The sequence below is a fragment of the Mya arenaria genome, chromosome 5 (genome assembly GCF_026914265.1).
Source record: "Mya arenaria isolate MELC-2E11 chromosome 5, ASM2691426v1".
Lineage (NCBI taxonomy): Eukaryota > Metazoa > Mollusca > Bivalvia > Myida > Myidae > Mya > Mya arenaria.
The window spans coordinates 57,944,201-58,016,289 of record NC_069126.1 but is presented as its reverse complement, the minus strand read 5'-3'; the positions used below and the strand labels follow the sequence as shown (position 1 = coordinate 58,016,289).

Here is a 72,089-nt window from a genome sequence, read left to right as displayed (position 1 = left end):
AGGACATGGCTCAGTGTTTGTCAATTTGCTCTACAATGGCATTTGATGAATAGCGGCATTTGTTCAATGGTGGCCTTTGCGAAACAGGGGCAATTTGCTTAACGGTGGCCTTTGCGAAACAGGGGCATTCTGCTCAATGGTGGCCTTTGCGAAACAGGGGCAATTTGCTTGATGAGGACGCTATAGGGCTGTGGTTACTGGTATTTTAGGTGATGAAATAAACAGTCAACGATTCTTATGTCGCTCCTTCGATCTTCGATTGGAAAACATTACATCTTTGGGTATATAAAACAACACAAATGTCTACAACTTGGAAACAGTTTATTTTAAAGTGTGCGTATTCTAGAATGTGAACCATTTAACAGATACTATTTCGATTACATAAAAACAAATCACATTATATCAAATTGCACTTAGGGGCCACCTAGTGAAGTTGCCGTCGCGTTTCCAGGTCCAACAAAGGGAGCCCGGCTTCGGAACGGGCTCTTGGTCTATCTTTGTATTTCGAAACAAATGTTTGCCTGCGCCATGTAGGGGTCGAAGTGTATATAAGGGCGACCAGATACACATGCGGTTTAGACGGTTAGCTATTTACGTACTGAGGTTCTTATTCATTTTATTGCGACAAAACGTGCATATATGTTGAATGCAGCGGCGTGTGATCGCCGACGACTGGCGGCTCACTCAGGGACGCCCTGGGCATTATTGTTTGCTACTCTTCATTGACACGAGCGTACATCTACAGTGATACGAAACAGAATTGAGATATCTCTTTTTGTTATCGAGATAACACTTCTTCCGGTACGATGGCCCGCCACTTTGGCGCGCCGGATGTAGTTTTTTATGGTAGATTGAACGGATGAACTACCGTGTACCTGTGTGGGGAGCTCCGCGCGGCGGCCAAACGATATTGAAGTCCAAGAATTGATCTCCAAATTTTTACAGCGGAGAATTATACAGTAAAAATGAAAATAAAAATGAACAAGAGGTAAAGGAGTTAAGGCTGGTGAGTGTTTAGTGGTAAGTTTTCACGCAGAATTGAAATCCGAAATCCGTTTTTTCGATATCTGTATTCCTTCTACCCGAACCGCTGGGGTCCGGGGTGGCAGAAAAGCTGTGCCTTTTCGCTCTGAACATTATTATTTTTATTTTTATTTAAGATACGGCAAAAAGGACCTCAGATTTGTATTTAGAGCACTAATTTACCCCATAATTCATATATTATAGTCGGTATTTTAGTAGAAATTTATTTTTACCCCGAAATGTGACCGAGCCCCTTTAAAAATGCTTTTAACCTTTATAACTTTTTGAATAATTTAGATATCGAAAAACGGTTTTCAGATTCGTACTCAGGGCACTGATTTACTCTAGAAATCATATTAAAAGTCGGTATTGTAGTCCGAATATTGAATCCCAAAATTTTGGCAGAGTCCCTTTAATATACTTTAAACCTGAATAACTTTGTTAATATTTGAGATATCGAGAAACGGTTTTCAGATTCTTTTTCAGCGCACAAACTTACACAACGTATCAAAGTATCGGGCGATACTAAAATCCAAAAATTTTAACCCAGAATTTCACCAAATATATCTACCATATCTCCAAATAGGTCTGTGGTTACTGGTATTTTAGGTGATGAAATAAACAGTCAACGATTCTTAAGTCGCTCCTTCGATCTTGTTAATCGATTGGAAAACATCACATCTTTGGGTATATAAAAGAACACAATGTCTACAACTAGGAAATAGTTTATTTCAAAGTGTGCGTGTTCCAGAAAGTGAACCATTTAACAGATACTGTTCCGATTACATATAAACAAATCAAATAACATCAAATTGCACTAAGGCGCCACCTAGTGAAGCTGCTGGAGCTCACACGCCCGCTCCACGTTCCTCGCTACGTTCACTGTGTTCACTGCCTGTGAGGGCCCGGAACCGAGGTCGTAATAACGCCTCTCCGTTTTGCTGCTATGCCTGAGCTGGCGCGCGACCGCATCCCGCATGTCCGGCCGGAAGTCTGCCATTAGGGTGGCGAAGCGTTTCCTATTTTTCGTACTGCTGAAATCCCCGTACGCAGCCTGGCAGCCAGTCTCGCGCCACGCTTCGCGTAACTCGTACCCCACCCTACTGCTAGGAAATGGCCGTCCGGTGCTCGACACGAAGGGGTGGGTGGCCGTGGGTGTACTCTCACGGACGTAACGACACAGTGCCAGTGCTGCCAGGTGCCACCGCTCAAGTGCCGGTATAAGAAAACTCCCCAGATTGGCCGTCTTGTGGTTAGCGACGGCAATCACGTAGTAGACGGTGCCGTCCACGGCCACCTCCCGTCTGGCCGCCTCTATCTCCTCGATCGTCAAACCCTCCAAGACGCCGCTTCGCGCCCCAGAGGCGAGTAGGAAGTTTGACATAATGTATCTTCGGGCGCGGTTTACATTGGCCGGCCCGACTCCGTCAAGCACCGCGCGGTCTATTGTCGCCGTGTTCGTGCTGTGTTCGTAGAACACACTCAGGTTTCCGGGAGCCACGACTTGTTCTCTGTCCTTTGCGGCTAGTGTCAGCCTACGTCTGACCTTCTGCTTGTTGAGCGATCGCTTGGTACCCTCGAGCGAGGCGTTGATCGCGGCGAGGCGCTCGGCGGTCAGGCGACCCAGGTAGTGGAGGCAGCTGGCGAACAATAGTAGTATGGTCAGCCGGCTCGTGAGCGTTCCCGGCGCTAGCCCCTCACTTTCGCAGTGATCAAGATAGTCCTCAACGTTGTGCCGGCTCAGCGCGACCTCACCGGGGATGCCCTCCCCACAGTAGTCAAGGAACTTCTGCGTAGTCCGTGCGTACTGTTCGGCTATATCGGCTGTCCGCTGCCCCCCGGCGCGACGCTGGAGGTGCCGGCGGAACTCAAGTGCGTCCGCGCCCAGCTGCACACGAGGACGGCCGGGTGTCGCGCCTTGCTCATCGCGGTCCGGGCTGGATCCTGAGGTTGCGGCGTCCCCTTCCGCTCCAATGACTGGCTTGTCAGTACTGTCTCTAGGGCGGCCGTCTGTGGTCGCAACGGTCAGCTCATCGTGCTGGTCCTCGGATCGGTCGGCCACCTCTGCGTGTAACCGTGTTGACTTCTTACATGTGCCCTTAGACGCTGCACGATGCTCGTGCAGAGTGGGCATCTCTTCATGTTTCTATGTCCTGGCATTGTTTGTGATATGAACAAGTTCAGTGTGTGAATAGTCAAGATAAACTGTGGCTGTCTCAGCGGCAGTGTCCGATTATATACGAACGCCCTAAATTGACTGGCATTGCTCATGAACAGTGGCACATGCCAGTAGGGGCCCATTGTACCCACACCGAGCGAGGTGCTAAATGACACCTTATTGGCAGGCAGTGGCCTGTGTGGGGAAGGGTCGTTCGCACCTCGCGTGTCCGCCTCAGAGGCGTGAAAATCTAGACCGACAGGCCCTTGCGCCAGCACTGACATCCTGGTGCTCAAGAATTACGTGTTGTTATTTTTTCTCAGTAACATTGTACACGGTGAATGGTTGGTACAACACCGAGAGATAACATGATTTTGTCGTGCATTGTAAACATAAGACGCTAAACTTCAGAACGCACTTCGAGCCCAGACCCCGGGACAGTCCAAGCTACGGGGCTAGCGCGGTCGGTTCGTTAAGGTATCGTCGAGCCCTATCCAACAGTACTTCAATCGCCCGGATCGGCCCACTGGCTGCTGAGGAACGGTCGTTCATAATTTATCCAGCCACACCACCACCCACCCCCCACCCCCCAGCCTCCGTCTCGGCGACGTATTACCTCCCTTTGATTATTTTGGTTCAGGGTTTATCTCATTTTCCAGTTATTTGTCAAAACGCTACGAGAACAGTGTCATTTTTACATTTCAAAACAAATGGTGTGCCTGCGCCATGTATGAGGCGAAGTGTATATAAGGGCGACCAGATTCACATTCGGTTTGGACGGTTAGCTATTTACGTACTGAGGTTCTTATTCATTTTATTGCGACAAAACGTGCATATATGTTGAATGCAGCGGCGTGTGATCGCCGACGACCGGCGGCTCACTCAGGGACGCCCTGGGCATTATTGTTTGCCACTCTTCATTGACACGAGCGTACATCTACAGTGATACGAAACATAAGATTAACACGGTGGTCATTAGCGTTTCAGCGCGCGACTGGCGCGCACGGGCACAGGAACGCTTAGAACACGCTTGCCCAAGCACTGTTAGCTGGGGGACACGTTAATAGCTCTCTTTCTTTATATGAGCATTTAAATCTGTCGCATTCCAGTATACGGGCAGTAGCATGCGCATTCATTTGAATGTTATAAACGCCGCCGTCTGCCGCCCCCACCTCGCCTCTCGGCTACATGCACTTTAGAAATACGGTTTTTCGAGAACATCTTAACTGGGGACACGTCTACCTAGCTGTGTGCAAGGTTTTGTAGGTGTACACGGAATAATAACGTTTTAGTGCTCAAACATTATGTCTTAATACGGCTTTCTTTCAGCAAACTGCTTATGTTGCCATTCACCAGCATGCATGGACAGAGGATACCCAGCACACCCGTGCTAAGTTAAAATTATTTCTCTGCTATGGTTACACGGGCAGTACATAGGCCTTCATTGTCTCGAAGTTTCCACACCCTGTTCGCAATAATGAATTTTAAATGAATTAATGAAACCAACACGCGCATACTATGTTATAACCCGTATGACACACGGCCGCCATCCTGCCGTCGACCCCACCTCCCGTGCGGGTACTTGGGCTTTAGAGATGAAGTTTCACGAGCACAACGTAACGGGGGACACGTTTACCTAGCTGTGTGCAAGGTTTCGTACCTGTATTCGGAATAATAACAGTTTAGTGCTCAATACTTATGTCTAAATACGTCTTTTTTCCCAGCAAATTGCTCCTGTTGACAATCACCATCGTGCTTCGCCCGACGATCCCCAGCACACCCGGGGACCAAGTTGGAATTATTTCTGTACCGTGTTAACACGGGCAGGACATTTGCCTTCATTGACCCGAGGTTTCCACGCCCTGTTCGCAACAATGATTTTTTTAAGGAATTAATGAAATCAACACGCGCATTCATGTCTATGTTATAACCCGTTATTGCGAATGTAATTTAAGATCGGGACGAACGAGCTACCGTTGTAAGGTCTCGGCGAGCTGCGTCCATAGCCGTCAAGTTCGCGGCCGGGCTCGAGCCCGGTACCCGCGGACGGACGGGTACCTGCTCGAACGCGATACCTTGACTGCTTACAGAGTTGCTATTGTATGATTTTTAGGGCATGCCGAACACAAATCTGAAATCAGAATCGTGATATCAGATTCGGTTCTCAAGATGGAGCGACATCCGGTTTGCCGCCAGCCAGCTTGCAGCGCCGGAAATTGATTTTTTTGGTAGATATTGACCAAAGACCATTAACAGCGGAGTGCCAGGTGCATCTGCTAGTGAATATATGAACACGCAAAGCTCTCGGGTCAATTTACGGGCCGTTTTGCCTGTGGTGATATTATGTTATGACAAAATTACCCGATATATAGCCGAGGAAACACCCATTTGTTTGAGTTATAACCATGCCCTAGACGGACATGTGAAAATCAATGCAATAAACGACGTGTGTCCGCCTGTCTGGGACCAAAAGTGCCATGCGGGCCGAGTTTCACATGTAATTATAGAAGCGTCCTGGTTTGAAATTTGTCTCGTACCTTTAGTTTTTGTGCAATGCTTTTGAAATTTCCTCATTATCTAGTTTATTCTATACCTGTTTTAACACAAAAAGAATTATGGACATATACTTGTTCGTTCGCCCGTACGAGGTCGTGGGGCGATACAGGCGAGAGAAATGTGCTCTCTATAGAGTCCGCGCGATATGTTTTTTGGCAATAACTATTTTGTCTTAAGAGGTATCCTATTAAAACTTGGACAGGCGCCTAGGGAGAAAAAAACGCGTCGAACGGTGTACGACACTTTGGTGTTTCCAAGTGCGTTCGTCCGTATGTGGGCGAATGGCCATTTTTGGGTGGCTAAAAACAACAACATATTAATCGGCAAACGCAACTGCTATGGACGCGTCTTGACGAGACCTTTCCAGCGGTACCTCGTTCGCCCTGATCGGAGCACAGACGGCTGAGATACGGGGGCAGTGGGTTTGGATTGAAGACAAATTGTGTCACCTATTTTCGCGACACCCCAGCGACATACTCCTGCGCTTCAGCGGCCGTATATGAGCGATCGAGTCGAACCAGGTACCGTTGGTAAGGTCTCGGCGAGCCGCGTCCATAGCTGTCGGGTTTGACCAGGTACGGGTCCGAATGTGAATCTGGTCGCCCTTATATACACTTCGCCTCATACATGGCGCAGGCACACCATTTGTTTTGAAATGTAAAAATGACACTGTTCTCGTAGCGTTTTGACAAATAACTGGAAAATGAGATAAACCCTGAACCAAAATAATCAAAGGGAGGTAATACGTCGCCGAGACGGAGGCTGGGGGGGGTGGGGGGTGGGTGGTGGTGTGGCTGGATAAATTATGAACGACCGTTCCTCAGCAGCCAGTGGGCCGATCCGGGCGATTGAAGTACTGTTGGATAGGGCTCGACGATACCTTAACGAACCGACCGCGCTAGCCCCGTAGCTTGGACTGTCCCGGGGTCTGGGCTCGAAGTGCGTTCTGAAGTTTAGCGTCTTATGTTTACAATGCACGACAAAATCATGTTATCTCTCGGTGTTGTACCAACCATTCACCGTGTACAATGTTACTGAGAAAAAATAACAACACGTAATTCTTGAGCACCAGGATGTCAGTGCTGGCGCAAGGGCCTGTCGGTCTAGATTTTCACGCCTCTGAGGCGGACACGCGAGGTGCGAACGACCCTTCCCCACACAGGCCACTGCCTGCCAATAAGGTGTCATTTAGCACCTCGCTCGGTGTGGGTACAATGGGCCCCTACTGGCATGTGCCACTGTTCATGAGCAATGCCAGTCAATTTAGGGCGTTCGTATATAATCGGACACTGCCGCTGAGACAGCCACAGTTTATCTTGACTATTCACACACTGAACTTGTTCATATCACAAACAATGCCAGGACATAGAAACATGAAGAGATGCCCACTCTGCACGAGCATCGTGCAGCGTCTAAGGGCACATGTAAGAAGTCAACACGGTTACAGGCTAACCGAGCTGCAGGTGAAGATCGTCGCCAACATCGGCAACATCCAAGGGCGCACGGCATACCGGGGCCGCCTGTACAAGATATGCCCGGTGGACGGCTGCGGAGCCGTGACACGGTTCATTACCGCTCACCTTCGGAGGCAGCACGCGCTCGACACTGATGATATACGCTGGCTCCATGCGCAGCCGGTCGGCAGGTACGAGATGCCAGACATGGAGATGGTCCAGGACGGGCGACCAATGCCCGCAGAGGTGGCCGACCGATCCGAGGACCAGCACGATGAGCTGACCGTTGCGACTACAGACGGCCGCCCTAGAGACAGTACTGACAAGCCAGTCATTGGAGCGGAAGGGGACGCCGCAACCTCAGGATCCAGCCCGGACCGCGATGAGCAAGGCGCGACACCCGGCCGTCCTCGTGTGCAGCTGGGCGCGGACGCACTTGAGTTCCGCCGGCACCTCCAGCGTCGCGCCGGGGGGCAGCGGACAGCCGATATAGCCGAACAGTACGCACGGACTACGCAGAAGTTCCTTGACTACTGTGGGGAGGGCATCCCCGGTGAGGTCGCGCTGAGCCGGCACAACGTTGAGGACTATCTTGATCACTGCGAAAGTGAGGGGCTAGCGCCGGGAACGCTCACGAGCCGGCTGACCATACTACTATTGTTCGCCAGCTGCCTCCACTACCTGGGTCGCCTGACCGCCGAGCGCCTCGCCGCGATCAACGCCTCGCTCGAGGGTACCAAGCGATCGCTCAACAAGCAGAAGGTCAGACGTAGGCTGACACTAGCCGCAAAGGACAGAGAACAAGTCGTGGCTCCCGGAAACCTGAGTGTGTTCTACGAACACAGCACGAACACGGCGACAATAGACCGCGCGGTGCTTGACGGAGTCGGGCCGGCCAATGTAAACCGCGCCCGAAGATACATTATGTCAAACTTCCTACTCGCCTCTGGGGCGCGAAGCGGCGTCTTGGAGGGTTTGACGATCGAGGAGATAGAGGCGGCCAGACGGGAGGTGGCCGTGGACGGCACCGTCTACTACGTGATTGCCGTCGCTAACCACAAGACGGCCAATCTGGGGAGTTTTCTTATACCGGCACTTGAGCGGTGGCACCTGGCAGCACTGGCACTGTGTCGTTACGTCCGTGAGAGTACACCCACGGCCACCCACCCCTTCGTGTCGAGCACCGGACGGCCATTTCCTAGCAGTAGGGTGGGGTACGAGTTACGAGAAGCGTGGCGCGAGACTGGCTGCCAGGCTGCGTACGGGGATTTCAGCAGTACGAAAAATAGGAAACGCTTCGCCACCCTAATGGCAGACTTCCGGCCGGACATGCGGGATGCGGTCGCGCGCCAGCTCAGGCATAGCAGCAAAACGGAGAGGCGTTATTACGACCTCGGTTCCGGGCCCTCACAGGCAGTGAACACAGTGAACGTAGCGAGGAACGTGGAGCGGGCGTGTGAGCTCCAGCAGCTTCACTAGGTGGCGCCTTAGTGCAATTTGATGTTATTTGATTTGTTTATATGTAATCGGAACAGTATCTGTTAAATGGTTCACTTTCTGGAACACGCACACTTTGAAATAAACTATTTCCTAGTTGTAGACATTGTGTTCTTTTATATACCCAAAGATGTGATGTTTTCCAATCGATTAACAAGATCGAAGGAGCGACTTAAGAATCGTTGACTGTTTATTTCATCACCTAAAATACCAGTAACCACAGACCTATTTGGAGATATGGTAGATATATTTGGTGAAATTCTGGGTTAAAATTTTTGGATTTTAGTATCGCCCAATACTTTGATACGTTGTGTAAGTTTGTGCGCTGAAAAAGAATCTGAAAACCGTTTCTCGATATCTCAAATATTAACAAAGTTATTCAGGTTTAAAGTATATTAAAGGGACTCTGCCAAAATTTTGGGATTCAATATTCGGACTACAATACCGACTTTTAATATGATTTCTAGAGTAAATCAGTGCCCTGAGTACGAATCTGAAAACCGTTTTTCGATATCTAAATTATTCAAAAAGTTATAAAGGTTAAAAGCATTTTTAAAGGGGCTCGGTCACATTTCGGGGTAAAAATAAATTTCTACTAAAATACCGACTATAATATATGAATTATGGGGTAAATTAGTGCTCTAAATACAAATCTGAGGTCCTTTTTGCCGTATCTTAAATAAAAATAAAAATAATAATGTTCAGAGCGAAAAGGCACAGCTTTTCTGCCACCCCGGACCCAAGCGGTTCGGGTAGAAGGAATACAGATATCGAAAAAACGGATTTCGGATTTCAATTCTGCGTGAAAACTTACCACTAAACACTCACCAGCCTTAACTCCTTTACCTCTTGTTCATTTTTATTTTCATTTTTACTGTATAATTCTCCGCTGTAAAAATTTGGAGATCAATTCTTGGACTTCAATATCGTTTGGCCGCCGCGCGGAGCTCCCCACACAGGTACACGGTAGTTCATCCGTTCAATCTACCATAAAAAACTACATCCGGCGCGCCAAAGTGGCGGGCCATCGTACCGGAAGAAGTGTTATCTCGATAACAAAAAGAGATATCTCAATTCTGTTTCGTATCACTGTAGATGTACGCTCGTGTCATGAAGAGTAGCAAACAATAATGCCCAGGGCGTCCCTGAGTGAGCCGCCAGTCGTCGGCGATCACACGCCGCTGCATTCAACATATATGCACGTTTTGTCGCAATAAAATGAATAAGAACCTCAGTACGTAAATAGCTAACCGTCTAAACCGCATGTGTATCTGGTCGCCCTTATATACACTTCGACCCCTACATGGCGCAGGCAAACATTTGTTTCGAAATACAAAGATAGACCAAGAGCCCGTGCCGAAGCCGGGCTCACTTTGTTGGACCTGGAAACGCGACGGCAGCTTCACTAGGTGGCCCCTAAGTGCAATTTGATATAATGTGATTTGTTTTTATGTAATCGAAATAGTATCTGTTAAATGGTTCACATTCTAGAATACGCACACTTTAAAATAAACTGTTTCCAAGTTGTAGACATTTGTGTTGTTTTATATACCCAAAGATGTAATGTTTTCCAATCGAAGATCGAAGGAGCGACATAAGAATCGTTGACTGTTTATTTCATCACCTAAAATACCAGTAACCACAGCCCTAACCCTAACCCTAACCCTAACCCTATCCCTAACCCTATAGCGTCCTCATCAAGCAAATTGCCCCTGTTTCGCAAAGGCCACCATTGAGCAGAATGCCCCTGTTACGCAAAGGCCACCGTTAAGCAAATTGCCCCTGTTTCGCAAAGGCCACCATTGAACAAATGCCGCTATTCATCAAATGCCATTGTAGAGCAAATTGACAAACACTGAGCCATGTCCTATCACAGCTTTGCAGACAGCCTGACAGACAGACAGACAGACAGACAGACAGACAGTGTTTTGCCAAACATGAGTTAATTACACTATACAAATATGTTCACTAATGTCCTACGATGATTTTGGGATGTACGCTGGATACACTTTTTTTTTATAAAATCTAGGTCCGTAACCCTAGCCTAACCCTAGGTGTATTTTGCTTTTAAAATTTATTGCCTGCCTGCCAACTGTTAGCTGGCTGTCAATTGCCAGCTGGATGCCAACTGTTAGCTGTTAACAGGCTGCCAGCTGGCTGCCAACTGTTAGCTGGCTGTCAATTGCCAGCTGGCAGCCGTACACAAGGCGGCTGCCAAAGGTCGAGCTAGGCTCTTCATGGCTAAGTATAAAGTGGCTGCCAACTGTTAGCTGGCTGTCAATTGCCAGCTGGATGCCAACTGTTAGCTGTTAACAGGCTGCCAGCTGGCTACCAACTGGTAGCTGGCTGTCAATTGCCAGCTGGCAGCAGTACACAAGGCGGCTGCCAAAGGTCGAGCTAGGCTCTTCATGGCTAAGTTCAAAGTGGCTGCCAACTGTAAGCTGGCTGTCAATTGCCAGCTGGATGCCAACTGTTAGCTGTTAACAGGCTGACAGCTGGCTGCCAACTGTTAGCTGGATGTCAACTGTCAGCCGCACATAAGGCCTAACCACAGCCCTAACCCTAACCCTAACCCTAACCCTAACCCTAACCCTAACCCTATGGTGAGACGTAAATTTCAATACCAGAACCAAGCTCCTATCACTCTTGGTTCCGAAGATACCTTCGAGATAAGCTCCCCCTTAGTAGCTATATGGGAGCGCGTTTTGTGTACGAAATGTCGCGAATTTGCGCAAACTTTGACGCTGTTGAAACCAGTCAAAACCTATCATCCCGCACACCCCAAGGGGTGCACCTTGAAGGGTTTAGCGTCCCCTACAAGGTAAAATTGGTCCCGGCCTGATCACGTGTAGGGATGCTGAGATATCTTCGAGATTGCCGACCCCATTTTAGGGCATTTTGTGCTGCATTTTAGTGTATAAAATAACGTTATAGGCGAATGAAAACTGTGACGTAATAACGCCAGCGATGCACCGACGTGCGCGTGACGTAGGGTATGGTGAGACGTAAATTTCAATACCAGAACCAAGCTCCTATCGCTCTTGGTTCCGAAGATACCTTCGAGATTAGCTCCCCCTTAGTAGCTATATGGGAGCGCGTTTTGTGTACGAAATGTCGCGAATTTGCGCAAACTTTGACGCTGTTGAAACCAGTCAAAACCTATCATCCCGCACACACCAAGGGGTGCATCTTGAAGGGTTTAGCGTCCCCTACAAGGTAAAATTGGTCCCAGCCTGATCACGTGTAGGGATGCTGAGATATCTTCGAGATTGCCGACCCCATTTTAGGGCATTTTGTGCTGCATTTTAGTGTATAAAATAACGTTATAGGCGAATGAAAACTGTGACGTAATAACGCCAGCGATGCACCGACGTGTGCGTGACGTAGGGTATGGTGAGACGTAAATTTCAATACCAGAACCAAGCTCCTATCACTCTTGGTTCCGAAGATACCTTCGAGATTAGCTCCCCCTTAGTAGCTATATGGGAGCGCGTTTTGTGTACGAAATGTCGCGAATTTGCGCAAACTTTGACGCTGTTGAAACCAGTCAAAACCTATCATCCCGCACACCCCAAGGTGTGCATCTTGAAGGATTTAGCGTCCCCTACAAGGTAAAATTGGTCCCAGCCTGATCACGTGTAGGGATGCTGAGATATCTTCGAGATTGCCGACCCCATTTTAGGGCATTTTGTGCTGCATTTTAGTGTATAAAATAACGTTATAGGCGAATGAAAACTGTGACGTAATAACGCCAGCGATGCACCGACGTGCGCGTGACGTAGGGTATGGTGAGACGTAAATTTCAATACCAGAACCAAGCTCCTATCGCTCTTGGTTCCGAAGATACCTTCGAGATTAGCTCCCCCTTAGTAGCTATATGGGAGCGCGTTTTGTGTACGAAATGTCGCGAATTTGCGCAAACTTTGACGCTGTTGAAACCAGTCAAAACCTATCATCCCGCACACCCCAAGGGGTGCATCTTGAAGGGTTTAGCGTCCCCTACAAGGTAAAATTGGTCCCAGCCTGATCACGTGTAGGAATGATGAGATATCTTCGAGATTGCCGACCCCATTTTAGGGCATTTTGTGCTGCATTTTAGTGTATAAAATAACGTTATAGGCGAATGAAAACTGTGACGTAATAATGCCAGCGATGCACCGACGTGCGCGTGACGTAGGGTATGGTGAGACGTAAATTTCAATACCAGAACCAAGCTCCTATCGCTCTTGGTTCCGAATATACCTTCGAGATTAGCTCCCCCTTAGTAGCTATATGGGAGCGCCTTTTGTGTACGAAATGTCGCGAATTTGCGCAAACTTTGACGCTGTTGAAACCAGTCAAAAACTATCATCCCGCACACCCAAGGGGTGCATCTTGAAGGGTTTAGCGTCCCCTACAAGGTAAAATTGGTCCCAGCCTGATCACGTGTAGGGATGCTGAGATATCTTCGAGATTGCCGACCCCATTTTAGGGCATTTTGTGCTGCATTTTAGTGTATAAAATAACGTTATAGGCGAATGAAAACTGTGACGTAATAATGCCAGCGATGCACCGACGTGCGCGTGACGTAGGGTATGGTGAGACGTAAATTTCAATACCAGAACCAAGCTCCTATCACTCTTGGTTCCGAAGATACCTTCGAGATTAGCTCCCCCTTAGTAGCTATATGGGAGCGCGTTTTGTGTACGAAATGTCGCGAATTTGCGCAAACTTTGACGCTGTTGAAACCAGTCAAAAACTATCATCCCGCACACCCCAAGGGGTGCATCTTGAAGGGTTTAGCGTCCCCTACAAGGTAAAATTGGTCCCAGCCTGATCACGTGTAGGGATGCTGAGATATCTTCGAGATTGCCGACCCCATTTTAGGGCATTTTGTGCTGCATTTTAGTGTATAAAATAACGTTATAGGCGAATGAAAACTGTGACGTAATAACGCCAGCGATGCAACGACGTGCGCGTGACGTAGGGTATGGTGAGACGTAAATTTCAATACCAGAACCAAGCTCCTATCGCTCTTGGTTCCGAAGATACCTTCGAGATTAGCTCCCCCTTAGTAGCTATATGGGAGCGCGTTTTGTGTACGAAATGTCGCGAATTTGCGCAAACTTTGACGCTGTTGAAACCAGTCAAAACCTATCATCCCGAACACCCCAAGGAGTGCATCTTGAAGGGTGTAGCGTCCCCTACAAGGTAAAATTGGTCCCAGCCTGATCACGTGTAGGGATGCTGAGATATCTTCGAGATTGCCGACCCCATTTTAGGGCATTTTGTGCTGCATTTTAGTGTATAAAATAACGTTATAGGCGAATGAAAACTGTGACGTAATAACGCCAGCGATGCACCGACGTGCGCGTGACGTAGGGTATGGTGAGACGTAAATTTCAATACCAGAACCAAGCTCCTATCGCTCTTGGTTCCGAATATACCTTCGAGATTAGCTCCCCCTTAGTAGCTATATGGGAGCGCGTTTTGTGTACGAAATGTCGCGAATTTGCGCAAACTTTGACGCTGTTGAAACCAGTCAAAACCTATCATCCCGCACACCCCAAGGGGTGCATCTTGAAGGGTTTAGCGTCCCCTACAAGGTAAAATTGGTCCCAGCCTGATCACGTGTAGGGATGCTGAGATATCTTCGAGATTGCCGACCCCATTTTAGGGCATTTTGTGCTGCATTTTAGTGTATAAAATAACGTTATAGGCGAATGAAAACTGTGACGTAATAACGCCAGCGATGCACCGACGTGCGCGTGACGTAGGGTATGGTGAGGCGTAAATTTCAATACCAGAACCAAGCTCCTATCACTCTTGGTTCCGAAGATACCTTCGAGATTAGCTCCCCCTTAGTAGCTATATGGGAGCGCGTTTTGTGTACGAAATGTCGCGAATTTGCGCAAACTTTGACGCTGTTGAAACCAGTCAAAACCTATCACCCCGCACACACCAAGGGGTGCATCTTGAAGGGTTTAGCGTCCCCTACAAGGTAAAATTGGTCCCAGCCTGATCACATGTAGGGATGCTGAGATATCTTCGAGATTGCCGACCCCATTTTAGGGCATTTTGTGCTGCATTTTAGTGTATAAAATAACGTTATAGGCGAATGAAAACTGTGACGTAATAACGCCAGCGATGCAACGACGTGCGCGTGACGTAGGGTATGGTGAGACGTAAATTTCAATACCAGAACCAAGCTCCTATCACTCTTGGTTCCGAAGATACCTTCGAGATAAGCTCCCCCTTAGTAGCTATATGGGAGCGCGTTTTGTGTACGAAATGTCGCGAATTTGCGCAAACTTTGACGCTGTTGAAACCAGTCAAAACCTATCATCCCGCACACCCCAAGGGGTGCATCTTGAAGGGTTTAGCGTCCCCTACAAGGTAAAATTGGTCCCAGCCTGATCACGTGTTGGGATGCTGAGATATCTTCGAGATTGCCGACCCCATTTTAGGGCATTTTGTGCTGCATTTTAGTGTATAAAATAACGTTATAGGCGAATGAAAACTGTGACGTAATAAATCCAGCGATGCACCGACGTGCGCGTGACGTAGGGTATGGTGAGACGTAAATTTCAATACCAGAACCAAGCTCCTATCGCTCTTGGTTCCGAAGATACCTTCGAGATTAGCTCCCCCTTAGTAGCTATATGGGAGCGCGTTTTGTGTACGAAATGTCGCGAATTTGCGCAAACTTTGACGCTGTTGAAACCAGTCAAAACCTATCATCCCGCACACACCAAGGGGTGCATCTTGAAGGGTTTAGCGTCCCCTACAAAGTAAAATTGGTCCCAGCCTGATCACGTGTAGGGATGCTGAGATATCTTCGAGATTGCCGACCCCATTTTAGGGCATTGTTTTAATTTAATGCAAACTGGAGTTGTCTTAGTTGGTTATTTAAGTAGATTTGATGGTTGAGTACCATTGTATAAAGTCTCAATGCAATCCATCAAGTAATTGCTGAGATATTAACCTATGTGTGTTTACATGCAAACCCTCAACAATAATTTCAAAATCAAATAATAAAGGCCCATAATTTGCATTATATTCAAAAAAGTGTTATCTTTAAATACATATCTAATGTTTCAATGCAATACATGATATATTTGCTGAGATATTGACTTAAATGTGGTTACATGCAAAACCTTAACCAGAATTTCTAAGTCGAATATAAAAGGTCAATTATTTTGCATTAAATGCAAACTAGAGTTATCTTACTTGGTTAATTAAGTAGGTTGGATGGTTGACTACCATTGTAGAAAGTCTCAATGCAATACCTCAAGTAGTTGCTGAGATATTAACCTATGTGTGCTTACACGCAAAACCTTAACCAGAATTTCTATGTCGAATAATAAAGGGCAATTTTTGCATTAAATGCAAACTAGAGTTATCTAACTTGGTTAATTTAGTAGGTTGGATGGTTTAGTAACATTGTATCAACTATCAATGCAATACCTCATGTAGTTGCTGAGATATTAACCTATGTGTGCTTACACGCAAAACCTTAACCAGAATTTCTAAGTCGAATAATAAAGGCCTATTATTTGCATTATATTCAAGTAATTGTTATCTAACATCATTAATTTAGTATGTAAGATAGTTGGGAATACATATCCAAAGTTTCAATGCAATAACTGATGTATTTACTGAGATAATGACTTAAAGGTGCTTACATGCAAAACCTTAACCAAGGTGTGACGCCAACGCCGACGCCAGGGTGAGTAGTATAGCTCTCCTTATTCTTCGAATAGTCGAGCTAACAAGTGTGAATTAACATTGGATTTAAAACAGATTTCAAAGATTTGGATTTTGTTTCATGACCCATGGTTATCTAATCAGCACTTACTGTAAGAGATCAGTCTGGTTCCCTTGAAGACTGGCTGTTTTCCAGATTAAGATTGAATACCACGCTCGGTTGTTGACAGAATCAGATTATTGGTGAGTCAATTTTCCGGAAAGTTCTTCAAAGCCATACATATTTTATTGGTATAGGGTCGTAGGTGTCAGCATCTCTTTCAAAAAGATGTAAGTTCGAACTCCGCCAGGGTAATCTCCTTAAGGACTCTCAAAACGTGTTCAAACGACTGTGTTTCAAGTTTGTTTTTTTCACAAGCTTCTAAAACATTCAAGGCTAATGGCAACTTTCACAATAAGGGCATATTTGTATACCAACTAACGAACTTTTAAAGAACATACTATAGTTAGTTAGCAAAGTACTCACACCGCGAGTTCAGCATAAATTAATCCACACAACATGTGAACATTTTGAAAATGCGTATTTACATCACTGAACCTACCGTTAATATAGAGTAATGCAAGCTGTTCATAATGCCATGACATGAATTACGTGAACAGAAAGATAAAGTATGCTAAGGACGAGTTTATATCACATTTTTTAACAAAAGACATAAGTAATTCTACTTCTCACAAGAGATAACAAGAGAGCCACAGAGCGAACCTAAACACTCTTCTTTTTTGTTTTAGTCAAAACAAATAGTGAAACTAAACTGTCACTTAAGCAAAGTGTATTGGCCTTGCTAAACATATTTGTACTGTCTCTGGTCATACGTGTGTTTCTTAAACATCCAGAACGGTATTTGAGATATAACCAAGGATCAAGCTTACATAACATTCAGCCTTTCTGCTATTTACAATGTTAGAATAATTTAATACAGTATCGACCTAAATTATTTCATTCACAGTATGTGTATCTTTGTACGCCAGAACATCTGAAAACATTTCAGGGCTGCCATTAGGTCTTATATCATGGTTGGAGCTACCGCTACTATGACGAGATAGCTCAGTCTTACTGCGCTTCCAAATTGAGTGTCGGATATGCCTTTGCATTACGTCGAAATTGTGTCGGCGTTGCACCTACGTGTCGGAGCATCTGCGCGAGGGCACAGGGCAGCATCCTGAGCTACATTAGGAACCAGAGAACTAAGTACATTTTTCATACATTCATTAGAACGAGATTTCCTATGAATAATCAGACTTTTGTACAAAGGCAAGTGCCTAGGTATTATTATCATTATTACTGTATTTCTTAACGTCTTTATCAAGCTTGACTGGATTAAGTTGCTGAGCTCGTCACTATTGGCGTAAAGTTCAATTACAACATGTAAGGAAAAATTACTACTTGCTAAGGGCAAGCCCAGGTAACACCCAGTTGGACGCAAACAGGGTTCACACTCAAAACCTACAGTTATGGTATTCGCGGATGTAACTGGATGCCCAATCACGTTGGTCCAATATACTGCTGCTGCAACGCGCATGGGTTACCGCATGTACCGCTTTGAAAAGACGTTGGATACAAAACACTTATTTGACCACCTCCTCTCACTTAACAAAAATGAACTGGTACATATATGTATTTGTGTTATAAATGTCATTAACTTGTTAAGACATTTAAATACGTTAAAATGATTAAAATGATCGATCCCGATATTAACATATATTCCGTTTCGATATGCCGATAGTCACGCAAAAGCTAGTGTTTTCCACTTATGGAAATGAATCCTTTTGGTTTGACTGTTCACTGTATAACCCGTTTATTTCATTGGTTGAAATGATAATCAGCATTACATAACGATATAAGGGATCATACTACTACAAGGGAAACTACATGAACAAACCCAATACAATCATGCTACACAAACTTTATTTAGAGGCACTATATTTAGACAAAGCAGACATTACATTTAACGATAGACACAACCTCACTCACAACGAAGATAGACTACACATGCACTAAAAAATCTTTATTAATGAATTTATGATATATTCATTTTTATTCAGGTTATGCACATACGTTTGTTGTTTTCAGAGTGAGTTGCTACGACGCACTAAATGTAAGGAAAAAACACTACTGGGTGAAGGCAAGCCCGGGTTACACCCAACTGGACGCAAACAGGGTTTATACTCAAACCTACAGTTATGGTATTTACGGGTGTAGCTGGAGGCCCAACGACTGTGGTCCAAACTACTGCTGCTGCAAGGCGTATAGGTTACCTCCTGTATCGCTTAGAAACGCGACGCTTGACGTTGGAAACAAAGTAAATATGTGACCAGTTACTTGAACTTTACACAACTGAACTGAAATATATCTGTATCCGTCATTAACATGAATTATGTCAGTAAAGTGTGAAGACATAAAGATGTTTTCGTTGTTTGCAAATAATCGATCCCGATATTTACATATATTTCGTTCCGATATGCCGAAATTCACTTAACAGCTAGTGTTTTCCACAAATGGTATTGAATCCTTTTGGGTTGACTGTTCCTAGATAACCCGTTTATTTCATTGGTTGAAATGATAATCAGCATTTAATGGTGATGCAAGCGATTATGCTACAATGGAATTACAGGGACAAGCCCAATTAAATTATGTAACACAAAGTCCATTTAGAGGCACTATATTAATGATGCACTGTTACTCCCAAAAAAGATTAACCACAATTAATAACATTGTTTTAAGTATCCAAAAACAATGAATAAATGTCGAAAACAATGGTTCTTATGAAGGTTACCGAGTTTAATTTGACAGTATTGCGCATAAAACACGGTATTTCTACCTCATGAGACTATTGTAGACCACAGTAAATATTTTAGCATTCACAAATCATTTATTATTATAGCTCTTTCTGCTATTAAAACAATGGTTAAAATCTTGTTATCAGTAATTATAATATTTTCCATAAATGCATGATTTAGTAAGTAGTTAAAGGTTTATCACCCAAAACAGATGTTTGTTATACATGTGCATGTATTGATTTTGAATAAGAGTGTCACTTTAAGACATTGAACGAGAGACAACAACCTCACACACAACAAAGATAAACTACACATGCATCCAAATATCTTTATAGATGAATGTTTGGCTTTATAATCGCCTTGAATAAGTCAGAGAAACGAGTACTCAACCTCATACTTGCCCCAACGTTTGGGTTACCGCCTTGAAAAGGTCAGCATTAATGTAGCTCAATAGGAGTTTACATTTGTTAACGAGTACTCAACCTCATTACTATTACAACACATTATCAACAACAGCAATATCAAAAATAGAAGCTAATTTGGAGCCTGTTTCGACTTAGATACAATACAAAATTAAGTCAACAAATCATATAAACAGAAATAGCTTCCAATATATAGATCAAGCGCTTACGGTACAGTCATACAGTCCGTTTACATAAGAATAAGTGAACAAAGATCAAGAATATTTGGGCGAATAGGGCATATGCCATTGCCTTGTTACAGAATAAAAACATGAACACTTTTGCAGCCTCTCTGAATTCAGCAGAGATGATTACAGTTTTGTTAAGAACAATGCGTTAACGTCTTTGAAATATACACTGCATGATATAGATGGTACAACCAGAAGTTTGGTATGTGTTGGTGATGTTCAATTTCACGCTGATTATTCCATTCTCAATGAGTGTACGTTGTATAGACAAGCCAAAGTCAGTGCTTTTTTCAAAGAGTGAACACATTTCTGAAATTTTGCATTGCAAAAAAGATGTTAAAGTCGCTTTGATAATAGAAAAATCAATAATCCTATTAAATAATAAAAGTACAACATTGGACGTTCGAATCTTGTGGTTCTATGAAGATGGAAATTATGCTTTAAACACGACGTGGGAAAACGTCTGTCAATCTTGAAACTTGGAGGTACTGGAAATATATAAATGATGATACTCTAATATATTATTAACAATTTGAAAGAACTCCTATTCAATAAACAAATGGATGAAAACAAAATATCGAACGTAAACATTAATGATCAAATGTTTATATTAAAAAGTAGTCAAGAATTGCAGAAGTCGACTCCATTGTGCCATTTTAGTAAAACATTTCTTCATGAATTTACTTTTCGTTTTATGTTACTTAATTCGTTATTGTGTATTATACATAAAACAAAATCAATTTTGGTGCTTCTGTTTAAAATATCTACATATAGAAAGTATCAGTTATGTTTATTCGTTATCAAAAATAAATGTAATGTGAAGAATATAAAATACAAAACATTCACTGCTTCATATAAGAAACATATTTCATTTAACAGAACATTCAATACACACAATCAATACTAAAAACGTAATTTGAATGATAGGATTAAATATTTAATATTGTCAGGTCCGACTGATTTAGTTTGCTATGTGCAGTAAGTTTTTGATATCTTCGTAAGTAGTTTGAATACATAGAAACTTCCTTGTTAGTATTTATGCGAAAAACTACAAACCGGCTCAGTATCAAACAATTTAAACATAACCCCGGTTTAATGGCACTAGGTAAACGCCAAAGACATAGAACATAAAAACAAAAAATCACAAACAAGAAACATGGAAGAACAGCAAAAAACTCCACAAACAGCATAATGCATACATACTATATATATATATATATAAACAAACTATGTAAACAAACTAGGTATGTTTATCAAGGATTGTTATGTACCGCCTTAGAACGGTCAGTAAAATGTACATTTTCTGGGACTTTAAACCAGTTTTGGTGCACAAACCTCTATCTTGTCTCTTAAAAGGTAAATCTTATCAATGTATGCATTAACTTATGGGAACTTAATGATAAAACAAATAATCATAAACCTATAGGTAAACCCCAAGTACTTCTACGATTAGAGATCGTGTCATTTAAGATAAAATTTTGAGCTCGGAGATCTGGTAACATATCGCAAAATGAATTAAGATGATACAAACTGAGAGCTTCGTCTTTCAATAGTCAGTCAAATTCCACGCACAACGTTAGACTCCGGAAAACATACATTTCAATTTAACGGCAGCAGGGTCTGGGAGTGTGACTCAAGCAGGTATTTCGTCGGTCAACAACGGCATTTAAACAGTAACCCCAGCTGGAATATTGTGGATGCGATTATTGTTTTATATAACATGACACCTAGCATCTAATCATTTAACACCAACATACGGACTGCACGCCGCAAAAACAAACTAGGTTTAATTCACAAGCCAAGTGAATTGAGTTTGTAAAACAACAAGACTCGAGATATCTAACAAACATAACGATATTGAAGGTGCAAAATATAAAAATATAAACAGAGAAAATGTTATAATTGAAGTTAGAATGAAATAGAAAATGAATATCACAATTTTTTAACGAAAGAACATTTTTCGAATGCTTAGTTGCGTTTTATTGAAATTCTCCACTAGTCTAGTAATATAACATTTTTTCTTTTGCTATTTTTCAAAACTGGTAATTGCATGGTTCGTTGATATGATATGTTAAATTTATCTTATTCAAGAATGATTTGTACAAAGTGCATCATTTTATAACCACACTCAAGTAGCTTATGAAGCTTTCTTTAAAAGTATAAACTTAATATATTTTACTGCGATTGTGAAACAAGTTATTGCAACATTATATTAATCACTCTCGTTAAACGATTTTACGCGAGAGTGTGGTCTTTTTATTTTCGGTAGACAGGAATATCCTGAGGAGGCCCAATTATCCGGCTTGCTGAATACAAACCAAACTCCTGATTAATTGCATGTACTTATTAATTTATTTCGATTTCGGCGCGGACAAAATACTGCCAGAAAATGGTGTACATTGTCAGATTGTGCTTAAAATACCAATATGACTTTTGTGATAATACATATACGTATATTTGCCATCCAATAACTCAGTTTTCCCCATAAATCCTGACTAACTGAGTACTCTATGTTACAGTTTGCATACACCATACATTATGCTTTTTTTATAATAATATATATTTATCGAAACGGCCTAATGGAACCTGGTAAGAATGATGTCTCCATGGCATATAGGCGAAGATGGAATGTCAGCCATTTAGATAATCGGAACACATATCTGGTGTCCGTGTCATAACACTGCTTCTTTTTCCTCTATACCTTCATGAAACTTATTCGGACAATTTGTCTCAGACAAAAACTTACGACAACTACGATTAAAATACAGTTAACCAGAGTAGCTATAGATGGGCTGGTTTGTTTTGAGTAATTGATCCGTATTACCGAAATACACGAACTACACATCTAACTGAAAAAGTAAAACCAGCCCGTAGATATATGGTGATCAGTATATATAGCAAAGGCGTTTCCTCCGTATGACGGTAATGAGAAAAGGCGTGACTCAATGAGAAACCCAAGTTAACAATTCTAAAATATTCTTCTACTTGCTTTTGAATCGAATTTATTGATGCATTTTCATTACTTTTGAAGTCGAGTCAAGTCACCGGCCCGAAATGCATAATATACAATGTGAAGAAAAAACATGAGTTGCGTCATGGTGATTAATCGATGTTCTCTTTATGCGACTAAATATATATTAATTAATTCAAATATTCGTTCAATCGTAGATCAAAATATTTTATTTTACATACTTATCATTTTATTATTCTATTATATAAAGTGTATAGTTCAATCATTTGCACCATTGGAATGATGTGTTTTTGTTACAGTAAATTGATCATATCATTGTCTCTGTGAACACGTGTACCATGCTCTCATTTCAATACCTACGAATTCGTTTGAGGTTAAACAAAACAGGTCCAAAAGGGGACTTACTCAATTACTATTAAAGGGACTGTACTCCGTATGATGAAATAGGAAAAACGAAATTGTCGAAAACTGACATTATCTAGATATTGATGTGTACAATGCATTGAAACTTACTAACTGAAGTACCACATATTTTACAATTAACTTATTCTTCGCAGTGTTTTCGTATAATTCCATTAAAAAGATTACTGGGTATGTCTACCAAGTACAATTATTCCTTATTCGTGCTTGGCTAGTCGATGTTATCAGGTGATAGTATCGAGATAGGTGTATAGCTTAATTGTATCACCCGTTTAGAGTAAGCCTTCGTAGCTTAGTGGATACAACGCTGGCGTGCAATTTTGGCGACACCGATTCGAACCTGGTCTTTGACACAACAATTTTACTTTTGGTATTCTTGTTTTACAATTATGATATCAACGAGTAAAACATTTGATCAAATAATTGTCCTGAGATTCGTTACAGAATAAAACTTTTTGATGCCAATCTGGTGTACAGTTCCTTGAAACATGTTGACCAAGATACTTTAAAATATATCTTATTGTTTTATACGCCCGATTATAGAACTGGATGTATTAGCGTTAGTAAGGGCTTCCATTATGTCGTCCAATTATCACCAAATTTGGTCAAGATGTGAGTGGGCTCAATGCCTCAGAGACGTTTGATAACCGTCATTCAGGTGTATCGTATTATTCTGCCGGTTGCGATACACCTGCATTATGTAATGAACGGGGGGAATCTCGTGTTGTTGTTTTTTAGAAACGCGTTTGGGCTTAAGGGATAGAGGTTGTATCCGCCTCATTTTCAACCGAACTGAGCATTTCATGTTTCTTACTGGCCATTTCAATGTTTTAACCCACCATTTACTATTATTTTCGTGTATAGGAGATGGTTTTTTGACGTTATGTGTCTTAAATCTTGGCACATGTTTTGCATGATAACAATTTTTATTTTTTGATAAAACTAAATGTATGATATAATTAACTATTTATATGCAAACCTAGCTCTATGGAAAAGTAAAACTATTTGTAACAAAAAACATACCTTATTGTATAACGGATGATTTGAAAAGGTCCTGAACATATATTTGACTATTAAACCAACAATTATATGACAACAATCTATTTAGGCATCTTTAAATAATGGTTGCATAGTAAAAACATCAACATTAAGGAATTATTTTACAATCCATTGTAGTTACTTCCCTTGTTCAAAACTGAACACGGAAAATGTTTTGCAAAATAATGATTTGACATTTTATAAGGTTGCATAAGTTTTATTAAAGATGTATTAGGAAATAAACAACTTGCCTTTATTAGAAAAATAGTAACATTATTTTTTAAGCATTTTTTAACTTTTGAAGTTGACCGTTCAAACATTTGCTTTCATGCAAAGCTGAACAACCGCATAAAGCGGTGATGTCCGCAATCGCCAATATTTTCTTTAATTAAATGGACGTTGTAATTTGTTTAAAATGGGTGGAGTATATATTGTACGCACGATTGGGGTCTAATGCATTCGACGAAATGTTATCATAAACACTTAAGGACTACTTAAAACTATTGTGATGATACTGTCTGTGAAAATAAATTTAAATATGGTGTTATCTTTCTTAGAAAACTGTGCCACTTCCTGAATAAATATGAAGAGCAAGTGACTCTATAGCATGTACTGTATTGCTCGTATTACTCATATACGTTTTTTAAACATGTATTGCGCATATTAACATTATGAATGGTGTATACTGACTTCATAACTTTGGATGTGAGAAAAACATTAAGTACCTTGCTTAAAATCTATCTGACACTGAAATAAAAAAGTATGTTTTGTTTACTTTATGACTTTTGTTGGCATTTTAATTTATTATACTAAATATCCATTGGACGCCCCTCGTGCCAAACAAATGAAAGCTAATGACGTTGCTATCATTTATATTTCCGCCTCACATGGGGAGACATATTATTTTTGCCCTGTCCGTCAGTCCATCAATCCGTTAGTCAGTTACTACGTCACACTTCGTTTCCGCTCAATAACTATAGAACGCTTAGACCCAGGAACTTCATACTTGGAATGCTAGTTGGTCATGACTAGAAAATGACTCCTATTGATTTTGGGGTCACTAGGTCAAAGATTAAGGTCGCCGTGACCTTTAGGTGAAGTAACGGTTTCCGCTCAATAACTAAAGATCCTTTGGGTCCAGGAACTGCATACTTGGTATGCTATATGTTAATGACTAGAAGATGACACATATTGATTTTGAGATCACCAGGTCGAAAGTCAAGGTTACCTTCAGGTAAAAAACGATATGCTGGTGGTGACCTAAATCTTAAAAATGGTTTCTGCTCAATAACTAAAGAACGCTTGTACCTAGGAACTTAATACTTGAAACGCTAGTTGGACATGACTAGAAGATGACTCCTATTGATTTTGAGATCAGTAGATCAAAGGTAAAGGTTACCATGACCTTGAGGTGAAGAAACGGTTTCCTCTCAAAAACTAAAGAACACTTGAACCCAGGAACTTTATACATTGTACGCTAGTTGGTCAGGACTAGTAATAAAACCTATTGATTTTAAGATCAGTAGATCAAAGTTCAAGGTCGCAGTGACCTTGAGGTGAAAAAACGGTCTCCGCTCAATGACTAAAGATCCTTGGGGTCCAGGAACTGCATACTTGGTATGCTAGTGATTCATGACTAGAAGATAACCCGTATTGATTTTGAGATCAAAAGATCAAAGGTCAAGGTTACCTTTAGGTAAAAAACAATATGTTGGCGGTGACCTTAAGCTTAAAAATAGTTTCTGCTCAATAACTTAAGAACGCTTGTACCCAGCAATTTAATACTTGGTATGCTAGTTGGTCATGAATAGAATATGACTCCTATTGATTTTGAGATCAGTAGGTCAAATGTCAAGGTCACCCTTACATTAAGGTAAAGAAACAGTTTCGGCTCAATAACTACAGAACGCTTGCACCCAGGAACTTGGTATGCTAATTGAACATGACTAGTTGGTGACCACTATTAATTTTGAGATCACTAGGTCAAAGGTCAAGATCACCTTGAGGTGAAGAAAAGGTCTCCGCTCAATAACAAAAGATCCTTTTGGTCCAGGAGCTTCATACTTGGTATGCTAGCTGTTCATGACTAGAAGATTATTTCTGTTGATTTTGAGATCAAAAGGTCAAAGGTCAAGGGTACCTACAGTAAAAAACGATATGTTGTCAGTGACCTTAATTTTAAAAATAGTATCTGCTCAATAACAAAACAACACTTGTACCTAGGAACTTAATACTTGGTCATGACTAGAAGATGACTCCAATTGATTTTGAGATCAGTAGATTAAAGGTCAAGGTTACCATGACCTTGAGGTGAAGAAACGGTTTTCACTCAATAAGTAAAAAAACACTTGCACCCAGGAACTATATACTTTGTATGCTAGTTGGTCATGATTAGTAGATGACCCCTATTGATTTTGAGATTAGTAGGTCAAAGGTCAAGGTCGCTGTGACCTTGAGGTGAAGAAGCGATTTTGGCTTAATAACTAAAGATCCCTTAGATCCAGGAACATCATACTTAGAATGCTAGTTGATCATGATTAGAAGATGACACCTATTGATTTTGAGATCAAAAGGTCAAAGGTCAAGGTAACCTTTAGGTAAAAAACGATATGTTGGCTGTGACTTTAGTCTTAAAAATAGTTTCTTCTCAATAACTAAATAACGCTTGTACCCAGGAAATTAATACTTGGTATGGTATATGTTAATGACTAGAAGATGACACCTGTTGATTTCGAGATCAGTAGGTCAAAGTCAAGGTCCTTGTGACCTTTAGATGAAGAAATGGTGTCCACTCAAAAACTAAAAAAACACTTGCAACCAGGAACTTCATACTTAGTATGCAAGTTGGTCATGACTAGTAGATGACTTTTATTGTTTTTGAGATCAATAGATCAAAGGTCAAGGTCGCCGTGACCTTGAGATGAAGAAACGGTTTCTGCTCAATAAATAATGAACACTTGCATCCAGGAACTTCATACTTTGTAAGCTATTTGGTCATGACTAGTCAATGACTATTTTTATTTTTTAGATCAGTTCGTCAAAGGTCAAGGTCACCGTTAACTTAAAGTGAAGAAACAGTTTCCGCTCAATAACTACAAAACGCTTGCACCCAGGAACTTCATACTTGGTATGCTAATTAACCATGACTAGTTTGTGACCCCTATTGATTTTAAGATCACTAGGTCAAAGGTCAAGGTCACCTTGATCTTGAGGTGAAGAAACGGTTTGGACTCAATAACTTAAAAACACATGCACCCAGGAACTTCATACTTGGTATGCTAGTTGTTCATGACTAGAAGATGACCCCTATTGATTTTGAGTTCAGTAGGTCAAAGGTCAAGGTTGCCGTGACCTTGAGATAAAGAACAGTTACCGCTCAGTAACTAAAGAACACTTGGCAACCAAGAACTTAATACTTGGTATGCAAGTTAGTCATGTAGATGATCCCTCTTGATTTTGTGATAAGTAGGTCAAAGGTCAATGCCACAATGACCTTTACCTGAAAATTGTTTCCGATCAATAAATGAATAACGCTTGCGCCCAGGAACTTCATACAATGCAAACTTTGTTTACATTTTCCAAGATTAATCAACAACATTTTTCTCTTAACTATTTAATTCGGGTGAATAAACCAAACTTCACTGTTGGTTCGTGTCCAGTCCATTATTACAAATTTCATGTCCATCATTTTTTTTTCTCCGCTACGACCACACAATAGGGGAGACAAGGGCTTTTTCAAAAAAAGCAATCTCTAGTTCCTATTTATTCCATAGTTTATAATTTATTAGTGCAAAAACTTTCTAAACATTTATCAATGAACTTTTAATAAAACATCTATATAAGCATTTCCTTACATTTGCCGATTTCACACCAAAAATTTGTTATCTGCACTAAGAAAACATTTACAATAAAGTAATGGACTAAAACAAGGTATCGAATGAGGTTTGCACGAAAAAGAATGGTTTTAAAGCGTAGGTATATTTATACAGACATTAATATAAAATTTTCGTCTAAAATAAGCGTCATCGTAAACAAGCCATTGCTCTTTTTTCGATGTACAATGTCCTTTCTTAACAATGTCAATGACACATATAGAAAACAGTGCTTATACTCACCGAATCGAGGCACTACTTTGAGACTTAGCAGACATTTAACGAGAGACACAACCTCACCAATAACAAAGATAGACTACACATGCATAAAATATCTTTATTAAAACATGTTTGCGTTGATAATCGCCTTGAAACGTCAACAAAACACGAGCTCCAAATTATAATATAATTATTTTTATTCAGGTTATGCACATACGTTCATTGTTTTCAGAGTGAGTTGCTACAACGCACTGAATATACGGAAAATCACATCTGACTGAGGGTGAGCCCGGGTTACACCCAGCTGGACGCAAACAAGGTTCATGCTCAATCCTACAGTTATGGTTATCGCGGATGTAGCAGGAGGCCCAATCTCTGTGGTCCAAACTTCTGTTGCTGCAAGGCGTATAGGTTACCTTCTTTATCGCTTAGAAACGCGACGCTTGACGTTTGAAACGAGGCACATATGTGACCACTTCCTTGAACTTTACACAACTGAAATGATATATAGCTGTTTCTGTCGATTACATGAATTATGTCAGTATAGTGTAAAGATTTAAAGATGTTTTCGTTGTTTGCAAATAATCGATCCCGATATTTACATATATTCCATTTCGAAGTTCACATAAAAGCTAGTGTTTACCTCAAATGGTATTGAATCATTTTGGTTTGACTGTTCCCTAGATAACCCGTTTATTTCATTTGTTGAATTGATAATCAGATTTACATGGTAATGAAAGCGATCTTGCTACTACAAGGGATTATCATAAGTATACAGACATTTGTCATACAGTACTACACAGCCATGCGTCAAACATAACTACATAGACATTCGACATACAGAACTACACAGCCATTCGACATATAGAACTACACATACTTTCGACATATAAAACTACACAGACATTCGACATACAGAACTACACAGACATTCGACATAAAGAACTACACAGACATTCGACAAAAAGAACTACACAGCCATGCGTCAAAGAGAACTACACAGGCATTCGACATACAGAACTACGCAGCCATGCGTCAAAGAGAACTACACAGGCATTCGACATACAGAACTACACAGGCATTCGACATATAGAACTACAAAGACATTCGACATACAGAACTACACGGCCATGCGTCAAACCGATCAACACAGACATTAACATACAGAACTACAAAGACATTCGACATACAGAGCTAGACAGGCATGTAAGAAAACCGAAGGTCTCTTACGTGCTACTGTAATGCTACCAAAGGACTCTAACATGCCACTGTAAGGTAACCGAAAGCCTCTAACGTGCCAATGTAAGGGAACCAAAGACCTCTTATGCACCCTTGAAATGGAACCGACGGCCTCTACCGTGCCCTTTGAATGGACCCGAGGGCCTCTAACGCGCCACTGTAAGGGAACCGATGGCCTCTAACACGCCACTGTAAGGAATCCAAAGGCTTTTAACTTGCGCCCAGTTTTAATAAAACCGAATGCCTCTAACATGACACTGTAAGATAACCGAAGGCCTATAACGTGCCACTGTAAGGCAACCAAAGGCCTCTAACGTGCCAATGTAACGGAACAAAAGTACTCCCATGCGCCCTTGTAATGGAACCAAGGCCTATAAGGCGCCACTGTAATTGAACCGAAGGCCTCATAAGCGCCTCTGTAAGAGAAACGAATGCCTCTAACGCGCCCCTGTAAGAGAAACGAAGTTTTCATACGACTGTAATGGAATCTAAGGCCCCTAACGCGCATATGTACTAGAACCGAAGCCCTCTAACTTGCCACTGAAAGGGAACCGAAGGCAACTTACGCGCCACTGTAAAAGAATAGAAGGCTTCTAACGCTCAAGTGTAAGGGAGACGTAGGCCTCTAAAACACCACTGTAATGTAAATCGTCTACATCCAACTCGCCACTGTACTCGACGGCCTCTAAATGCGACACTGTAATAGAACTGAAGGTATCAAACGCGACACGGTAATTTAACCGAAGGCCTTTAACGTGCCAGTGTAATGGAACCATTGGCCTCTTACATGCAATTCTAATGGACCCGAACGCCTCTTACGCCCCTGAAATAGAAAAGAAGGCTTTTTACGCTCAACTGTAATGTAACCTAAGACCTCCGAAGGGAACTCAAGGAAAAGGAAACGAAAGCCTCTACCGTGCGCAGGAAATGCCACCGAAGGCCTCTAACGAGCCCTTGTAATGGAACCGAAGGCCTCTAACGCGCACTTGAATCGGAACCGAAAGCCTCTAACGCGCCCCTGTAATAAAACCGAAGGCCTCTAACGCGCCCTTGTAATGTAACCGAAGGCCTGTAACGCGCCCCTGTAATGGAACCGAAGGCCTCTAACGCGCCCTTGTAATAGAACCGAAAGCCTGTAACGCGCCCTTGTAATGTAAACGAAGGCCTGTAACGCGCCCCTGTAATGGAACCGAAGGCCTTTAACGCGCCCTTGTAATGTAACTGAAGGCCTGTAACGCTCCCTTGTTATGTAACCGAAGGCATCTAACGCACTCCTGTAATGGAACCGAAGACCTGTAACGCGCACTTGAATCGGAACCGAAAGAATGTAACGCGCCCCTGTAATGGAACCGAAGGCCTGTAACGCGCCACTGTAATGGAACCGAAAGCCTCTAACGCGCCACTGTAGTGGAACCGAAAGCTTCTAACGCGCCTCTGTTATTGAACCGAAGGCCTCTAACGCGCCCCTGTAATGGAACCGAAGGCCTGTAACGCGCCCCTGTAAGGGAACCGAAGGCCTGTAAAGCGTCCCTGTAATGCAACCGAAGGCCTGTAAAGCGCCACTGTAATGCAACCGAAGGCCCCTAACGCGCCACTGTAGTGGAACCTAAGGCCTGTAACGTGTAACTGTAATGGAACCGAAGGCCTGTAACAAGCACTTGGATCGGAACCGAAGGCCTGTAACGCGCCCCTGTAATGCAACCGAAGGCCTGTAACGCGCCCCTGTAATGGAACCGAAGGCCCCTTAAGCGCCACTGTAATGCAACCAAAAGCTTCTAACGCGCCCATGTAATTGAACCGAAAGCCTCTAACGCGCCACTGTAATGGAACCGAAGGCCTGTAACATGCCCCTGTAATGGAACCGGAGGCCCGAAACGCGCAACTGTAATGGAACCGAAGGCCTCTAACGTGCCCTTCTCATGCAACAGAAGGCCTGTAACGCGCAACTGTAATGGAACAGAAGGCCTCTAACGCGCCCTTGTCATGCAACCGAAGGTCTTTAACGCACCCTTGTAATGCAACCGAAGTCCTCTAACGCGCATTTATAATGTATCCGAAGGCCTCTAACGCGCCCTTGTCATGGAACTGAAGACCTCTAACGCGCCCCTGTAATGGAACTGAAGACCTCTAACGCGCCACAGTAATAGAACCGAAGGCCTGTAACGCGCCCCTGTAATGGAACCGAAGGCCTCTAACGCGCCCCTGTAATGGAACCGAAGGCCTCTTACGCGCCCCTGTAATGGAACCGAAGGCCTCTTACGCGCCCCTGTAATGGAACCGAAGGCCTCTTACGCGCCCCCGTAATGGAACCGATGGCCTCTAACGCGCACTTGAATCGGAACCGAAAGCCTCTAACGCGCCCCTGTAATGGAACCGAAGGCCTCTAACGCGCCCCTGTAATGGAACCGAAGGCCTCTAACGCGCCCCTGTAATGGAACCAAAGGCCAGTTACGCGCAACTGTAATGCAACCGAAGGTCTCTAACGCCCCCTTGTCATGCAACCGAAGGCCAGTAACGCGCACTTGAATCGGAACCGAACGCCTCTAACACGCCCTAGTAATGGAACCGAAGAGCTCTAACGCGCCCTTGTCATGCAACCGAAGGCCTCTAACGCGCACCTGTAATGGAACCGGAGGCCTCTTACGCGCCCCTGTAATGGAATCGAAGGCGTCTAAAGCGCCCCTGTAATAGAACCGAAGGCCTCTTAAACGCCCCTGTAATGGAACCGAAGGCCTCTAACGCGCCCTTGTAATATAACCGAAGGCCTCTAACGCGCACTTGAATCGGAACCGAAAGCCTCTAACGTGCCCTTCTCATGCAACCGAAGCCTGTAACGCGCAACTGTAATGGAACAGAAGGCCTCTAACGCGCCCTTGTCATTCAACGGAAGGTCTTTAACGCGCCCTTGTAATGCAACCGAAGTCCTCTGACGCGCATTTATAATGTAACCGAAGGCCTCTAACGCCTCCTTGTCATGCAACCGAAAGCCTGTAACGCGCCCTTGTAATGTAACCGAAGGCCTGTAACGCGCCCCTGTAATGGAACCGAAGGCCTCTAACGCGCCCCTGCAATGGAACCGAAGGCCTGTAATGTTCCCCTGTAATGGAACCGAAGGTCTTTAACGCGCCCTTGTAGTGTAACTGAAGGCCTGTAACGCGCCCTTGTTATGTAACCGAAGGCATCTAACGCACCCCTGTAATGGAACCGAAGGCCTGTAACGCGCACTTGAATCGGAACCGAAAGAATGTAACGCGCCCCAGTAATGGAACCGAAGGCCTGTAACGCGCCACTGTAATGGAACCGAAAGCCTCTAACGCGCCACTGTAGTGGAACCGAAAGCTTCTAACGCGCCTCTGTTATGGAACCGGAGGCCTCTAACGCGCCCCTGAAATGGAAACAAAGGCCTGTAACGCGCCCCTGTAAGGGAACCGAAGGCCTGTAAAGCGTCCCTGTAATGCAACCGAAGGCCTGTAAAGCGCCACTGTAATGCAACCGAAGGCCCCTAACGCGCCAATGTAGTGGAACCTTAGGCCTGTAACGCGCAACTGTAATGCAACCGAAGGCCTGTTACAAGCACTTGAATCGGAACCGAAGGCCTGTAACGCGCCCCTGTAATGAAACCGAAGGCCTGTAACCCGCCCCTGTAATGGAACCGAAGGCCCCTTAAGCGCCACTGTAATGCAAACAAAAGCCTCTAACACGCCCCTGAAATTGAACCGAAAGCCTCTAACGCGCTCCTGTAATTGAACCGAAGGCCTGTAACGTGCCCATGTAATGGAACCGGAGGCCCGAAATGCGCAACTGAAATGGAACCGAAGGCCTCTAACGTGCCCTTCTCATGCACCGAAGGCCTGTAACGCGCAACTGTAATGGAACACAAGGCCTCTAACGCGCCCTTGTCATTCAACGGAAGGTCTTTAACGCACCCTTGTAATGCAACCGAAGTCCTCTGATGCGAATTTATAATGTAACCGAAGGCCTCTAACGCGCCCTTGTCATGCAACCGAAAGCCTGTAACGCGCCCCTTGTAATGGAACCGAAGGCCTCTAACGCGCCCCTGTAATGGAACCGAAGGCCTCTTACGCGCCCCTGTAATGGAACCGAAGACCTCTAACGCGCCCCTGCAATGGAACCGAAGGCCTGTAACGCGCCCCTGTAATGGAACCGAAGGCCTCTAACGCGCCCCTGTAATGGAACCGAAGGCCTCTAACGCGCCCCTGTAATGGAACCGAAGGCCTCTAACGCGCCCCTGTAATGGAACCGAAGGCCTCTAACGCGCCTCTGTAATGCAACCAAAAGCCTGTTACGCGCAACTGTAATGCAACCGAAGGTCTCTAACGCCCCCTTGTCATGCAACCGAAGGCCAGTAACGCGCACTTGAATCGGAACCAAACGCCTCTAACGCGCCCTAGTAATGGAACCGAAGAGCTCTAACGCGCCCTTGTCATGCAACCGAAGGCCTCTAACGCGCACCTGTAATGGAACCGGGGGCCTCTTACGCGCCCCTGTAATGGAATCGAAGGCGTCTAAAGCGCCCCTGTAATGGAACCGAAGGCCTCTTAAACGCCCCTGTAATGGAACCGAAGGCCTCTAACGCGCCATTGTAATATAACCGAAGGCCTCTAACGCGCACTTGAATCGGAACTGAAAGCCTCTAACGCGCCCCTGTAATGGAACCGAAGGCATCTAACACGCCCCTGTAATGGATCCGAAGGCCTTTTACGTGCCCCTGTAATGTAACCGAAGGCCTGTAACGCGCCACTGTAATGCAACCGAAGGCCTCTAACGCGCCCTTGTCATGTAACCGAAGGCCTGTAACGCGCACTTGAATTGGAACCGAAAGCCTGTAACGCGCCCCTGTAATGCAACCAAAGGCCCCTAACGCACCCAGGTCATGCAACCGAAAGCCTGTAACGCGCCATTGTCATGCACAGGAAGGCCTGTAACGCGGCCCAGTAATGCAAACGAAGGCCTCTTACGCGCCCTTGTCATGCAACCAAAGGCATCTAACGCGCCCCTGATAGCAACCGAAAGCATGTAACGCGCCCTTGTCATGCAACCGAAGGCCTCTAATGCGCCCCTGTAATGGAACCGAAGTCCTCTAAGGCGCCTCTGTAGTGGAACCGAAGGCCTCTAACGCGCCCCTGTAATGGAACCGAAGGCCTCTAACGTGCCACTATAATGCAACCGAAGGCCAGTAATGCGTCCTTGTCATGCAACCGAAGGCCTGTAACGCGCTCTTGCATTGCAACCGAAGGCCTCTAACGCGCCCCTGTAATAAAACCGAAGGCCTGTAACGCGCCACTGTAATGCAATCGAAGGCCTTTAACGTGCAATTGAATCGGAACCGAAAGCCTCTAACGCACCCCTGTAATGCAACCGAAGGCCTCTAAACGCACCCCTGTAATGCAACCGAAGGACTCTAATACGCCCCTTTAATTGAACCGAAGGCCTCAAATGCGCCCCTGTAATGCAACCGAAGGCCTCTAACGCGCCCCTGTTATGGAACCGAAGGCCTCTAAATCGTCACTTAATGCAACCGAAGGCCTGTAACGCGCCCTTGTCATGCAACCAAAGGCCAGTAACGCGCCCTTGTCATGCAACCGAAGGCCTCTAACGCGCCCCTGTAATGCAACCGAATGCCTATAATTCGCCACTGTAATGAAACCGAAGGCATGTAACGCGCCATTGTCATCCATCAGAAGGCCTCTAACGCGCCCCTCTAATGGAACCAAATGCCTCTAACCCGCCACTGTAATTCAACCGCAGGCCTGTAACGCGCCCTTGTAATGGAACCGAAGGCCTCTAACGTGCCACTTTAATGCAACCGAAGGCCAGTAACGTGCCCTTGTCATGCAACCGAAGGCCTGTAACGCGCTCTTGCATTGCAACCGAAGGCCTCTAACGCGCCCCTGTAATAAAACCGAAGGCCTGTAACGCGCGACTGTAATGCAATCGAAGGCCTTTAACGTGCAATTGAATCGGAACCGAAAGCCTCTAACGCACCCCTGTAATGCAACCGAAGGCCTCTAAACGCACCCCTGTAATGCAACCGAAGGACTCTAACACGCCCCTTTAATTGAACCGAAGGCCTCTAACGCGCCCCTGCAATGGAACCGAAGGCCTGTAATGTTCCCCTGTAATGGAACCGAAGGCCTTTAACGCGCCCTTGTAATGTAACTGAAGGCTTGTAATGCGCCCTTGTTATGTAACCGAAGGCATCTAACGCGCCCTGTAATGGAACCGAAGGCCTGTAACGCGCACTTGAATCGGAACCGAAAGAATGTAACGCGCCCCTGTAATGGAACCGAAGGCCTGTAACGCGCCACTGTAATGGAACCGAAAGCCTCTAACGCGCCACTGTAGTGGAACCGAAAGCTTCTAACGCGCCTCTGTTATGGAACCGGAGGCCTCTAACGCACCCCTGTAATGGAATCGAAGGCCTGTAATGCGCCCCTGTAAGGGAACCGAAGGCCTTGTCATTCAACGGAAGGTCTTTAACGCGCCCTTGTAATGCAACCGAAGTCCTCTGACGCGCATTTATAATGTAACCGAAGGCCTCTAACGCCTCCTTGTCATGCAACCGAAAGCCTGTAACGCGCCCTTGTAATGTAACCGAAGGCCTGTAACGCGCCCCTGTAATGGAACCGAAGGCCTCTAACGCGCCCCTGCAATGGAACCGAAGGCCTGTAACGCGCCACTGTAATGGAACCGAAAGCCTCTAACGCGCCACTGTAGTGGAACCGAAAGCTTCTAACGCGCCTCTGTTATGTAACCGAAGGCATCTAACGCACCCCTGTAATGGAACCGAAGGCCTGTAACGCGCACTTGAATCGGAACCGAAAGAATGTAACGCGCCCCAGTAATGGAACCGAAGGCCTGTAACGCGCCACTGTAATGGAACCGAAAGCCTCTAACGCGCCACTGTAGTGGAACCGAAAGCTTCTAACGCGCCTCTGTTATGGAACCGGAGGCCTCTAACGCGCCCCTGAAATGGAAACAAAGGCCTGTAACGCGCCCCTGTAAGGGAACCGAAGGCCTGTAAAGCGTCCCTGTATGAGAAGGGCACGTTAGAGGCCTTCGGTTCCATTTCAGTTGCGCATTTCGGGCCTCCGGTTCCATTACATGGGCACGTTACAGGCCTTCGGTTCAATTACAGGAGCGCGTTAGAGGCTTTCGGTTCAATTTCAGGGGCGTGTTTGAGGCTTTTGTTTGCATTAGAGTGGCGCTTAAGGGGCCTTCGGTTCCATTACAGGGGCGCGTTACAGGCCTTCGGTTGCATTACAGGGGCGCGTTACAGGCCTTCGGTTCCGATTCAAGTGCTTGTAACAGGCCTTCGGTTCCATTACAGTTGCGCGTTACAGGCCTAAGGTTCCACTACAGTGGCGCGTTAGGGGCCTTTGGTTGCATTACAGTGGCGCTTGAAAGGCCTGTAAAGCGTCCCTGTAATGCAACCGAAGGCCTGTAAAGCGCCACTGTAATGCAACCGAAGGCCCCTAACGCGCCAATGTAGTGGAACCTTAGGCCTGTAACGCGCAACTGTAATGGAACCGAAGGCCTGTTACAAGCACTTGAATCGGAACCGAAGGCCTGTAACGCGCCCCTGTAATGCAACCGAAGGCCTGTAACGCGCCCCTGTAATGGAACCGAAGGCCCCTTAAGCGCCACTGTAATGCAAACAAAAGCCTCTAACACGCCCCTGAAATTGAACCGAAAGCCTCTAACGCGCTCCTGTAATTGAACCGAAGGCCTGTAACGTGCCCATGTAATGGAACCGGAGGCCCGAAATGCGCAACTGAAATGGAACCGAAGGCCTCTAACGTGCCCTTCTCATGCAACCGAAGGCCTGTAACGCGCAACTGTAATGGAACAGAAGGCCTCTAACGCGCCCTTGTCATTCAACGGAAGGTCTTTAACGCACCCTTGTAATGCAACCGAAGTCCTCTGACGCGCATTTATAATGTAACCGACGGCCTCTAACGCGCCCTTGTCATGCAACCGAAAGCCTGTAACGCGCCCTTGTAATGGAACCGAAGGCCTCTAACGCGCCCCTGTAATGGAACCGAAGGCCTCTAACGCGCCCCCGTAATGGAACCGAAGACCTCTAACGCGCCCATTTAATGGAACCGAAGGCCTGTAACGCGCCCCTATAATGGAACCGAAGGCCTCTAACGCGCCATGTAATGGAACCGAAGGCCTCTAACGCGCCCCTGTAATGGAACCGAAGGCCTCTAACGCGCCCCTGTAATGGAACCGAAGGCCTCTAACGCGCCTCTGTAATGCAACCAAAGGCCTGTTACGCGCAACTGTAATGCAACCGAAGGTCTCTAACGCCCCCTTGTCATGCAACCGAAGGCCAGTAACGCGCACTTGAATCGGAACCAAACGCCTCTAACGCGCCCTTGTAATGGAACCGAAGAGCTCTAACGCGCCCTTGTCATGCAACCGAAGGCCTCTAACGCGCACCTGTAATGGAACCGGGGGCCTCTTACGCGCCCCTGTAATGGAATCGAAGGCGTCTAAAGCGCCCCTGTATAAACCGAAGGCCTCTTAAACGCCCCTGTAATGGAACCGAAGGCCTCTAACGCGCCATTGTAATGCAACCGAAGGCCTCTAACGCGCACTTGAATCGGAACTGAAAGCCTCTAACGCGCCCCTGTAATGGAACCGAAGGCATCTAACACGCCCCTGTAATGGATCCGAAGGCCTTTTACGTGCCCCTGTAATGTAACCGAAGGCCTGTAACGCGCCACTGTAATGCAACCGAAGGCCTCTAACGCGCCCTTGTCATGTAACCGAAGGCCTGTAACGCGCACTTGAATTGGAACCGAAAGCCTGTAACGCGCCCCTGTAATGCAACCAAAGGCCCCTAACGCACCCAGGTCATGCAACCGAAAGCCTGTAACGCGCCATTGTCATGCAAAGGAAGGCCTGTAACGCGGCCCAGTAATGCAAACGAAGGCCTCTTACGCGCCCTTGTCATGCAACCAAAGGCATCTAACGCGCCCCTGATAGCAACCGAAAGCATGTAACGCGCCCTTGTCATGCAACCGAAGGCCTCTAATGCGCCCCTGTAATGGAACCGAAGTCCTCTAAGGCGCCTCTGTAGTGGAACCGAAGGCCTCTAACGCGCCCCTGTAATGGAACCGAAGGCCTCTAACGTGCCACTATAATGCAACCGAAGGCCAGTAATGCGTCCTTGTCATGCAACCGAAGGCCTGTAACGCGCTCTTGCATTGCAACCGAAGGCCTCTAACGCGCCCCTGTAATAAAACCGAAGGCCTGTAACGCGCCACTGTAATGCAATCGAAGGCCTTTAACGTGCAATTGAATCGGAACCGAAAGCCTCTAACGCACCCCTGTAATGCAACCGAAGGCCTCTAAACGCACCCCTGTAATGCAACCGAAGGACTCTAATACGCCCCTTTAATTGAACCGAAGGCCTCAAATGCGCCCCTGTAATGCAACCGAAGGCCTCTAACGCGCCCCTGTAATGCAACCGAAGGCCTCTAAATCGTCACTTAATGCAACCGAAGGCCTGTAACGCGCCCTTGCCATGCAACCAAAGGCCAGCAACGCGCCCTTGTCATGCAACCGAAGGCCTCTAACGAGCCCCTGTAATGCAACCGAATGCCTGTAATTCGCCACTGTAATGAAACCGAAGGCATGTAACGCGCCATTGTCATGCATCAGAAGGCCTCTAACGCGCCCCTCTAATGGAACCAAATGCCTGTAACCCGCCACTGTAATTCAACCGCAGGCCTGTAACGCGCCCTTGTAATGGAACCGAAGGCCTATAACGCGCCACTGTAATTCAACCGGAGGCCTGTAACGCGCCCTTGCAATGGAACTGAAGGCCTATAACGCGCTCCTGTAATGCAACCGAAGGCCTCTAAACGCACCCCAGTAATGGAACCGAAGGACTCTAACACGCCCCTTTAATTGAACCGAAGGCCTCTAATGCGCCCCTGTAATGCAACCGAAGGCCTCTAACGCGCCCCTGTAATGGAACCGAAGGCCTCTAACGCGCCCCTGTAATGGAACCGTAGGCCTCTAAAGCGCCACTTAATGCAACCGAAGGCCTGTAACGCGCCCTTGTCATGCAACCGAAGGCCTGTAAAGCGCCCTTGTCATGCAACCGAAGGCCTCTAACGCGCCCCTGTAATGCAACCGAATGCCTGTAACGCGCCACTGTTATGCAACCGAAGGCATGTAACGCGCCATTTTCATGCATCAGAAGGCCTCTAACGCGCCCCTCTAATGGAACCAAAGGCCTGTAACCCGCCACTGTAATTCTACCGCAGGTCTGTAACGCGCCCTTGTAATGGAACCGAAGGCCTATAACGCGCCACTGTAATTCAACCGCAGGCCTGTAACGCGCCCCTGCAATGGAACTGAAGGCCTATAACGCGCCCCTGTAATGGAACCGAAGGCCTCTAACGCGCCCCTGTAATGGAACCGAAGGCCTCTAACGCGCCCCTGTGATGAAACCGAGGGCCTGTAACGCGCCACTGTATGCAACCGAAGGCCTGTAACGCGCCCCTGTAATGGGACCGAAGGCCTCTAACGCGCCCCTGCAATGGAACCGAAGGCCTGTAATGTTCCCCTGTAATGGAACCGAAGGCCCCTAACGCGCCCTTGTAATATAACCGAAGGCTTCTAACGCGACCTTGTAATGGAACCGAAGGCCTCTAACGCGCCCTTGTAATGTTAATGTTACCGAAGGCCTCAACGCGCCCTTGTAATGGAACCGAAGGCCTGTAACGCGCCCCTGTAATGGAACCGAAAGCCTCTATATATAGCAGCCTAAAAGGGAATGGTTAAGTATATATTATATCGAACATTTCCAGCACACCATATCTTTAAAACTTAAACCTTAGGAATACGTTCTCAAAGAATATAATATATTTCATTCAGTGATATTTGAATACATAAAATTGAAATTGATCATCAAATTCAAAACTTTCAATTCCTATACGTTTTTGGTTACAGCTAATCAGTATTGAGTTTGATATCTTCCAAGTTATCTTATACTAAATTGGCTAAGAAAAATGATCGACAGGTTGGTTCGAGCAGTTATTTAACATTTTATTGGTGTTATTGTCTTTATGGTGTGTACACTCCTAGAAACTTTCTTGTTGGAAAAACTAATAATTATTTTAATATATTAATGACCATAATGATCAAATGGAGACATATGTCTTATCTTGATAAAATGCCGATCACATTATCATATGTCATTAGTGTCAAAAATATTTATCATCTACCTAAATATTTTTAACTGTGAAATATTGTAACATATTGTATGTTTAATTGCCATATGTTTATTAAAAATTATCATATTTATTGAATTCATTTGTGTGAAGAATATTTATACAAATACTAACATTTGAAAATAGGTTCGACCGAACAAACATTCAAACATCTCATATAAAATAAACATTTGAGTTGCAGCATGTTCTTACAGAAATTGTATACTTAGATATTGACAATTCAAGAAGCGTATAATATTTGGTTACGCTTTAACAATCTTAAATGATAATCAAGCAATAGACCACATCCAAATCACTACATTAATATAATATCCGTTTAGTCGAACGTTCCTAAACTAAATGAATATTTAATACTAATTAAATGCTATTGAACTATTCTATTACTTTTTTAAAACTTCAGTGCTGTTATAATATGTACAAGTCCACGTGTATACTACAATGTTAAGATAAAACTTAACGATGACAATTTAAATTTTGATAGAAATAGCTGAACATTGATAATCTTCAAAACTAACATTTGCTATCTGGTTTTTGTTTCACCTGATATGTTTCACGTGGGTTTGATATCTTCTAAGAATTTCTAAAACTACATTGGCTAACGATAATGATCGATTGAAAGATGTTTTGGCTTGTTTGTTTTGTTGGTGTGTAGGTTGTGAATATTTATTTTGTAATCTAAGAATTCTTGCCAGAGAAAGTCAACACTCCTAGATAAATTGCTTTTTAACGAGTTCTAATGATTTCGATATATTCTTTATGGATGGAGACATATGTCTAACTTTCATTGAGTCCTGATAATATTACCATATATATTGTAGTCATTAGTGTGCAGAAGATTCGTGTTTTAGATTCCACTTAAAGTGTTGTAACATATTGTATGTTTCATATTCTTCAAATGTTCATATGAACATTATCATATTTATTGTTTTCGTTAGTGCCATGAATTATAATACACATATTAACCTATGAATATAAAGTTTGATTTTGCCCAAGCTGTCCAATTTTATTCAAATTCGGTTAAATTATCATAACTGTATCTTGCTTATTTCAAAATTATTCATATGTAGTTCTCTATCTATCTGTGATCATATAAAGGTAAATTAATGAATGAAACAGCTTTTGAAATAACTTCGTAGACTAAACAAATTCTTGTTTTATGTTTCGTTCATGTCCTTTGAGAATATGAACTAAGTCTTAAAATTAATGAAAAAAGTATCATTTAAAAGACATATCTCTGTTCTTTTTTATTTGATAAAAACCGCGTATTCTTTTTTCGCCGTTAAAAACACTAAATACATGTGTTGAATTGTGGCACACGTCGTGAGGCCCCATAAATATTTGCATTGGTAACTAGTGTAATGATTGGACTATACAAACTATAGATAATTTAACTTATGTATGCTACAAGACGCATGTCTATAGTTAAGTTTACAGTTGTATCATAATTTTGTCACATTATGCATGTGATATCAGGCCAATGGAAAATCATCAAATGATAAAGTATGAAATGAAAACATTATTCAAACTTTCGCAACTTAAACGAACCAGACCATCCGATGAAATTTGGCCTTTGTAGATATGCAGGTATAGACGCGCCCCTGTAATGGAACCGAAAGCCTCTAACGCGCCCCTGTAATGGAACCGAAAGCCTCTAACGCGCCCCTGTAATGGAACCGAAGGCCTCTAACGCGCCCCTGTAATGGAACCGAAAGCCTCTAACGCGCCCCTGTAATGGAACCAAAGGACTGTAACGCGCCCCCGTAATGGAACCGAAGGCCTGTAACGCGTCATTGTAATGGAACCGAAAGCCTATAGCGCGCCCTTTCAATGGAACCGAAGGCCTCTAACGCGCCCCTGTAATGTAACCAAAGGCCTCTATCGCGCCCCTGTGATGAAACCGAGGGCCTGTAACGCGCCACTGTAATGCAACCGAAGGCCTGTTACGCGCCCCTGTAATGCAACCGAAGGCCTCTAACGCGCCCCTGCAATGGAACCGAAGGCCTGTAATGTTCCCCTGTAATGGAACCGAATGCCCCTAACGCGCCCTTGTAATATAACCGAAGGCTTCTAACGCGCCCTTGTAATGGAACCGAAGGCCTGTAAGGCACCCCTGTAATGGAACCGAAGGCCTCTAACGCGCCCTTGTAATATTAATGTTACCGAAGGCCTCAAACGCGCCCTTGTAATGTGACCGAAGGCCTGTAAGGCGCCCTTGTCATGCAACCGGTGGCCTCTAACGCGCACTTGAATCGGAACCGAAAGTCTCTAACGCGCCACTGTACCGAAGGCATGTAACGCGCCCTTGTGATGCATCCGAAGGGCTGTAACGCGCCCCTGTAATGGAACCGAAAGCCTCTAACGCGCCCCTTTAATGGAACCGAAGGCCTGTAACGCGCCATTGTAATGGAACCGAAAGCCTCTAACGCGCCCTTTTAATGGAACCGAAAGCTTCTAACGCGCCCCTGTAATGGAACTGAAGGCCTGTAACGCGCCCCTGTAATGGAACCGAAAGCCTCTAACGCGCCCCTGTAATGGAACCGAAAGCCTCTAACGCGCCCCTGTAATGGAACCGAAGGCCTCTAACGCGCCCCTGTAATGGAACCGAAAGCCTCTAACGCGCCCCTGTAATGGAACCAAAGGACTGTAACGGGCCCCCGTAATGGAACCGAAGGCCTGTAACGCGTCATTGTAATGGAACCGAAAGCCTATAGCGCGCCCTTTCAATGGAACCGAAGGCCTCTAATGCGCCCCTGTAATGGAACCGAAGGCCTGTAACGCGCCCCTGTAGTGGAACCGAAGGCCTGTAACGCGCCCTTGTAATGGAACCGAAGGCCTGTAACGCGCCCCTGTAATGGAACCGAAAGCCTCTATATATAGCAGCCTAAAAGGGAATGGTTAAGAATATATTATATCGAACATTTCCATCACACCATATCTTTAAAACTTAAACCTTAGGAAAACGTTCTCAAAGAATATAATATATTTCATTCAGTGATTTTTGAATACATAAAATTGAAATTGATCATCAAATTCAAAACTTTCAATTCCTATACGTTTTTGGTTAAAGCTAATCAGTATTGAGTTTGTCCGATATCTTCCAAGTTATCTGATACTAAATTGGCTAAGAAAAATGCTCGACAGGTTGGTTCAGCAGTTATTTAACATTTTATTGGTGTTATTGTCTTTATGGTGTGTACACTCCTAGAAACTTTCTTGTTGGAAAAACTAATAATTATTTTAATATATTAATGACCATAATGATCAAATGGAGACATATGTCTTATCTTGATAAAATGCCGATCATATTATCATATAAATTGTATGCCATTAGTGTCAAGAATATCTATCATCTACATATACATTTTTTAACCGTGAAATATATAGTAACATATTGTATGTTAAATTTTCATATCTTTTATATAAACATTATCATATTTATTGAATTCGTTTGTGTCAATGATATTCATATACACACTAATATATACAATTAATTTCGACCGAATGTCACACTGTTCAATTATTCATATATCGAAAGTAACAACGTTCTAATGTCCCTTTAGGGACTCCACCCATGTCTCTTAAATAATCAAACACGCTTGCATTCTAAAGCATTTATTGAATCGAGTATATAGTAGCACTCGGACGTTCACTTGTACATACTTGTAATATACAATACTGTTTATCATATACAAATCACTACACTTATATAATTTCCGTTAGTCAAACGTTCCAGAACTAAATGACTATTTAATACTACTCGTAATTAAATGTTATTGAACCATTCTATCACTATTTTTAAAACTTCAGTGTTGTTATAATATGTACAAGTCCAAGTGTATACTACAATGTAATGATAAAGAATATTCGATAATCTTCAAAACTAACTATTGCTGTATGGTTTTTGTTTCACCTGATAAGTTTTACAAGGTTTGGATATGTTCAATGAGTTTCTAAAACTACATTGTCTAACGGAAATGATCGATTAAAATATGTTTTTTTGCTTGTTTTTGTTTTTTTTGATGTGTAGCTAATGTAGATACTTTTATAATGTAAGTACTCTTGCCAGAGTAATTCAACACTCCTAGAAATATTGAACGCGTACAAATGATTTTGATATATTCACTATTCAGTGGAACCATATGTCTTATTTTCATAGAGTGCTGATAATATTATCATATATATTGTTGTAATTAGTGTGAACAATATTCTTACTCTACTTTACCTATTTCAACTCCTACATAAAAATAATTGTAACATATTGTATGTTTTATTTTATCATATACACATTATCATATCTACTGAATTCGTTAGTGTCATGAATTTTAATACACCTAATAAACCTATGAATATTAAGCACGATAGCGCCCACGCTGTCCAATTATTTATATATCGATTCATCTAACTTTCTAATATTTATTCAAATTAACTGTATCCCGCTTATTTCAAATGTATTCATATGTAGTTTCATATCTTTCAGTGATCATCGTAAAAAACATCAATGTAAATTAAAGAATGAAACAGCTTTTTAAAAAACTTCGTAGACTAAAGAAATTCTTATTTTATGTTTTGTTAATGTCCTTCGAGAATATAAAATAATGGTAAAAAAGGTGTCATTTAAAAGGAAATATCTCTGATTTCTCCTTTCTTTAATAACAACCACATATACTTTTTTATTCTGTTAACACACAATAAACATGTGTTGACTTGTGGCATACGTCGTGAGGCCCCATACATTTGAGCATTTGTAACTAGTGTTATGATTGGGCTGTACATCATATATATCATTTAACTTATGTATGCAACAAGACACATGTCTTATGTTAAGATTATATGAGTATCATAATTTTGTCACATAATGCATGTGATATCAGGCAAATGGAAAAGCATTAAATGAGAAAGAATGTAATGAAATCATTATACTACAATTTTGCAACTTAAATGCACCAGACTATCTGAGGAAATTTGGCTTTTGTAGATATCCAGATATATATTTCCTTAAATTTAAAAACCGAAATAACCGAAACCAGATAAAAAAATCGAAATAACGATATTTTGGATTAACAATCTTTAGAAAATGACAGCGAACGCGAATGAGGAGGTGACGTAAATATTGAGTCGTGAGGATTGCGATGTCGGTTTCACGTTACTAACATGTAACATATGGTTTGAGTGGTCGTTCAGTATACAATTTTGTTGATAATTGTTAAATAATTACCTTTTTGTTATTATACTTTTAAAATACTTTTTTATTAAAACGGCATTATACATTTAAAACAAAATTACAGCACATGTATGCATTCGTATCATAGCACAGTTAATATAAAGCATGTTTTAAAAGCATTAAAAATACACGTAGTTTACTAAGTTTCGTTAGGTTTATTTTTTAAAGGATGATGTGATGTCTCACTGCAATGTCTTTATTCCATTGATGTGTTTTCTAGTTTACGTATAAGTCCAGGGTGATGTAGTCTTAGAATGCGCTGCCATCTGTTTGTTTCTCTAAACATCGTATCATTCTGGCGATGAAGGTTGTCGCTAGGTGGTCAGCTATATGGTCTTCGGTAGCGGATTTTTCTTCATCTTCGAAGCTGCTGTAGTTAACCGCTGTGTCTGCTGTTCGCTGGTCTAAGAGTTCCGTGATAATGTCGTGGTCTTCGATGTTCTCGGATGTCGGGATGTTCTGTTCGATGTTTATGCATTTGTCCACAGTTACTGGTCCCATGCCGGCGGCGAGACGCGCAAGTGAGATACCGCTATTTCGGTCGTCTTCATCTATCATGGTGATTTCGTCTTAGAGAACCGGAACCAGAGCTGCTTCTTATACCTAACCTTCATGGATCTGATGAAACCCTGATCCAAATGTTGCAGTACTGATGTTATGTTTGGGGGGAAAAAAGGGTGATTACCTTTCATGTTCTTAACCTCAGGATGTGCTGAACAGTTATCATCGATCGGCGAATATACTACACGTCATCCACGCCTTTTTGTTAGCATTGTGTAGGACCGGCAGTTTCTTCACATGCTTAACACACCTGGGGTTCTAAGATCACCTAAGAACAGAAAGTGGCATTTTTTTCCGTGCCGCTCATGTTTGCTCATAAAGGTGCCGCCATACGTATATATACTTGACATAGTACTATTTCTTCCAAAACTCTAGTTCTTTCGGATCGTTTAATGTATCCGACCTACATTTTCACCTTTTCGTTTAAGGTTTTAACAAACTATTTCCAGTATATTCGCGTTTTGTTGCGGTAATTTTAGATGCCTGGTGACCACCTTTTTCATATCATTCGGAAGGGTTTTGTTCGCGGAAAAGGTAAGTTGTCGAACATGATAACGAAGTTAAATGTCTTGGGCGACTGGCTCAATATATATGCAAAAAGCTACAGAAACATGCTCAGTAGCAAAATGTTTAAACATAAACCCGGTTTAGTGGCAATGGTCAAACGCCAAAGACATAGAACACAAATTCACAAACAAGAAACATCATAGAACAGCACACAGCTCTACAAACAGCACAGTGCATAAATACTATATATATAGATAAATAATTGGTATGTATATCAAGAATTGTTTGGTACCAAGATGTATTTCATCGCAAAGTACAAATACCGCAAATCGTTATAAAATGCATTCAAATAGGAAATGATCGTCGTCTTCCATTTTACCTAAATGCCAAAATCTGCATGTCCCCTGATTTAATGGTTTTCCATTAAAACATCAAGTTCAACATTTACTGGTAAGATACCCATTTTTAATTTTAAGCAACAGTGATTGTTTAGTGAATTTAAGTTAAAAGAAATGTACATTTCTGTCTTAACGGATCTTTTGAATCGTCTTTGCGACAATACTACATACTTTATGCTACAATAATATCTTAATTGTAGTCAAAACATACGGATTGTACTGTTGTTTAGGTATTATTTAATTCGTCTCCAATGTCGTTAATTTTCAAAATAGTCATTTGCTTTGTCAACTGGTAAAAAAACTAGACTTAACATTAGCCAACGACAATGAACACATCTATTTTAGTATTTTATTTTTCAGTCCTACTTTTAATAAGACCATTGCTGAGCGAAAGTAATATCTACTAAAGGCAGTCTTGTGATCGAACATACATAAGGCTCAAGAAATGTCACTGAACACTTGTATGTATTATACTTTACAGGCGATCGATTACAAATGGTAGACTTTGTCCTTGGATATCTTTGTTTTGTTATCGTCCTTTTCTTTCTTTTCCTGGGATTTGAGGTTTTGCCATCGAAGTTTATATACATAAAATGTTTATTTTAAGGGCATTTTATTGAATTGTTTTGTGTAAAATAATCATTAATCTGTCCTTTAGATTGTATCACTATTGTTTATTAAGGCGATATTCATATACAGTGCAAAAGAATCGTAACTCTGGTTTTTAAAAGTTTAACAATAAGTGCCCCTTGTTGAATTTTCAGCTTCTATCACTCGCCAAAACGCGATGGGGATACTGTCCTTATTCTGGCGGGGGATTTGGTAGTCAGTGACAGTGATTTAACATTGATAAAGTTTAATGTAATAATATTATATTTCAGCGTTGAAATTCACCTTTCCAAGAACTACTAATTCTCAAAGGTTATGTGCCATGAACGTTTATCGAAGCTATGTCAAAACATCCCGTACTTACTCTTTTCATCAATTGTAAATTAAAACAAACTTACACAAATTTCCCTTAAAATTCCTTATATTTTGGCTATATACTGGACACACGCATCTGAATTCTAATTTCATAACTTTATAAGATTTTAAATTAGATGTAAAAATGGCATTTTATCAAAGTTAAAGTCAAGAAATATGAAATACATAATGTTTTAACAAGCATATATTCAGTCAAGCCTGTATGAAAGTTAACATTCCTCGGTCTTAAGTTTTAAACATTGAAATAAACAGTTCAAATGCAGCCATAATTGGTATATATATGATATTATTTTTTGGAATCTTAATATGCTAAATTGCTAATTAACTTACATTCCAGTACGATAGCTCCAGGTGGGAATTACCAAGCGAGTCACGTATCGACTGCTCCAGGTTGGAATGACCCAGTAAGTCACGGATCGACAGCTCCGTGTTGGAATGACCAATTGAGTCATACATCGACAGCTTCAGGCGGGGAAGACCGACTTATTCAAGAATCGACAGCTTAATGTGGGAATGACCAAGTGAGTCACGAACAGCTCAAGGTAGGGGTGACCAAGTGATTCAAGTTCCACCGGAAGTCCACAGTGCTGTGAAATAAAGGATAAACGGCTCATACATAAATGGACTATTATCAAGCCAGATTTCTTTTTCCTTGTGATATATTATTTCTTAGAAAAAAAGGAGCTGAAAACTTGTTTCTCTGTATTTACTAAGTTCACCTTTTTGAGAACAAAACAATCGGACCATTGAGATAGCCTTCATGTCGTTGTAAGCCTCGCGAAATATCTCGCAAATGCATAGCAAGGGCAAAACTTGGAGCTAAGTAATGAATATTTAAGTTTATAAAGGCAGAAAAAAAACCTATTATTATTAAGAAAATAATCAAAATGACACATACCATAACATTCTACTTTTTCTTTCCTCTCTTGTTGCTTTTAGGTTTACTTGGAAGTGCCATCTCCCGTTTCCGCAGCTGAATGTATATTGGAAGTGCTTCTTACACACTATTCTGTCCTTTGATGATACTATTGATATTTTTTCTACTATTGAAGAATTATTGTGTTTGTGTTCGCTCCATTGTTTGTAGATCGTTACTTGTTAAATATTTTCACAATCATGTCACAATTTTCCAATTTTGGAATAACATATGAACAGAACTTAAGATAAATGAAATTCCTTTCCTAATTATGTCAAATTCCACTGTTTTCAGAAAAAAAGTTTTATTAATAATATCTGTCATGTGTTCCCGTTCCGGATAGAAAAATCCGACCCGAGGGCACCTGCGTTGCGAGTTAACAAGGCTTGCCTATCCGGTGTGCTAGAAAAAAACGTCCCCAGTTTTCCATGTAGCAAAGAAAAAACAGTTCGTTAAACCAGCTCAACATATGTTCCTGGATACACTGATGGATATGAAGTATAGCTACGTCAATATTTCATTATTGATTCCATTTGATCGTTGATATGTCATATGTAGAATATTCCGTGGCAATAACGATGAATTGTCTAGATTTTATCATAAAATTTATTCTGACATGTAACATATGCTTCGATAATTACTTTTCGATTTGTTGAGCAAAATATGTATAAAAGGCTGAGGAAATTTTCAAAAAATTATCAAAACCTAGTACCTTTACTTGGCGCTTCTGATACTTCAGGAAAATTAAGAAAGCAATGGAGTTTCGCGTTTCCTTCATTCAGGTATGTTCTTTACCATTCGTATCATAAGAGCCTCTAAGATAAACATGTGGATATCATTTTATTTTCAGTGTGTGTATACGACGTGATAAATTGCGTCATAAATGCTACATCGAAAGGATATATTTTGCTTCGAATGAAGACTTTAACAAAGATAAATATTTTTTAACCATTTTAAATGAAACACAGCGCAGTCTACGCCGCTTACGGAGCACCGACTTCGGTCTTTTACCAGTGTTTGATTGAGAGTTTAGTTTCTTAAAACACTTCGACAAACCTTTTCTCAGTACGCCCGTCTCACGGAGCACTGTCAAAACATCATTTCGGATACAGGTTTGTCGAAGTGTTTTATAAAATTAATCATCTTATCAAATTTTGATAATAAAAAGAAGGCGGGGCTCCTTAAGCGGCATAAACTGCCATTTGTTCCATTTTAAGTAGTGTAGTAAAAGAAAAGTTATCTTTGTTTTAAGTCTTCATTTTAAGCAAAATGTTGCCTTCCGACGTAGCATATACGACATAATTTATCACGTCGTATACACACACTGATTTGTGTTGAGATAGGATTTATAAAAAAAAACCTATAATCTTTCTTTCTTTACAAACAAGATTTTTCGGCCTTGAAAGATTGTAAAAAATGACACTTCACACTTCACATTTTATATCAGTTGAAATAAAGAACCAATGTGTTGGTTATTCATATTGCATATTATCAGCAAGCATCCACGTTATACTTAAGGCTCACTTTACTTTATCGCCAATGGCACGATACATTTGTTATAAATATGTTATGTTATTTGTCATTCGGGTGTATGAGTATAAAAAGTGACAGTTTAAATACTTAAGTGAACTTTAAATACAATTAACTTTAATCGATACAAACTGTAGACTGTGAAAACTTAAGTATATATGTATATAACCAAACATAAACGAACGGAAAAAGTGTTGTATATCAACTTGAAAGCTGCACTCTCACAGATTGAACGTTTTGACAAAGCTTTTATTTTTTAGCTTGGAACGAGACAACTTTTGCGAAAATCAAGGCAAACCAGTTATATAAGACTGCTGACAAAAAGTTAGATCTAGAAATTAGATTTTTATATTTAAGTTCTAAAAATGATGTTTTATCATTTTTCTTAAACCGTTTGTAACGATTTAAGCCATAAAACAATAATTTTCGAACGGAAATAAGAAAATTTACGATCTGAATTTTTGTCAGCAATCTTAAATCATTGGTTTGCAGAAATCTATGCAAAAACTTGCTCTTTCCAAGACAAAAAATAAAAAAGTTGTAAAATGGTATATCTGTGAGAGTGCAGCTTTAAATGTTCGCACAACCATAACCTAATATAACCACTATTTGGCGCTGAATGTGACATTAACAACACATTGTCGTTAGAACTATGACCTTCACATTATTTATATATGCTAAAACAGTGAATAAATTATGAAGAAATACATAAATTCTGCTTCCACAGAGTAATTCCGGTTTCTGTGGGACCGTACTCACAAACGTTTTGAGTCTGAATCTTCGACTTAGACAACAAAATTCCTTTATGGTTCAAATTATCTATCGTATAGCTTATTTTCACAGAATGGATTTGTCTCATTGTAGATTATTTGTAACAGATACAGCAATGCGTAACTTTGCTTCTTTAAAAACATTTCTAAAGCAATATTAAATTAGGGCCCTTCCTAGTCTGAGTCTCAAGTTCAGACCTAAGTCCCTGTTTTAAGTAATAGATACAAAAACAATTCTGAAAAACATTAAGGCGATGATGATTACGTTTTAACTTTTAACTGTTCAATAATTACCATACGAATTTCTTTTGAAGATGAATACTTACAAATTGAACTGAATTACGCATATTCTTACGAAAAATATGAGAATATTTGAAACCGTCTTATTTGTTTGTTTGTTTGTTTTATTTCAAAATACAAAATAAATAACTCAAATTAGCCGACTATACCCCTTTAGGCTGAGCTATGGGAGGAGGGTTTGTACTTACCATAGGTGTCCATGAACATTTCCAACTACATTTATACAGTTATATCTTATTTTTCATGTTTTAGTGCTTTTGGAATAACAATTTTGAACATATGTTAAAGTTTAAGCATGCTTAATTCGGCATGTAAGGGTATTGATCTAAACATGAGGAAACATGTTCGAAAGTAATTAAAATTTTAACTAAAATTTCGGCAAAGTAAATACCATTCCTACGTAGCTACATGTCATATAACAGTAGCATTACGACAAGTAATACGAATTGGAAAGTATTTAAACCAGGTTTTTCTGTGGAGCCCTAATTGTGTTATATTAACTGTTTTGGCAAAGCCATTGTATTATACCATTTAAATGTATTTATGTTGTATCAACTGACGAGACTTAAATTCACTACTATAAGCGAAGTTCCCGCGGGTCTTATCTTACCCTCAGGGAAATTGGTCTCATGCATTAAGGTGGTGTGAATATACGCCCTTGGTTGGGGTATAATTTAGTTAATATATGTGATAAAATATGTTTCAATTGAATATATATTTTATAAACAGTTGATAAACATTTTAAAATTTGTGCACTAAGTATCTTTATACCTTCATTGTTGCTTATTTAATGTTTCAGCTTCTCTCCTAAAGGTTTTTCAGTCAAAACTTATGTTTGTTACAAATGTGTATGAATTGATTTTGATTAAGAGTGTCACTTTAATATTTCAGCTTCTCTCCCTTGCCTTGTTGTTGACCACTGTCATCGCTATCCCCCCGGACCATGTTCAACTACCTCCTGGGCAGAACGCTCGAGAATGCAAAGGTAAAAGGGGCATACAGAACTCTAAGGTAGCCAAATAGTCGAATATTATGCCAACGTTTAGCATTCAAAGAACATGTTGTCTTGATGAAATCCAACGTCATGACCATGAAAATATTTCGGATAAGATTCATTACCAATTAGCTAAAGACAAATACATTCATTTTTAAAACTTGATTTTAGTTTAAAAGATGTTTTATTTCACAACGATTTTGTTAAGCCGTTGTTAATTGAGGGTATTTTAACGAGTAAAGTAGGGTAGTATAGCTGCAGGAAAGAACAGAACTGAGCAGAACAGAACATTTCGATTAAGATTAATACAGTAGAACATTGTATGGCTACACATTTGTATTTATTCACGTTATAAAACTTATTGCATTAAAAAGGACGATCAGGAAAATCAATATATCATCTTTTAAAACATCGATGAAGCCAGTGCCAAAACATTAATAGTGTTAAACTCAAACACAGCAACTCTTAACCAGGCAGAGACTGACATTGAATGCTATAATTATGATGTTCAAAAGTGTGTTTATGGTGAAGTTTTCTACTTTTACAGTTGCTTCAGATTGTCCTGGAAATTCGTACTGTGACGTCACCCGACAATGTGCGTGTCGTTTTGAAGTAGCAGTAGAAGATCCATTGACTTGCTGTAAGAATGATCGAGCCCAAATATTACAAAAATGCTTAATTCATGTCTCAAAATAATTAGTTGATCAAATCAAGCACTTTCTGTAAAGTATAGCAATTATTCTTATTTCTGAAATTTTGATGTAATGATTTGTTTTGCAATTTGTTTTTGTTATTTAAGTCATTTAACCCTCTTCTATAGGTTGCAAAAACGTTTTGGCCCGGAAATTACTGTGAAACTGGTACTAGGAGTTTGTATGATAAAAATCTTTATATTAATGGAAAATTCTATCACCGCAATTTTCATACATAACTATGTTGTTGATCAGTTTACCCTTCTGAGATGGTTGAAAGTACAGAGAAAGCTAATACAGAGACCGAGTAGAGGTGATTTAACAAACAAGGTGACAATAAGAAATATATTTCCAGCTAGTTAGGTTCATGGGTATAAAGGTCAAGCGCAATCTTACCTTCCTGTTCCTTTTCATCTGCTTTAATGAATTAGTGTTCGAGTTATGGGGATTTGATGACGGGAGTAACAACAGGACATTACAAGTTTGTTTGGTTTATAGATGTTCAAGGTAATGCATAATGGAGTGACGAAGGGAAATATATTACAAATAAGTATAGTTTATTGAGGGTTGAGTCAGGCGCAACTTACAGCAGTATGCATATTATTCAACATCAAACCCCGTTGGGACTACTACATTATTTCGGGAGAGAATGCTAACATCAATTATTGCATTTACGTTAGGTGCACTTTGCCCTTGTGATGCGGTATGTTGTAAAGGCAACTTAACTTCGCTCGGATGTCTGCCAGGCGACTGCTTTATTTGTCCGTTACTCTCCAGCACCGGTGCATGTAAGTCCATCATAAACACATCCAGTTTTCGCATTTACCCTATACCTGATTGTTGATGCTTGGTGTCCAAACATTATTTTGGAACTATTTTAAATAGTTATGAATTAAAAAAGATCAATGTAATAATACTACTGAAAAAAAATATTACAAACAAATATGTTTGGCTTTCAAAGACTGCAAAATATGTCATTCATGTCCGATTTTAGCTGAATTAAATACAAAATCGACGAACTATAATAACTTATTGTATGATGCATTTACGTGATTTATTTAACATACTTATTAATATGTAGTAGGTTAGAAGGGCAATACCTTTTAAATGATATTTGATCAAAATGTATGGAGTCACCACGCATCAACAATAACAAATTATGTTAATGGAACTTGTAGAGAAATAGTTTATTTGTAAGTCGGATTACTTGTCTTTGTTACGTTTTCTTCAATCAGGACTTGAAGTGACTCAGCCCTTTATATCCTAAATGTGTATTGCATTGACATTACGATTCAGATATTATACGTTAAAGCATTCATTTTATCTTTAAGATGATACTAAATAATGTTAATACAGATAATGAATGTTACCATATACTATAAATTTCAATGGACGTCCTAAACAGAAGTCAACGTAACATACCTACGTTAATAGAATATCTAAAGGGCATAGCTACAATGCATATGTTGATAGAGTTTCAGAAGGGAATAGATAAACTGTTATTCGCTATTTCAGGTGGTGGTGACAACTGTGGCGGAGTTGTTGATTTGACACAAGTGGGAGCGATGACAATAACGGCAACTGACAGTGATAATGATGGTATTTATGACGATAACTTGGACTGTTGGTGGGCCTTTACAGTAGACGAGGGGACGATTGTGTTTGAATCGAACTTCTTCAACATAGAATTCCAATCTAGCTGCGGTTTTGACTGGGTTCAGGTTTGTTAATTGTTTGGTTATTCAAACAAAGCCATGCTCATTTTTTAAATTGACAGATCATTCAACGGCTAGGAAACGAACCAAACTATCTAGCGCTATTTTAAGTGCTTAATACCAGCATAACAGATTTGAACTGCAATTCTTTATTTTAAATTTGGAGGATATACCATGAACAATGGTATTATCTATATATAATATGAGTGGAATTTTATAAACATTCAACACACCTTATTGAAGGTTTCAAACTTTAATTTCAACTAGAGACACAAATCTCAATAGTAAAACACAAAATAAAATAACTTACTTTCGGCCATGGACTAATCATGAAGCTTAATAGTATGATTCTCCATTTTTGTAAAATATAAATGAATCTAGTTCTAATTTTATCATGTTTATGTATACGTAATGTGACTGAATGTCTGAAGTATACAGAATGACAGGCACCCATGTAAGACATTTAAACACGTGTAATAATACTTGTTCAATGCAAAACTAAACTAATTTGAGATATTCCTATATATAAAGTTATGGAGGGGAATACCTACAATGTGGTAGAAAATAAGAAAGGTTACCAAACAGATCATGTACTTCTTTATCTATCTACACGTTGCAGTTCGCATAAAGGTGTCGTTTGCGAAATCCCTTATACTACTTGCCCAATATGATGGCTTGAACAAATTGGTCTAGATTTTATAGTTTTCATTACCTTTCACGTTCTTCGAGCCTACGCATACACTCACCTGGATGACGAAGTCCACAAAAATAAGAGTACACGTACACGTACCCGTACAAGTAGCATTCCACAACTTCTCCTATTATTATGATTTGACTGTATATAAACACTCTTCCGAAGCGGCTGCATGTCTGACATATGTCACGATACTGATACACACATGTCACAAAGTATGCTAGCTAACCGGACCGGACCGAATAGGTTAGCTCAGTTGATCATATTTCAATTGAGTAAGAGTTCTCGAGTTCGGTCTCCGTACTAACCGAATTCTAATATGTGTCAATGAAACATGCACCCATGTTTTAAATTAAGTTCGTTCTTAAAAGGGTTATTTAACTTTAAACTAGTTAAAATATTGTTTTTTCTTATTTAAAAGTACACACACCTGGATAACAAAGTGCACAAAAATTAGAGTATACGTACCAGTACCCGTACATGTAGCATTCCACAACTTCTCTTATTATTGTGATTTCACGGTATATAAACACTCTTCCAAAGCGGTTGCATATCTGATGTGTGTCACGATACTGATAGAAACATATCACAAAGTATTTTATAACCCGACCGGATAGATCAGTTGATCGAGCCTCTTTCATGCCGGTAAGAGGTCCCGAGTTCGATATCCGGACTAACCGAAATCTGAAATGTGTTTATGACACATGTACTCATGTTTTAAATTCAGTTCTTAAAAGTGATAACTTTAAACTAGTTATACAATTTTTTTCTCATTTTGATAAAGAGCCATGATTCTTGCAATAATTCAGTGTTACAGATATTTTAAGTATGCCATTAATGACAAATTTATAACAATTTTGTTAAGCGTTGTAGGTTTTCATCCTGCATCATTTCAGTTGTTACGTAAAAAGTTATATTTTTCGCAAGGAGAAGCTGCGCTTTTATTTGTACATATCTATGTAATCGATATTACATATACATAGATATCGTTTATATAAACGATTTCTATAAAAACGATATATATATATTAACGATATCAATATTAGCGTTATCGCTATTTTTACATTGCAGGAATTAGCAAATTGAACTTGTGTTTAGCTGAATTATTAATCAGCATCATACATCTAGACTTCATGCATTCACTTTGTTCATAGCTCCTTGATGGATCTGGCGAGTTCCTTGGTGGCCAGGCGAAGTATTGCGGCACAACCATTGGCTCAAGCTTCCAGACTACAAGTCGTTCCTTGTACCTCTGGTTCCACACAGATTTCTGCTGCGTTACCGGTGGCCCTCCAACCGGGTTCAACTTCACCGTGAAGGCGGTATTACCCTGAACCTCGGACATGGAAGTGTTGCAATCGAAATAAATAAAAACAATACAATACAAATTCATATTTTCCTCTTGAAGTTATTGCAAACACTATTAAATAAAATGAGTAAAATACTTCCGTAGTTTATCTGCTTTTATCCGTTTCTTTTTCAAATGTGTTGGTTAATATCGGTTTAGTCACTTAAATGAACTGTCTACTCCCTGTACACTATAAACTATGAACACTACAAAGTATCCATTCTATGTACACTTTCAACTATCTATTATATGTACACTATAAAATGTACACCCCTGTATACAATTAACTATCTACTCCCTGTACACTTCTGACTATCTATTCTTTGTATTCATTAAGTTATGTATTCCGACGAACACTCGATTCGAGAGGTGGTTCAGAAGGTCTGAGATATATGAGAGGTCTCAGATGAATTTTGATTAAACCCAGAGACCTTCTCTTTTAAACTCAGAGGTTCACACGATGCGATTTTGGGAATATTTGACCAAAACAAATTAATTAATCTGTTTTATACAATTCGCTGCTGATAGTATAGAATTGGAATACAATATTAAAATGTATGTATAATATGAATGTATCAACCATTGTATTTGTACACTGTACTCATGGGCTTATGCCTACTGTATATGTTTGTTCCACAATAAACCATAAACAATGTTAAAATACAAACACAGTAAGCGACACATGACTTCACTAAGATAACATCAAAAACCTTACTAATTTTTATATAACACATCAATCGTTATCAATTATTGAAGTGTTGACAACTTTTTTGTAAATGTCGACAAATTGAAAACTGTGTTTAGATCTTTCAAAAACTTCTCTCAGAGAAAAGTTGTGTACAGTGGTGCAATGGATATGGCCCCCGACTGTAAATCTAGCTCGTTTATCATTAGTTTTAAACTAGATTCATGTCTTAATTTATCACCTTAACATATGTTTTTCAAAGTTTTCAGAAAATATTAACTTTTGAATAAATTAAATACCCTTCATTGATCTTTAATTGCATTCTGTAGACTACTTGAGAAATATTACACACCACTAAGGGGCAAATGAGATTATAAAGACCGGCAAGTCAGCCCCCCCGAAGGTGTGTTTGGACCGCAAAATGTACTTAATAGTGTGTAAGTGTATGTTCATATTGCATGGAGTGTCATTTAAAACATAGATAGTTTACATGCCGACGGCACGTTCATCTTCGAGATCAGATAAACATTCTATACACTGGCACTGCCTTGTGAATAATTAAAATACTGCAAAGTTTACAGCATAACCAAGTCACATTTGCTTTAATGTATATGCGGTAATCATTAGATGCCATTTTTGCAAAGCACGCATTATCAATGCATGCTGACGTCAGTAACACCAGGATCATGTGCAGTCGCTTGCAAAAGGAATACAATTTCGGTTTTAACGAATCAATATTTAACAAATTGTATTATAAACATAACAAAATAACAGTTTAGAAACGCCCACAAATGCGAGTAAAAATGTGTTTATCAATAAAAAGAAAGGTTTATTACGGGTATAGCTCTTAAAGATTAATTTGTGCAAAGAACATTGAGTGAGTGTTTCAAAATTATATATCTATGTTGCATAATTATGTGTCATTTAATTGTCGCTTCACTTACGTTCAAAACTATCTAAACTTGTAGAAACTGATGTTTCTGTAAGTCAGTCTACATTGCTTGGCATAGTTAATATCATGGTATAAAAAGAATAGTAACAGTTTGATCGGCACGTTTTTCCTATGTTAGAGTGTTCTGTCTTTCCTGAACAATATGTATATAAAAAACTACAGAAACAAGCACAATTGTTGATAGTTTAAACATAAACTTCGTTCAATGGCACAGGATACACGCCAACGACAAGAACACAAAACACAATCACAAACCAGAATCATGGGACAACAGCACAAAACTCCACACAAGTCTTATCTAACTTGATATTATAATACTGAGATCTTTCAATTTGGTTTAAATATGTTTTCTTGCTGACATATTAATGCAACTTCAGTATGATTGTAAACGGTAACACCACTTGATTTCGATGCATTTTGTGATAAGCTCGTTTATATCATTGTATCTTTCCGGGAATTCGTAATGTGACTACAAGTTAAATTCGCCATCCGGTAACCATGACCTTGAGTAATAGAAACGGTTTCCACTCAATAACTAAAGAAAACTTGCACCCAGGAACTTCATACTTTGTATGCAAGTTGGTCATAACTAGGAGATAAGTCCTATTGCTTTTGAGATCAGAAGGTCAAAGGTCAACTTTGCCGTTACCTTGAGGTGAAGAAACGGTTTCTGAACAATAAATAGAGAACAATTGCATTTAGGAACTTCTTACTTTGTATGCTAGTTGGTCATGACTAGTAGATGACTCCTATTTATTTTGAGATCAGTAGGTCAAAGGTTAAGGTCACCGTTACATTAAGGCGAAAAAAACAGCTTCCGCTCAATAACTACAGAACGCTTGCACCCAAGAACTTCATATTTGGTATGCTAGTTGGTCATGACTAGTAGATAACCCCTATTGATTTTGATATCAGTAGGTTAAAGGTCAAGGTTTCCGTGACCTTGATGTGAAGAACAGTTACCGCTCAGTAACTAAAGAACTCTTGCAACCAAGAACTTAATACTTGGTATTCAAGTTAGTCATGTAGATGATCACTCTTGATTTTGTGATCAGTAGGTCAAAGGTCAATGTCACAATGAGCTTGAGCTGAAAATTTGTTTCCGATCAATAAATGAATATCGCTTGCGCCCAGGAACTTCATACAATGCAAACTTTGTTTACATTTTTCAAGATTAATCAACAACACTTTTTTCTCTTCACTATTTAATACGGGTGAATAAATCAAACTTCACTGTTGGTTCTTGTCCAGTCCAAAATTACAAAATGCATGTCCATCATTTATTTTTTCCCACCTACGACCACACAATAGGGGAGACAAGCGCTTTTTCATAAAAGCAATATCTAGTTCCTATTTATTCCATAGTGTACTATTTACTAGTGCAAACATTTTCTGAACATCTATCAATGAACTTTTAATAAGACATCTATATAAGCATTTCCTTAAATTTGCCGATTTTTCACAAAAAACTTGTTATCTGCACTCATTTCTAATACAATAATTGACTAAAAAAGGTATTGACTACACATGCATAAAAAATCTTTATTAATATATGTTTGGGTTAATAATCGCCTTGAAACGTCAACAAAACATAAGCTCCCAATTATAGTATAATTATTTATATTTAGGTTATGCACATATGTTTGTTGTTTTCAGTTAGTTGCTACAACGCACTGAATGTACGGAAAAATCACATCCGTGTTACACCCAGTTGGATGCAAACAAGGTTCATACTCAATCCTACAGTTATGGTTATCGCGGATGTAGCTGGGGGCCCAATCTCTGTGGTCCAAACTTCTGTTGCTGCAAGGCGTATAGGTTACCTTCTTTATCGCTTAGAAACGCGACGCTTGACGTTGGAACCATGACCACATCCTTAAACGTTGCACAACTGAAATGATACATAGCTGTAACTGTCGTTTACATGAATTATGTCAGTAAAGTGTAAAGACGTAAAGATGTTTTCGTTGTTTGCAAATAATCGATCCCGATATTTACATGTATTCAGTTTCGAAATTCACATAAAAGCTAGTGTTTTCCTCAAATGTTATTGAATCATTTTGGTTTAACTGTTCCCTAGATAACCCGTTTATTTCATTTGTTGAATTGATAATCAGCATTACATGGTAATGTAAGCGATCATGCTACTACAAGGGAATATCATAAGTATACAGACATTCGACATACAGTACTACACAGTCATGCGTCAAACAGAACTACACAGACATTCGACATAGAGAACTACACAGTCATGCGTCAAACAGAACTACACAGACATTCGACATACAGTACTACACAGTCATGCGTCAAACAGAACTACACAGACATTCGACATATAGAACTATACAGACATTCGACATACAGTACTACACAGTCATGCGACAAACAGAAATACACAGACATTCGACATAGAGAACTACACAGACATTCGAAATATAAAACTAAACAGCCATGCGTCAAACAGAACTACACAGACATTCGACATAGAGAACTACACAGACATTCGAAATATAAAACTACACAGCCATGCGTCAAACAGAACTAAACAGACATTCGACATATAGAACTACACAGCCATGCGTCAAACAGAACTACCCAGACATTCGACATATAGAACTACACAGACATTCGTCAAACAGAACTACATAGACATTCGACATATAGAACTACACAGACATTCGTCAAACAGAACTACACAGACATTCGACATATAGAACTACACAGACATTCGAGATATAGAACTACACAGACATTCGACATACAAAACTACACAGACATTCTACATACAGAACTACACAGCCATGCGTCAAACATAACTACACAGACATTCGACATACAGAACTACACAGACATTCGACATATAGAACTACACAGGCATTCGACATAAAGAACTACAAAGACATTCGACATACAGAACTACACAACTATGCGTCAAAGAGAACTACACAGGCATTCGACATATAGAACTACGCGGCAGGCATCAAAGAGAATTACACAGGCATTCGACATATAGAACTACAAAGACATTCGACATACAGAACTACACAGGCATGTAAGAAAACCGAAGGCCTCTTACGTGCCACTGTAAGGTAACCGAAAGCCTCTAACGTGCCAATGTAAGGGAACCAAAGACCTCTTATGCACCCTTGAAGTGGAACCGAAGGCCTCTACCGTGCCCTTTGAATGGACCCGAGGGCCTCTAACGCGCCACTGTAAGGGAACAGATGGCCTATAACACGCCACTGTAAGGAATCCAAAGGCTTTTAACCTGCGCGCAGTTTAAATAAAACTTAATACCTCTAACACGCCACTGTAAGGAACACAAAGGCTTCTAACGTGCCACTGTAAGGTAAACGAAGGCCTCTAACGTGCAAATGTAAGGTAGCAAAAGTCCTCTTACGCGCCCTTGTTATGGAACCAAGGCCTCTAAGGCGCCACTGTAATGGAACCGAAGGCCTCTTAAGTGCCCCTGTAAGAGAAACGAATGCCTCTAACGCGTCCCTGTAAGAGAAACGAAGTCTTCATACGGTCAACTGTAATGGAATCTAAGGCCTCTAACGTGCATATGTACTAAAACCGAAGGCCTCTAACTTGCCACTGAAAGGGAACCGAAGGCAACTTACGCGCCACTGTAATATAATAGAAGGCTTCGAACGTTCAACTGTAAGGGAAACGTAGGCCTCTAACACACCACTGTAATGGAAATCGTCTACATCCAACTCGCCAATGTAATTGGACTCGACGGCCTCTAAACGCGGCACTGTTATAGTACCGATGGCCTCAAACGCGCCCCTTTAGTTTACCCGAAGGCTTTTAACGTGCCAGTGTAATGGATCCAATGGCCTCTAACGTGCAATTGTAATGGACCCGAACGCCTCTTACGCGCCTGGAAGAGGCAAGAAGGCTTCATACGCTCAACAGTAATGTAACCTAAAACATCCGAAGGGAACCGAATACCTCTATCACACCTTTGAAATAGAAACGAAAGCCTCTACCGCGCGGTTGTTGTGGAACCGAAGGCCTCTAACGCGCCCTTGTCATGCAACCGTTGGCCTCTAACGCGCCCTTGTCATGCAACCGTTGGCCTCTAACGCGCCCTTGTAATGAAACCGAAAGCTTCTAACGCGCCCTTGTCAAGCAACCGTTGGTCTCTAAAGCGCCCTTGTCATGCAACCGTTGGCCTTTAACGCACCCTTGTAATGCAACCATTGGCCTCTAACGCGCCCTTGTCATGCAACCGTTGGCCTCTAACGCGCCCTTACCATGCAACCGTTGGCCTCTAACGCGCCCTTGTCATGCAACCGTTGGCCTCTAACGCGCCCTTGTAATGAAACCAAAAGCCTCTAACGCACCCTTGTCATGCAACCGTTGGCCTCTAACGCGCCCTTGTCATGCAACCGTTGGCCTCTAACGCGCCCTTGTAATGCAACCGTTGGCCTCTAACGCGCCCTTGTCATGCAACCGTTGGCCTCTAACGCGCCCTTGTCATGCAACCGTTGGCCTATAACGCGCCATTGTCATGCAACAGTTGGCCTCTAAAGCGCCCTTTTCATGCAATCGTTGGCCTCTAACGCGCCCTTGTCATGCAACCGTTGGCCTCTAACGCGCCCTTGTCATGCAACCGTTGGCCTCTAACGCGCCCTTGTCATGCAACCATTGGCATCTAACGCGCCCTTGTAATGAAACCAAAGGCCTCTAACGCGCCCTTGAATCGGAACCCAAAGCCTTTAACGCGCCCTTGTAATTGAACCGAAGGCCTCTAACGCACACTTGTAATGAAACCGAATGCCTCTAACGCGCACTTGTAATGGAACCGAAGGCCTCTTACGCGCCCTTGTAATGGAACAAAAGGCTTCTAACGCGCCCTTGTAATGAAACCGAATGCCTGTAACGCGCCCTTGTAATGAAACCGAATGCCTCTAACACGCCCTTGTAATGGAACCGAATGCCTCTAACGCGCCCTTGTAATGAAACTGAATGCCTCTAACGCGCCCTTTTAATGGAACAGAAGGCCTCTAACGCGCCCTTGTAATAGAACTGAATGCCTCCAAAGTACCGTCGTAAGGGAGTCGACAACTTTAATCCGCCACTAAAAGAGAATTGAAAGCTTCTAACCCTCAGCTGTAAGGGAACCGTGTACATGTAACACGCCACCTTAAGGGAACCGAAGCCTCTACCGCGCGCATTTAATGGAACCGCAGGCCTCTACCGCGCCCTTGTAATTTAACTGAATGCCTCTACTGCTCCCTTGTAGTGGAACCGAAGGCCTCTACCGCGCCCTTGTAATATAACAGAATGCCTCTACTGCACCCTTGTAGTGGAACCAGATGCCTCTACTGCGCCCTTGTAGTGGAACTGAAGGCCTCTATCGCGCCCTTGTAATGAAACCGAGGGCCTCTATCGCGCCCTTGTAATGAAACCGAATGCCTCTAACGCGCCCTTGTAATGAAACCGAAGGCCTCTAACGCGCCCTTGTAATGAAACCGAAGGCCTCTAGAGCGCTATTGTAATGGAACCGAAGGCCTCTAGCGTGCCCTTGTAATGAAACCGAATAGCTCTAACGCGCCCTTGTAATGAAACCGAAGGCCTCTAACGCGCCCTTGTAATGAAACCGAATGCCTCTAACGCACCCTTGTAATGAAGCCGAAGGCCTCTATCGCGCCCTTGTAATGAAACCGAAGGCCTCTAACGCGCCGTTGTAATGGAACCGAATGCCTCTATCGCGCCCTTGTAGTGGAACTGAATGCCTCTAACGCGCCCTTGTAGTGGAACCGAAGGCCTCTAACGCGCCCTTGTAGTGGAACCGAATGCCTCTAACGCGCCCTTGCAGTGGAACCGATTGCCTCTATCGCGCCCTTGTAATATAACTGAATGCCTCTACTGCACCCTTGTAGTGGAACTGAATGCCTCTATCGCACCTTTGTAGTGGAACTGAATGTCTCTATCGCGCCCTTGTAGTAGAACCGAAGGCCTCTAACGCGCCCTTGTAGTGGAACCGAAGGCTTCTATCGCGCCCTTGTAGTGGAACTAAATGCCTCTACTACATCCTTGTAATATAACTGAATGCCTCTACTGCACACTTGTAGTGGAAACGAAGGCCTCTAGCGCGCCCTTGTAATGGAACCGAAGGCCTCTAACGCGCCCTTGTAATATAACTAAATGCCTCTACTGCACATTTTTAGTGGAAACAAAGGCTTCTATTGCACCCTTGTAGTGGAACCAAAGGCCTCTATCGCACCCTTGTAGTGGAACCAAAGGCCTCTATCTCACCCTTGTAGTGGAACCGAAGGCCTCTATCGCACCCTTGTAGTGAAACCAAAGGCCTCTATCGCACCCTTGTAGTGGAACCGAGGGCCTCTATCGCGCCTTTGTAGTGGAACCGAAGGCCCCTAACGCGCCCTTGTAATATATCTGAATGCCTCTACTGGACCCTTGTAGTGGAACTTAATGCCTCTATCGCGCCCATGTAGTGGAACTGAATGCATCTATCGCGCCCTTTTAGTGGAACTGAATGCCTCTATCGCGCCCTTGTAGTGAAACCGAAGGCCTCTAACGCGCCCTTGTAATGGAACCAAAGGCCTCTAATGCGCCCTTGTAATAAAGGCCTCTAACGCGCTACTATAATAAAGGCCTCTAACGCGCCCTTGTAATGAAACCGAAGGCCTCTAACGCGCCCTTGTAATAAAACCGAATGCCTCTAACGCGCCCTTGTAATGAAACCGAAGGCCTCAAACGCGCCCTTGTAGTGGAACCGAATGCCTCTAACGCGCCCTTGTAGTGGAACCGAAGGCCTCTAACGCGCCCTTGTTATGAAACCGAAGGCCTCTATCGCGCCCTTGTAATGAAACCGAAGGCCTCTAACACGCTCTTGTAATGGAACCAAAGGCCTCTAGCGTGCCCTTGTAATGAAACCGAATGGCTCTAACGCGCCCTTGTAATGAAACCGAAGGCCTCAAACGCGCCCTTGTAGTGGAACCGAATGCCTCTAACGCGCCCTTGTAGTGGAACCGAAGGCCTCTAACGCGCCCTTGTAGTGGAACCGAAGGCCTCTAACGCGCCCTTGTAGTGAAACCGAATGCCTCTATCGCGCCCTTGTAATGAAACCGAATGCCTCTAACGCGCCCTTGTAATGAAACCGAAGGCCTCTATCGCGCCCTTGTAGCGGAACTAAAGGCCTCTATCGCGCCCTTGTAGTGAAACCGAAGGCCTCTAACGCGCCCTTGTAATATAACTGAATGCCTCTACTGCACCCTTGTAGTGGAACCGAAGGCCTCTATCGCGCCCTTGTAGTGGAACTGAATGCCTCTATCGCGCCCTTGTAGTGGAACTGAATGCCTCTATCGCGCCCTTGTAGTGGAACCGAAGGCCTCTAACGAGCCCTTGTTATGAAACCGAAGGCCTCTATCGCTCCCTTGTAATGAAACCGAAGGCCTCTAACGCGCCCTTGTAATGAAACCAAATGCCTCTATCGCGCCCTTGTAGTGGAACTGAATGCCTCTAACGCGCCCTTGTAATGAAACCGAAGCCTCTAACGCGCCCTTGTAATGGAACCGAAGGCCTCTATCGCGCCCTTGTAGTGGAACTGAATGCCTCTTACGCGCCCTTGTCATGAAACCGAATGCCTCTAACGCGCCCTTGTAATGAAACCAAATGCCTCTATCGCGCCCTTGTTATAAAACCGAAGGCCTCTATCGTGCCCTTGTAATGAAACCGAAGGCCTCTAACGCGCCCTTGTAATGGAACCGAATGCCTCTAACGCGCCCTTTTTATAAATCCGAAGGCCTCTATCGTGCCCTTGTAATGAAACCGAAGGCCTCTAACGCGCCCTTGTAATGAAACCGAATGCCTCTAACGCGCCCTTTTTATAGAACTGAATGCCTTTAACGTGCCACTGTAAGGGAGCCGACGACATTTAGGCGCCACTGAAATAGAATCGAAATCTTCTGATCCTCAGCTGTAAGGGAACCGTATAAATTGTTATCTATGTGGTACTTCAGTTGGTAAGTTTCAATACACATTCATACCAAGTTTATGTCAGTTTTCGTCAATTATCTTTTTTTCTTGCAAATTGATTATCTGGTGCACAGTTGCTTTAAAAATCTCATATTCGCAGATGTAGTACTGTAAATACTGTATCGTGGACAGGTTAAGACCTGTAGGAATAAATAATGGAATAAGTATGAATGGCAAGTTTATAATTGAAAACACAATGCAAAATAGTTATTGTGCTGTTTGAAAATATGGCTAGATAATATATATATTGATAGTTAAAATATATATAAATAAATATATAAATAAATATATAAATAAATAAATATATATATATATATATATATATATATATATATATATATATATATATATATATTTAGACCAATCCAACCTTTGGGTAACTTTGATGCAACCTTTGGGAGACTCGTGTCGCCCATAGGATATATGTTGTGTCGCCCAAAAGTAATTGTGTTTTTTTCTATCAATTTATTTTTTAAAATAATAAAACAATTTTGCAAACGATTTTGAACGCTTTCAAAAAGGTTCAGTCATTAAGCACTTATCAGCAGGAATACCATTTAAGGAAAAATCATGAATTTTTAAAAAGTGTGTATATTTTGAAAACAACCTTTGGGATACATTTAAATTTTTATCAATAATTTTCTTGTCATAGGTATATGTTTGAGATAAGAATTCATAAATGTAAAGAACATAATATTTTTTAACAGAAAAGTAAATTGTGTTCAATTTTAAAGATTCCGAAATTCCCTCAAAAAAATATTTTCGCAATAAGCGTACGTTCCGTGTTTTCGTGTCGCCCAAAGGTTGATGTATATTCAATGCTTTGCAGACTATAAGAACGGCATGTTCTTTTTAGTTGTATTAATTATTTTATTGAAAATTTAATAAACACAAATGACAAAAGTGCTAATATATAATTTATAATAGTTGTATTTTAAAATGTTTAATTGGACATTCGAACCAAACGTCGAGGAAGTTTCAATTTGGCCTACAGTCACTACCAAGGGTGACGGACCTGACGCAACTATTTGCGAATAACAAATGGCAAATATGGTCGCATGTGCTTCGTCTCTATATTACTGAAAACCGTGTTCTATATTTATATACTGATATAAATGGGAACAGTTCATTTCAAAACCATTTAAGGTACATATACTTACAAATACGTTCGGATATAATTCTTCAGATAAAATGAATATGCTCGGAGTTGCAAGCTAAATAAAGCACATATTATATCTTAGTTAGTAATTGAACAATTGTGACTCACAACAGTTATCTGATATTTTTTTATAATGTGCTATAATAAATGATTTTCACTGCAGTTTTATAGTTTATTCATGTATCATATGTACACAACATGACAAAACATAAACTACAAATATTTAAGAGTTCAGTGCACATCCATTCATAAAATTGAATTACAGGAGACTAAAAATACAACAACATATCTTGACATTGTTAATAAAGGATAAAAAACAATTAAGTCTATTCTAAAAAAGATAATTACTCTTATTTACATGACTCTTTTAAGCTAAGAAACTATGATACATCTAAAAGGATTATCACTTAACTACTTGAACAAAGCATTGAATCGGAATTCAAGTATATTAAAACAGGTTTTGGTGGTTAATTTAACAATATCTGTATTTGAGAGTAAAAATATACACTTATGTACCTGCACGTATTATTTTAACATGCAAACTGATATGTTTGTCTTGAAGCCAACAAAATCTGTGAGTTTATATATACAAAAGCTGTCATCTTTTAATGCTACTTAACTGGTCTGGATCTACATAAACATTAATCAAAGGTAAAAGATTTTCTTTATGGAATGCGTAAGGAGTGAATGCTGCTGATATTCATTCCATAAATTGTGTTCAAATCATACAGGCCATTAATAGCCTTTTCTATTTCCGTTGTCAACAAATGTTGCCGAAATCATTAGAAATAAAACAAGTGTAATAGGTTATTTATTTTCAATTTATACTTCTTGTTTATTGGTACAGGTTCAGTTGATATATGCATATTACTTTAGAAAAAGAACGGTTTAAAAAAGTAAAACACAAGTTTAATTCTGTTACATTACTGTTTAACGCGTAATGATGCGTTATTAGTGAATAATTAGATGACTGGCTGTTTCCGTGTATTTATATGTGTTAACTATTATCGGCGAAACGAACTGCGAAATTATGCATTTATGGAAAATATTTCTTACTTATAACAATATTATAAACATGTATTCAGTAGCTAAAACCGCACAAAACATAAATGACTGGTGGGTCCTAAGATAATAATAGTCATCAAGTATTGTCTCATAAAAGAAATACCGTTTTATGTTCCTTTGTTTCATATTAAAGACGGTGTCCTTCATTATATTTTTTAATTATATTTCTTAATTTTGATAAATTGAAACACTTCTTTCAATTGAGGTTACTCTAATTTGTGCGTGAGAGTGAATCTTTTAATGAGATCTTTTGACCAGTAACTCTTCAACTAAATTTGAAACACATGAAATGTCACAGAAGTCCTCTCTTGCTTAATGTCCAAAGAAAGTCCAATTCTAAGAATACTAAAATATGATTTTTGCGAACATTCAACAGTCAATCGCTTGAATCCTGAACTGAACGACGTAGAGACAACACTAGTATCCCGTCTGACAATGACTGGCCGCTGACACTTAAACCGAGGAATTCGGACTTCATTGAGTTGTTCCATTGTGTTGTTTGCATTACCACTTCACAAGTAATGCATGAAATATGTCTACCATATGCAAATGAATAGTCTGTAAATGCCAGACCCTTTACTCATAGCATGTATGTTTTAGTCGCTGTAAATAACTCATGGATACTTAATTGCCTTTATATAAGCGTAAGTAAGAGTTAACATTTTCAAGAATAGCATAATACTTGTGTCTTAGAGATACTTGTTTTTAAATGTTGACAATTAAATGTGTTGTAGCATGACTTTAAAACCGAGTATGTAAGGATATATGTTCATGCAAGTCGTGTTTTATTACTTTGGAATACACAGTAGTTAACTTTTAAATTGAAATGTGAAAAACATCATAAATATCTTGAAATGTCGATAGAATCTCTTAAAATAAAGCAGTGGGCGTGATTGCAGGTCAAGGGGGGTTTGTGCATTGTACAAGTATGTGCTTCTAGCTTCTATACCGATATAATGATATTTTTTCATAACCTTGATATATGCATTTTCTCAACATTTAGGTTCTCAACTATGTGTAATCTTTATAAGAAAAATAATTTGGGTTTTCTTAATTATTACAGTATAGAATATCGGTCACTTAGTGTGAGGACCTAGACGCGAACCCAAGCAATGACCTTTTTAAGCTTTATTTAACAGCTGAAAGTGATAAGATTAACTTAGTTGCAACCTTCAGACAATATAAGTCAGAAACCGAAAACTGTTAACTCAAAATGGCCCCTAAACGGTGCCAATATTAAGTATCCAGTATACTATGTTTCCTAGATAAGCAATAGTTCCACTCGGGATTAGGATTCGAAGCAGGGTCTCTTGCGAAACAACTATGCCGCACAACCGCATGGTGATAATGACTCATTTTTATATTTTTATGGTAATTGCCCCATTTGCATTATCGTCACTTTCAAGTGTCGTGGCACCAACCTCGCACTCACATCTATGAGTCAATGTCAAAGTTTGTGAACAGATACATTTTCAATACTTATCGTTCCGGCCAGCTCTTCAGTGTAAAGCTTGTTTTAAACCTTTGTGGTACTTCTGTGGGACTGATCTAAACATTTCTTAAGAGCAGAAGGTGATGCGCCGAAATCTCATTCGTTATGATTACATGTAGTTTTGAGCAGACTGCAGAAGCCGCACAATTCATCTCAGGATTTCTCATTTCGACGCAAATAGGTCTAAAACCCATGAGGCAGTGGACATAAATTATGGTTGATCTTCCTATTTTTATCGGTAATGTTTTCTATGAAAACTTATTGAATGAACTTTTTTATTTTATTTTTTACAATTTCAATGCAATAGTTATGATGTTCAAATTGAAATGAATATTTCAAACCACGTTTTTATGAAAGATGAATCCGCCCGAAAAAGAATTTCAAAAGTATACACTGTCGAAGAATTCACTTTTCAAACGTTATTCGTGATATGATTTTCGAATTTTAAACAAAACGACGAATAAACAGTTATTGTTGCTAAGACTTAAATGCACATGAGCGATATATACGTTTCAAAAATAATCAGATCGCGTTGTCAGCCGATTAAATCTTCGATAATAAAAAAGGGTCCAAGATTACTGTGACGTCAGCTTTATCATGTACCATTTATAGACCTCCGGCTCCAATTGCTCGATACATCTTAAGTCCCTTAAAACAGTATTAAGTTCAGCCGATTTTTTTGTTTGGTTTAATTTGTGCCATTTTACCCTTTTAAGCGTTTTGGGAATTCGAAAGGGAATTATCTGTATGCTTATCACAATGAGCTATTTTTCGTTTAGATAATTGTATAAAAGTTTGCTAAAATAATATCTTCAAAGACCAAAATAATAGTAAAAAAATCCAAATGTTGCGCTTCTTCAAAAGTTGTATTGAAATCCATATATTTCAGTTCCATTGTGACACGCCTTCACTGTTTACTTATTGTACAATTAGCGCGAAATATCTTAATTAACTAATCAGTAAATTTCACTTTCTTCACTATGATCATTTTAACACTGGTTCAGCCACACGTCAGAGACTTTCTGAATACATGCAGTTGCGTTAATATATCAATGCACAACTTTCGTCAATTTGAATTGAACTTATCAGATGTATTTAACAGGGTATTTATTTTTATTAAATCCATGGCGCGATCATGACTCTAAAAAGCGGCCGTATAAATAACTTTCATGTTGTTTTTTTTAGTTTAGGGTTAAGGTC

General features: G+C 41.2%; 1 protein-coding gene and 1 long non-coding RNA gene across 3 annotated transcripts; one reads left to right on the top strand and one right to left on the bottom strand.

Annotated features, from left to right (window-relative positions):
- Window positions 1-28,756: 28,756 nt before the first annotated feature.
- Window positions 28,757-49,933, bottom strand: LOC128236049 (uncharacterized). Of its 2 annotated transcripts, XR_008261229.1 has the most exons (4): window positions 49,463-49,933; window positions 48,895-49,151; window positions 30,187-30,317; window positions 28,757-28,876 (listed from the first exon to the last, which is right to left on the bottom strand). It is a non-coding gene; the product is annotated as an uncharacterized LOC128236049 (long non-coding RNA). The 2 variants fall into 2 exon arrangements; XR_008261228.1 differs by lacking the exons at window positions 28,757-28,876; window positions 30,187-30,317 and adding an exon at window positions 44,762-46,943.
- A 170-nt stretch (window positions 49,934-50,103) lies between these two features.
- LOC128233833 (cubilin homolog) lies at window positions 50,104-57,603 on the top strand. Its single transcript, XM_052947691.1, has 6 exons — window positions 50,104-50,262; window positions 52,972-53,065; window positions 53,622-53,714; window positions 54,447-54,554; window positions 55,282-55,487; window positions 57,330-57,603. Exons 1-6 carry the CDS (start codon window positions 50,236-50,238, stop codon window positions 57,507-57,509), a joined length of 708 nt encoding a protein of 235 aa, XP_052803651.1. The 5' UTR covers window positions 50,104-50,235; the 3' UTR covers window positions 57,510-57,603.
- Window positions 57,604-72,089: the final 14,486 nt, after the last annotated feature.

Coding starts and splice junctions, on each gene's coding strand:
- LOC128233833 (XM_052947691.1), top strand. CDS start 50,236: ATGGAGTTTCGCGTTTCCTTCATTCAG. Junction 53,066..53,621: donor GAACGCTCGAGAATGCAAAG/GTAAAAGGGGCA, acceptor CTACTTTTACAG/TTGCTTCAGATTGTCCTGGA. Junction 54,555..55,281: donor ACTCTCCAGCACCGGTGCAT/GTAAGTCCATCA, acceptor TCGCTATTTCAG/GTGGTGGTGACAACTGTGGC.